The 72,089-nt window shown below is 32.8% G+C and overlaps 6 protein-coding genes and 1 long non-coding RNA gene across 9 annotated transcripts; 4 read left to right on the top strand and 3 right to left on the bottom strand.

The window, feature by feature from the left end:
• Positions 1-3,463: 3,463 nt before the first annotated feature.
• LOC126698167 (uncharacterized) lies at positions 3,464-12,616 on the top strand. Of its 3 annotated transcripts, none has more exons than XM_050395185.1 (16): positions 3,464-4,102; positions 5,398-5,519; positions 5,618-5,706; positions 5,796-5,831; positions 6,136-6,229; positions 6,417-6,459; positions 6,592-6,692; positions 7,587-7,651; positions 7,975-8,471; positions 8,563-8,650; positions 8,760-8,894; positions 9,814-10,382; positions 10,936-11,071; positions 11,148-11,216; positions 11,306-11,461; positions 12,097-12,616. In XM_050395185.1, the coding sequence occupies exons 1-16, from the start codon at positions 3,885-3,887 to the stop codon at positions 12,208-12,210; spliced, it is 2,532 nt and encodes an 843-aa protein (XP_050251142.1). In that variant the 5' UTR covers positions 3,464-3,884; the 3' UTR covers positions 12,211-12,616. The 3 variants fall into 3 exon arrangements, with proteins under 3 accessions (XP_050251142.1, XP_050251143.1, XP_050251144.1); XM_050395186.1 differs by lacking the exon at positions 3,464-4,102 and adding an exon at positions 4,539-4,671; XM_050395187.1 differs by lacking the exons at positions 3,464-4,102; positions 5,398-5,519 and adding an exon at positions 5,927-6,033 and having other exon boundaries at positions 5,631-5,706.
• Positions 12,617-18,492: 5,876 nt separating this feature from the next.
• On the top strand, positions 18,493-22,873 carry LOC126699428 (F-box protein At5g52880). Its single transcript, XM_050397258.1, has 6 exons — positions 18,493-18,807; positions 20,194-20,348; positions 20,486-20,573; positions 20,731-20,933; positions 21,595-21,719; positions 22,424-22,873. Exons 1-6 carry the CDS (start codon positions 18,599-18,601, stop codon positions 22,562-22,564), a joined length of 921 nt encoding a protein of 306 aa, XP_050253215.1. The 5' UTR covers positions 18,493-18,598; the 3' UTR covers positions 22,565-22,873.
• Positions 22,874-32,061: 9,188 nt separating this feature from the next.
• LOC126700726 (uncharacterized) lies at positions 32,062-33,027 on the top strand. The gene has a single exon (XM_050398920.1). The coding sequence runs from the start codon at positions 32,062-32,064 to the stop codon at positions 33,025-33,027; it is 966 nt and encodes a 321-aa protein (XP_050254877.1).
• Positions 33,028-42,361: 9,334 nt separating this feature from the next.
• On the bottom strand, positions 42,362-45,503 carry LOC126699134 (reticulon-like protein B1). The gene is made up of 5 exons (XM_050396766.1): positions 44,987-45,503; positions 43,455-43,635; positions 43,232-43,373; positions 42,884-42,953; positions 42,362-42,785 (listed from the first exon to the last, which is right to left on the bottom strand). Exons 1-5 carry the CDS (start codon positions 45,183-45,185, stop codon positions 42,616-42,618), a joined length of 762 nt encoding a protein of 253 aa, XP_050252723.1. The 5' UTR covers positions 45,186-45,503; the 3' UTR covers positions 42,362-42,615.
• Positions 45,504-46,638: 1,135 nt separating this feature from the next.
• LOC126699135 (uncharacterized) lies at positions 46,639-50,414 on the bottom strand. Its single transcript, XR_007646693.1, has 2 exons — positions 47,416-50,414; positions 46,639-46,788 (listed from the first exon to the last, which is right to left on the bottom strand). It is a non-coding gene; the product is annotated as an uncharacterized LOC126699135 (long non-coding RNA).
• Positions 50,415-58,540: 8,126 nt separating this feature from the next.
• LOC126699432 (membrane-associated kinase regulator 5) lies at positions 58,541-60,457 on the top strand. Its single transcript, XM_050397261.1, has 3 exons — positions 58,541-59,833; positions 59,963-60,025; positions 60,121-60,457. The coding sequence occupies exons 1-3, from the start codon at positions 58,840-58,842 to the stop codon at positions 60,198-60,200; spliced, it is 1,137 nt and encodes a 378-aa protein (XP_050253218.1). The 5' UTR covers positions 58,541-58,839; the 3' UTR covers positions 60,201-60,457.
• A 6,661-nt stretch (positions 60,458-67,118) lies between these two features.
• Positions 67,119-68,137, bottom strand: LOC126699868 (late embryogenesis abundant protein At1g64065-like). Its single transcript, XM_050397838.1, has one exon. It carries the CDS (start codon positions 67,991-67,993, stop codon positions 67,361-67,363), a length of 633 nt encoding a protein of 210 aa, XP_050253795.1. The 5' UTR covers positions 67,994-68,137; the 3' UTR covers positions 67,119-67,360.
• Between the last annotated feature and the right edge of the window lie 3,952 nt (positions 68,138-72,089).

The following is a 72,089-nucleotide window of genomic DNA, read 5'->3' on the forward strand; positions in this document are numbered from 1 at the left end:
AAATTTGTACTTCAACGATATTCACCGTTGGATTGTGATTGTGAGTTGGTTTGATTTGACAACGTGGACCATCACACGGTGCAGAAGGGACTTCTCGTAGTTTAGGACGAACATTGCAAAAGAAGGCGTCAATGAGACGTCAAAGTCGTCAACACAATTCGGTAACTGTCGCTATTCAGTATCTAATATTTCAGACACGTAGGCTCCTATAATTCCAGTTAGTACAACGAAATTTTTGGACTTTTATTCATTATCATTATTCACATAAATGACATGGAAAATGCTAAAACAATTATAAATCTTTTTTTTTTTTTTAATATAAGGTTGAAATTCTGCTTTTACCTGATTTAAGTATATATGTGTGTAAAGATCCTTCTTGAAAACTTGAACCCAGCCCTTACTCCCCACACCCTACACATACTTATACTTATACTTATACTTATAGAGTGACCATCGCACCAAAGGTATGCGGTGATCAACTATAAATCTTAAAGAGCACATGTTAAGAAATGCTAATAAATATTTAATTATGAGTTAACAATTTAACTTTTTTTCTAAAAATAAAAATAAGGATATCTAGACCTTTTCGAATATTGACTATTTCCTCACCTAAGAATCTCTTAGAGTGTGTTTGATAGAGTGGATTTTAGTGAGAATGAAAAAAAAAAAAAAAAAGAAAAAAAAAAAAAGAAAGAAAGAAGGAGGGTGGGGGTTGGGGTTGGGGTTGGGGTTGGGGTGGGGGTGGAGGAGGGAAAATTGATGGTGAGGCCCACCTAGGCCCTTCAAAAAGTTTTCCCCCCAAAATGGGGAGAAAACTTGGTGGGAAAATTTTTGATAGGTGAAGGACAAAAATACCAATGTGCAAATTGCACATGGCTATAGTACATGTTGTGTTTTTTTTTTTTTTTTTTTAATTCTAGTTTTAATTAGTGTTTGATCTTTATTCTTGTTATTATTATTATTATTATTTTCATTTGCTTTCCTAGGCTTCAATACCCTTATTAATTGTTTATTTTGATCTCATTCCAGGTTTTTTTTTTTAGACGTAATTCTTTTTTCTAGGCATGATTTTTATTTTTTAATAAATTTGGGTGACTGTATTTTTTTTTGGTTATTTTTCTTTTTTTTTTTATTGGGCTTTATTTTTTAAAAAGGGTGTATGAGTAAATTATATAAACTTATTTTTTTCATCGCTCCACTTTTTCACTCCTAACCAAACAAAAAAAAGGGAAATTAAAATTTTTTCTATCCTCCCACTTTTCCATCCCTTCAACCAAACGGACCCTTAGTAAGAGTATCGTCAAGATACTAGTAAGAGGTTTCAAACCCAAATTTCATAGATATTATGAGATCTTAGGAATTATTTAGTCAGCCCCTTGAATTAACTTTATTTTTTGAACGATGTGTAAAAATATTATTTAATGTACTTTAACATGTGATGTTAGGGCATTCATTATTAATAAAAACCTAAATTTTTAAACAAAATGCTTAAAAATTAATATGATAGCAAATGTGATTGCTAACACTTTTGATGGTGGATTAAATTAAGTTTAATTCGTCCATGGCCAAGCTATGTCCAAACTGTTGTACAAAAAAGGAACCTCATCTAAAGCATCATAGATATGGATAGGATCCTTCCATAGGCGTCATGATCGTCCAAAGTGATCTAGTCGTCCATGACACTCAAAGACATGGACGACCAGATAACACTTAGTAAATTTCGAAAGATTTTTCTACAAACTCTATGCAATCAGACCACGATCTATCATTCCAAAACGTGGGGAGAATTCCCCAAAATTCACTCCATTTTCTCCATTAACTCCACACATCTCCTATAATGATAGTGGGTCTAAACAAGCTAACCCACTCCTAACTCTCTATAAAATGACCAAGTCTAATTCAACCAAGGTAAGTTCTACTATTCATTAATTCACCATCCTTGTATTCTAAAGAGAAAACCGACTTAATTATCGAAGGGTCCTTGGCCGGTTCACACCGGTCATCCTTGATAGTCTTTTTTTCTCTTCAGGTTATCGAGCCATCACCGTAGCCTAGAGCATTCAGCCTACTAATTCACGTGCATCATCAACTTTAATAACATAATAATTAAATGTCGAATTACTTTTTTTTTTTTTAAGAAATAATTACAATATGTTGTTAATTCTACAGTTCGAAATCTTTCCCTCCTAGGCTCTGAAGCACTTTGTGTATGTGAATGTGTCAATTCAGATACAAAACCTTTGGCAAATTTCTTTTGTGATTTGTGAATACAATAATAAAATTTAAAACACTAAAAATATATACTAATTTTACTAATTTTATAAATTAATGTGTCACCCATTAAAAAAAAAAGAAACTCAAACATGCACTTATTATGTTATAGAAAGCAACTAATCACATTATTTAGATCATCTATTTGTCAAGCACTTTTCTAAAGTATCACTTTAAGTTACAACCACAAGTGGGATTATGCTCTTAAAATTATTTTCTTTTTGTAGAATATTTGATATGAAGCAAATTATAATAGCCTTAAGATTAACGTGTTTATAAATTGAAAAAACAAAAACAGGTTGATGGGAAATAAATGGATTGTTCAAAGTTTAAGTATTAGGATTGAGGATTACTCTAGCTAGGTCTTTACTAATACGAAAATAACAAGGATTATGTTGCCATGCTGTTTGTACGAATTTTTTTTTATGGGTTATTTGACTTATGTATAATTTTTAAAAACATTTTTTTAAAAATAAATACAACTTATTTTTACCTAATCTATTTTTTTTATGTAAAATAATTAAGGTAATGAAATGAAGTTCATCTATACACACATTAAGCCCCAAAACAACAATATTTTATAATTGTAGTTACAAAAGTTTTAATATATGTACATTCATACTGTAAGACTTACTAATGTTCATAATTATGACACCATTATCTCCTGTGACTATCCAAATAAAAATGCACCAAAAAAGAAAAAAAAAATGTATAAGATTGTAAAATTCCAGGGGTGCTTTTGATATTTTCCTCAAAAAGCAAAGACAAATGGAATACGACACAGTGACAACTGACGCTCGTGGAGAAAGAACAGAAAAAAGGCGGCTTTCCAACTTGCCTGGTTTTCGCTGTCAAATTAAAGTCTCATTATTAATAAATAAGTCATTTTTTTTAATATATATATATACACGTAGACATGACAAATGAAAATTTTTACACATACACATGACAAATGAATTTTTTTTAAAAAAAAAAAAAGAAAAAAAAGAAGAAGACAGAAAAAGCAAAAGCAAAAGCAAAGAAAAAGAAGGTCAAGAAGTTAATTACCAAAAGTAAAAAATTAAACATAGTTATCTCTCTTTCTTTTTTATTATTATTATTCATTTATTTTTTTCTGGAGAGGCTTTAAGCTTTTAACGTCCATTAGTTTAGTATGGCTATCAGGCTATGGCATGCTATAAATAGTTGAGGAGGGCCAGACCACATGGCCAGTATCAGTTTACCTGTCAAGAACCTTAGAGACCAACGCTGTTGTCTTCAGAGAGAGAGCACATACTATTTGCTTATTCAATATTTTTACATTTTTCTCTTTTGTGTCCATAAATCTTCCACCAACCCCATTTTCTTGATTCTATTCAAAGTTTCTGAATCTTAAGCTAGCTACCTTACCTTCATATAAATCCATATCATCGCCACATTCCTACGTACCCATTTGATTCTTTCTTTTGAAAGTTGTGCAATCTTTTGGGGGGCTCCATTATTGTCTTCAACATTCTTGAACCTTAAAGCTTTTGAAGGTTTAAAGGAATTTTTTTTTTTTTTTTTGGCTGAAGAAACCTTTTTAAGATTAATTTAAAACTTAGAGAGAAAAGTGTTGCTGGGGTTGAAGAAAAATGGAGCAGAAGCACATTTTGTTGTCAGCTTTGAGCGTGGGGGTAGGACTTGGGGTGGGGCTTGGATTGAGTTCTGGACAGACAGTCAGTAAATGGGTAGGAGGGAATTGGTCACCGCATGAGATTACAGCAGAGCAGATTGAGCAAGAACTTATGAGGCTGGTGGTGGATGGGAAGGATAGCAAAATTACATTCGAGGAGTTTCCTTATTACCTAAGGTAATTCAACAATTCACCATATATATATTTGACATGGTTTCATGTATAATTACTTGATTAGATTTACAGAGTTATTTTCTTTAGCCTTCTTTGTTTTTTGTATTACTATGCATATGCCAATTGAGCTAGTGCGTAGAAATTTTTGTGTTACAAGTTGACTTGTTAGTTTGATGATTGTCTGCTCTTAATCTGCTAGTCTTTCTGTTTGATTTTAAAATAAGAAGTTGACTTGTTATAGAGGTTTTGATTAATTTGGTTTTCTAATCTCCATAGATTTTGCAATAATATATTGGTAATTGACTTTTAATGATGTTTTCCTTCTTGCCAATCCTGAGGTTCCTCTGTTCATTTTTTATAATTTTCTTTCTGTTCAACTGATTTTATTTAATTTTGCAATAGAGGCCCTTAAGTTTTATACTTTGAGTATCTAAATGGGTCAAAGGAACATCATAGTTTAGCAGATTAAAGTTAACAGTTTGTATATTCTAGAATTCTAGCATAAGAACTTCTTGTTGACAAACGGAATCTTGCACCGTGAATTGTTCCTTATGTTCTTATGTGATGCTCTAGTAAGATTGGCCGGATAATGAAAATTTTCTTTTGCTTTTTCCTGTTTAGATTCTAAGTCTCTTTCAAGTTTTGTCCTATTGATGAAGTATGTAGTATGTACTACCTTGTATTCCATATGCTAATTGGTATAATTGCATCTTGAATTCAGATATATTTTTTTAGAAATTTTATCCTTAGAGCATGTGAAGAATGTTTTTGTCTTGTTCTGGACCTTCTGGGTAATCTTGCACCCTTTTGGTTCCCTTTATAACATGGCTATTCTATAATTGATAGTAAATCATAATTAGTTAAAGCTGATACTTGTGCTCTTCCTAGCTCAATTACTATATCTTCTGTTCCTAGTCATGTGGAACTTTTTTAAACTTTTGTGCAAAAGGGGGCATGTAATTCTTGCCAAGGGAACGGGGGGGAAGGGTGTGAAGCAAAGAGAAAAGAAAGAAAGTAGAACTTCTTACTGTTAATCTTTCTGACTTTTAAACATCCCTGAAGAGAATTATGCAATCATGTTGACTCTGTGCAAGTCCAAGCTGGAGCAAGATCCTATGTCAGACTATGTGAGGGGATGATAGAACATGCAGCCATGTCATGAATATTTAGTAGTAGCTAACACTCCTATCCTGGACCTATACTGTGTTTAGCTTGTACATTTTATAGTTTATATAATGCTAATATTTGATTCTTGAATGCATTGAATGTGATGCAACTTTTTCCTCTTCTCATGACAGTAAGAGAACCCAGGTGTTATTGACAAGTGCTGCATATGTTCATTTAAAGCATACTGACTTTTCCAAGCATACCCGGAATCTTTCACCTGCAAGTAGGGCTATTTTGCTGTCTGGACCTGCCGGTATGTAATTTGGAAATGTTATACAATCTTACACTGAAAATTTTAACTTTTGAAGTTCGCTTTAACCTAATCTGCATTGCATTTTTTCATTTTTGAAGAACTTTACCAGCAAATGCTTGCCAAGGCTTTAGCACATTTCTTTGAGGCAAAGTTGCTGTTACTTGATGTCAATGACTTCTCTCTGAAGGTAACATTTTGCTTTACTCTTTCTTAAATTTAAGTTGTGAAGCTTGTGATATAGTGATACTTATATCTTTCATGTTTACCTTTCCACAGATGCAGAGCAAATATGGTTGTGCTAAAAAAGAATCTGTAAGTTTTCTCTGCTGTATTCTGAGGAATTGAGCATTGTTTTAGTGTTTTCAGGATACAAAATCATGTCTTTCATTTCTTGAATGCATATTTAGGCCCAGTAATGTTAGACCTAAGTAGATGAAGGTTAACCATGAATTCCAATGTAGTGGGGTTCTTTTGTTGTGTGAATTCAATGTCACTCATTTCTGCACTGAACTTGGTATATTCCTAGCCACAATTTACTATTATACTATTTTAAAGGGAAAATTCAACCAATTTTCTCTAAGTGGAGTTTTTCCTGGTTTATTGGCTCGTTTTGTAGTCCTTCAAGAGGTCCATTTCAGAAAAGACAATGGAGCGAATGTCCAGTATGTTTGGTTCACTGTCAATCTTTCCTTCAAGTGAGGAAACTAGAGGTATGAAAAGATGTAAAGCTGATCATGTACTTTATAATGGATAATTTTTTTGTTTATAGGGTGGAGTGAAGGTCCTTCTATTGGAAGTTTTTAATTTTATAATGGTTGGTCTCATACATTTATTGTACTATTTTTCAATCGATTTTGTTATTATGTTACCTAGCTCTGATTAAGAGTTTTCCAACAGGCACATTGCGTCAGCAGAACAGTGCTATGGATATAAAATCAAGGTACTTACCAACCCAACTTCTTGTGATATAAAACTTTGTTGAGCTCAGTGGGTCAGTTTTAACTATTTGTTCACAGTTCAAAATAGGTAACATGTCATGTTTCTCTCTAAACTAGTGCCTTTCTATCTGCAGGGCTAGTGAAGATTCTAGTAGTCCTTCAAAATTTCGGAGGAATTCCTCTGCTTTGTCTGATATAAGTAGCATTACTTCTCAATGTGCTTCCACAAATTCAGGTTATACATCTACCTATTAATTTCTTCATTTGTTTCTAACAGGGGAAAAAAAGACCAGCTGAATACCTAGGCATTTAATGATTTATTGGATTCTGATCTTTTGAAATATGTTTATAATTAGATGCTTAGAGTCTTTTAAGTTCATAAAGCAAGTGGGTTGCAACTGGATGACTTGCATGTTCATCATCATACATTATTTGTCTAATTATTATAATATCTATAAAGCAGCATTATTGGAAGCCACCTGATTGTCAAAGTGTCTGAAGTTCATTCCAGAATGGAACAAAAGTTGCCTTTCTAATAGGAAAAAAATAGGGTGGGAAGGAAGTATTTTGTGCCCTCTACACACCCTGCATTGTTGAAGGACACAAAAATTGGGTTGAATTTACTGTTTAGCAGATCTAGTGGAGATTCTCACCTTAAACATAAACCAATGTAATGAACTTAGGGAGATGAATAGATAAGATAATGGACTTATTTCACTCATTTTATTTTTATTTCAGTAGGCATAAGCTTTAGAAGCACAGAGGATGGCTTTTCCTAATTCCTGTATCTTAACTGTAGACCCATTTGCTTTTGCTGACAGCTTCTTGACTTGATCCTTGATGATTAAGTTATGTCACTACTTCAATGAATGCTGAATATCCTAGCAAGCATTTGTGACTCCCTTTAGTATTACAGTTCACTCAACTTTGAGACTAATGCAAATTCATCAGAGACTTTGAAATCTATTTCCTTAGTATTATTTATGCTCTGCCAGAACATTTTTATTTTACCACATGCAGAAATATTCTGACTGTCATGAATAATTGTTGTCAATCAGTTACATTCCAAATGTAGGAATCTTCTTAGATATTATACTTATTATTTCTCTGGGATTCCTTTGTTTTTTAGCTTCAATGAAGCGCACAAACAGCTGGTGTTTTGATGAGAAACTACTTCTACAGTCACTTTACAAGGTATTGTCATCCTGGATAAGCTTCCTATCTTAAAATTTAAATTCTTTCAACCTTCATGGATGATGTACTATATTTGATTTAGAGATATTGGGGGTATAGTCCAACTGCAGGTTTATGGTCATTTCTCTTCTTTTTTTTAATTGTAAATTTAATGTTCTTATACAAGTGGTGCCTCAATCCTATCATAAGTACTTGCCTGATTTAGTGTTGTTCTTTGTATAAGCTTTTCTTCCAAACCTAAAAGATATTTGCATATATATTAGCTGGTTATGTGGCCTTTCCCATATCTAAACTAATAGGCATGAATGTCATTTTTCTTACAGGTCTTGGTTTCAATATCAGAAACTGGTTCAATTATTTTATACCTCAGGGATGTTGACAAGCTTCTCCTCCAATCACAAAGATTAAACAATCTCTTCAACAAATTATTAAACAAACTCTCGGGTTCAGTGCTGATACTTGGGTCCCGGATGTTGGACCCCGAAGATGATTGCAGAGAAGTGGATGAGAGGCTCACTCTTTTATTCCCATATAATATTGAGATCACACCACCTGAAGATGAAACTCATCTAGTCAGCTGGAAAGCTCAACTCAAAGAGGACATGAAGGTGATCCAGTTTCAAGATAACAAAAACCACATTGCTGAGGTATTAGCAGCAAATGATCTTGAATGTGATGATTTGGGATCAATCTGCCATGCTGACACAATGGTTCTCAGTAACTACATAGAAGAAATCGTTGTATCAGCAATATCTAATCATTTGATGAATAACAAGGAACCAGAATATCGAAATGGAAAGCTTGTAATATCATCTACCAGGTAGATGCATTTTTAAGTAACATGTGATTTCTTAATTAGATGTTGAGAATAACTCAAGTTCCATAAATTACTAATCTGGGCTTGGAAACAGCTTGTCCCATGGATTGAGTTTATTCCAGGAAGGTAAAAGTGGAGGAAAAGATACTCTCAAACTGGAGACTAATGTTGATTCTTCAAAGGTTCATTTTCCATCTCAATGTTATTCCACTTTTCACAATCTAAGCACAGTGGAACTACCATTGCAGTTTCAATGTGTTTTATTCATTTATTTCTTTTCTTAATTTATAGGAAACTGAAGATGAGCCTGTTAATGCAAAGACCGAACCGAAATCTGAATCCATTTCACCTGAAAACAAAAGTGAGACAGAGAAATCAGTCAATGCAATGAAGAAGGATGGCGAGAATGCATCACCACCAAAGCCTGTACGTTCAAGTTCTTTAACACTTAACTGAAAATAGAAATTAATCTGCTTGGAGTTTGATATGAATCCATTCAACAAAAAAAAGAGTTAGATATGAATTCTTGAGAGATAGCTTAACCTGTGTGCATTATCAGACAAATCTCAGTCCATGATTTGTCATGAATATGAGTAATTGACATTAATCCTGTTTCAGATCAAATTTATTTTACACCTCATACATGTTGTGCATGGAATTTTTCAACTCTGAAAAAGGCACATCATTTCAAAAGAAAATGAATTCTCTCATGCATATATTACAACAACAAGTCTTAATCCCAAATTTTTTGTGTCAATTATGGATCCTCAACAAATCAGTTAGGGTTGACCACATGTATTCTTTTCCTTCATTCTATTCTATATGAAGTCATACTCTCTCATACATATATTAATTAACCAAAAATAAAAATGAAAAACTGGAACTAAAAACATTACTTTTTAATCTATATGTTTGGTATCTGAATCTTAGATCCTGCTTTGTCTAATATATTTATAATTGCTTGTTATTTAATTCTTTATCATACCCTTATTTGTGCATAGAAGTACGTTTCCCAAAACAAAAACAATATAATTGGGCGTAGAAAAAATTATAATAGTTGGTAAAATGGTGCCAGTTTCCAATTAATGTTGGTTAATATTTTTGTTTTAGACCTGAAGTATGTAGCATTTTGTGTGTGTATGCATTCCACTTTACTGTAAGACCCTACAAATGCTTTTTCAACTTTAAATAGTGAAATCAACACCATGGTCCATGAGCTCACTGCCATGTTAATCCCTGAGTTACATATTAATCATATTGGCCTTCTTTTTTATGCTACCAAATTTCTTTGGTCTTCAATTTTTGTTTCACTATTGAAGTCTCACGAGTCATGATGCTCCTACAGGAAGTTCCTCCTGACAATGAGTTTGAGAAGCGCATAAGGCCAGAGGTTATCCCTGCCAGTGAGATTGGAGTGACATTTGCAGATATTGGTGCCATGGATGAGACTAAGGAATCACTTCAGGAGTTGGTCATGCTCCCTCTTCGAAGACCAGACCTATTCAAAGGAGGGCTTCTCAAGCCTTGCAGAGGTATATTGCTTTTTGGACCTCCTGGTACTGGAAAAACAATGTTGGCAAAAGCTATTGCTAATGAAGCTGGAGCAAGTTTCATCAATGTCTCAATGTCTACCATCACTTCAAAATGGTTTGGGGAGGACGAAAAGAACGTTCGTGCTCTGTTCACACTTGCAGCAAAGGTCTCTCCAACAATTATTTTTGTAGATGAGGTTGATAGCATGCTTGGGCAGCGGACTAGAGTTGGGGAGCACGAGGCCATGCGAAAGATTAAAAATGAGTTCATGACACACTGGGATGGGCTTTTGACCAAACCTGGTGAACGGATTCTTGTTCTTGCTGCAACCAACAGGCCATTTGACCTTGATGAAGCAATTATTAGGCGGTTTGAACGAAGGTATAACTGCATATTTGTCTTACCATTTGGCATGTTTGATCAGTGCCCCAATCATCATTACAGTCATGTGTTATCTTTATCAATGAATAGCCATCCTACCAAAAGCATGAAACCCCGAATGAGTTTTGTTACTGCACTTAAGGCTTTACTTAAATCCTTTTGGGATTTCCCAATATCCAAATTCTACAGCTGTCATGTGATGCCTCAGGAAAATACATTACCCCTTATCTAACAATCTTCAATCTACCTTCTTCATTACCTTGTGCATTTTTCAATCGAAGTGATAATCACTCTCAAGAAAATCCTCTTTATCATTTATAAGTATTTCCACCGCAGATGTCTTCAATGGCATTATTACAATGTTTGTGGCACTATCACTTGATCCTGATATCCACTTTTGGTGTGTTAAAAAATAATTATCAATTACCAAGACTTTCCAAAGTATCTTTAAGCCATAATTATTGTAGAAGAATTTGAAGGATTAACTGCTGATATATATAACCGTATAGGATCTTCATGTTTTCTAATTCCTATGTTTTCCTATGTTGAGCAGAATTATGGTTGGTCTTCCATCCGTTGAGAGCAGGGAGAAGATCTTGAAAACTCTTCTGGCAAAAGAAAAAGTGGAAAATCTAGACTTTAAGGAGCTTGCAACCTTGACCGAAGGATATAGTGGAAGTGATCTAAAGGTTTGTTTCTTATAATGTGAAAATTTATAACCTTAAATGTCTGTGATCAGTTCATGACATTTACTTCTGGAAACAGAATTTGTGCATGACAGCAGCTTATCGACCTGTTAGGGAGCTAATACAACAGGAAAGATTGAAGGATAAGGTAAATACATCTTAAGCATTTGCTCTTTCTTAACATAATTTCTAATCTTTACCACATTGCTTAATGAATACAATAATTTTCAACTACAGAGAACAAAGCAGAAAGATGAAGAAGGCAATAGCTCAGAAGGTACTTCAGAGACAAAAGAAGTAGATAAAGATGAGACAAAAGAAGAAGATAAAGATGACCAAGTAATTACTTTGAGGCCTTTGAGCATGGAAGATATGAGGCAAGCAAAGAATCAGGTAAACTCAACTGAATTTCCTATTGCTTTAGTTGTTCTTGATATTTTTAATCTGATACAACCTTCAGCAATTTGTAGCTTACTCCCATCAATTTTTCTCCTAGTGGTCCCCAGAATTGTCTTTCAGAAGCCGACATATAATAGTTTATTAACTATTTCCATATAAAAATCATAAGATTAGGCCATTGTCTGGTGCAATGGTAAAAGCCTCAGGCAGTCAAGTTCCAGTGCACTGGAGAGTAGCATTGTACAGATAAAGTATGCAAAGATCACACTACCTTTGGCTTTTCCAAAAACCAATCTTGTCACCAAACTCTGCCATTTTCTGAGTACTGGATTTCTTCAACCTTCTCAGGAATGAACCTATCTCTAAACTTCAACCCTATGGTGTAAGATGTCAGAATGTAGGCTGGATCAAGAATCATAATTATATTGTTGATCCTATAGTTCTACTTAGTCTATTGAAGATGAGATAGCAGTTGAATGGTCCTTTCTCCCTCCTTTTAGTGGTTAAGAAATTGTAACATGCTGATAATTGTTTGAAGCATGACAAATGGATCAAACTTTTACAAATCTCTGTTTTTCCTAAGGATTCTATCACTCTTCCTATATTTACATGTGTAAAATGCAATGCAGGTTGCTGCAAGTTTTGCCGCTGAGGGATCAAATATGGCTGAGCTGAAGCAGTGGAATGATTTGTATGGAGAAGGAGGTTCAAGGAAGAAGCAACAACTCACTTACTTCCTATAGATTGTAGAAAACAGGCACCACATACCCTCACCAACACCATTCGCTCTTAAGGGATGTAGTAGTTGGAGGTGCTGGAAAGCCCTTCACATGAAATTCAAGGCCGCATTGAATGGGAAATTCAAGAGCCAAATCCCTCAAAGAAAGATATCATAAAAATGCTGGAAATGTTTATGTAATGGTGCACATGCAATCTTTCAGACGATCTATCTGGCATTTGTTTACATCATAGCTAAGAGGGGGTTATCAGTATCTGTCAGGCCATTATATAAACCAATTGTAATCGGCACCAGTCTATTGGGATATTAATCATATTCTGTGCATGTGTGGTATTTGAAATTTATATAGATTTTCGGAATGCTGTACCCTATGGAACATTCTCATGCTGTCATACAGTAGCATTTGTACATTTGTTTTGTGTAAAGTTTGATTGTACAGTAGTGCTCTTGAAGAGTTTTCTTAAAAAACTATGTGTCAATATCTTTAAAATGCATGAAACCCTACATTGGACCTTTAATTTGCAAGTTTGCACTGACATAAATAAATCATCAACAAGCTAAGATATGTGTGAAAAAACTGAGATAGGGTCCACAATCATTAAATCATGAGAGGTTTCATAGAATCCTTTGTTAGTGGAGGTAAGAAAAAATAAAAAATAAAAAATAAAAACAAAAAAAAAAAAGAGAGAAGAAGAAAAAGAAGCTCACCTGAAGAACTAGGCATTTTGCCTGTGCTAGAGAGTAGCATCACTTGGACATTGTTTTGTAATGCCTAAATTAGAAGTAAGAAAAAATTTAGTTATAAAATTGGTTGTAGCCTTAAGTTACAACCTTACTCAATATCTTTTTATTTGAGGTAAATTTTGACAAATCTACCATTAGATTACATATTCATCTTATATCTTCCATGTTTGCAAAATTTCTAGAAAATTAAAAATCAATAACTATGTCATCAATAAATTATTTAAATTGCAAGTTTTTTTAGTTTAAAGTTATGCATAAAATATAAACTTATAGATCATATAGTAAATAATATCCAATTGACACAAAATTTAATATGTATATTAAAAACGTAATGAATATACAATTTAACGGTTAAATTTTCAAAATATATAATAATATTTATTTTATTGAGTAAGCTACAACAAATTTGATAACCTTAGGGTACAATTAATTTTATAACTAAATTTTGCCTTACAAATATCAATCAAATTAAGAACATGCACGAATATATAAAGCAAAATAGCCAACTTTTCCACATTACCAATAAAAAAAATTCAAATGTGTAGCGCAAGAAGTCACAAACATTCATCGAAGTGTGAATTACGTAGGAAGGCTTAACAAAAACAACCCACAGAATAATTTCTCATGGACAATCCGCAAGAATATCAGTCTCATTGTGGTAATTTGATCTTCTTTGTCGGACCCCAGTGTGGGAGGCTACAATTGGTCCAAAGAAACTTTTGAACTTTTTGATTTTATACCTTTTCAAAGACAACCTAATTGAATAGGTAAGCCTAGGCTAGACAATCAAACACAACCTCAATGAATTGGTAAGCCTAGGCTAGACAACCCAGTTTCATTCTGAAAAGCAACATGGGTCGGGTCACTATAGGATGACAATTTTGCTTTGCTCCCCTCCAACATCTCCTTTCTTATGCTGCTTTTCCCCACTCGCAGAAAGTAATATGTTAATTTCAAACCCTTCCAAAAATTGTGTAATTATTTTTTAACAAAGTATTTTTTTAATTTTGTAATTTTTTTAAGGAAACATAATGCATCTTACATTCAATTCTTATATAAGGCAAGATATTTGGTAAATAATGTAATGTGTGGTTGGAATTTGTTTATAGTACTCCTTACAAATTGCTCATCCTCTAGATGTCATGAATAGCCTAAAGATCAAGCAAATATAAGCAAATTTATCACTTATATTTTTTTTTAAAAAAAATACAAGACTTTAATAATAAGAAAAATGTAATTTTATTAAAAACTTATCAACATTACACTAAAAATGTAATATAATTGTCAATGAAGCGACTTCCATTACAACAATAAGAAATAGAGATATTATATAGATTTTATTATTATTATTGTAATAAACGTGGGACAGTAGAGAACTAGTTAACACAGGGTGGGGGCATTGTGGAGCTAAGGCAAAGAACCCATGATCATACCATGTTCCGTCCCGCTGTCATCTATATGGTAATAGATTATGCATCAATGATTCATGAGTTGGACCTGGACGCGAATGCATCAATATCCATGGTAAATAAATGTCTTGTAAAAAGCTATGGTGCAATTCTAAAGGCAGAATTGCACTAGCTTAATTCTTTAAAAAAAAAAAAAAAAAAAAAAAAACTAATATTTTATTCATTACTTTATCAATTTCTCTCCCTCTCCAGGTTTTTGGTTTTTTGTTTTTATTTGAGTTTTGAGATATATTATTTTATTGTGTAAAAATATTATTTTAATATGTTGTATTGTAAAATAAAAGTTGAAATGCTAAGAGTATTATAAAATTGTATGGTATAATTGATAAAGTAGCTTTTTAATATGGTAAAATAGGATATGATAGAATTTTTGGATGTGAATACTTTTAAGCCTTAACTCATAACTTACTAATTTCATAACATGTTGTATTCATGAGTCGTGTCGAATTTTGTCATTCCTATTTATTATAAAGTATAAGATATATATATATATATATATATATATATATATATATATATATATAAATAAAGAGGCAATGCCTCTACAGTCCCATTTTGGTTGATTGAGCTACTTTGTGTTTTTTTTTTTTTTTTTTTGAACGGTAGTGGTATTGTAGTTACAGTAGCTACAGTTTTTTCCAGTCTTCCGTTGTCTTTTTTAGTTTTGAACAGTAGTTACAGTACCCAGAGGCACTGTAGCTACGGTTTTTTTTTTTTTTTTCTTTTTTAGTCTTCCATTTGTGTTTTTTTTTTTTTTTCCAATTATATATATTGTTATACTTACATAACAAATTTCATAATATTTTCACAATTATTGAGATGTCAATTTCTTATAAGTCAAAATAAAATAATAAAATATGAAACAGTGATCAACCATAACTGAAAATAAATGTTTTGTGAAAATGTTGTGACACATGTTTGGTGAATGCGTAAAAATTACAGTACTTTTGATTTGTTAAATATGTACCTTTTTTTTTTGTCATCCATTTGTGCTCTTTTTTCTACTAACTATGTAAAAAGAAGCAATGCCTATATAGTGCCCCTTTTGGTGTAGTGAGCAATTTTTTTCCCCCAAGTTTTGAACAGTTGCTATATTGTCACTTTGGTTTGTTCAAGTGACACTGTAGCTATAGCATTTTTTTTTTCCCAATCTTCCGTTTGTACTTTTAAAAAAATATATATTTATAAGAACCTACATATATATTATTATACTAACACAAAAAATTTCACAATATTTTCATAATTATTGAGGTGTCAATTTTTTATAAGTCAAAATAAAATAATAAAATATGAAACTGTGATCAACCACAACTGAAAATAAATATTTTGTGAAAATGTTGTGACACTTGTTGGGTAAATGTGTAAAAACTGCAGTACTTTTGGTTTGTTCAATGTGTACTATTCATCGCTTTTTTATTTATTTATTTATTTTTCAATCATCAATTTGTGCTTTTATATATATATATATATATATATATATATATATATATATATATATAAAGAGAGAATAGGCTCATGAATGGTGTTATGAACAGTATTTTTGGTTTAGTGACTTGCCTTTTTCCTCCTTTTTTTTCCTTCAAGTTCACCAAATTGGTTTAAGCTTTTTTTTTTTTTTTTTTTTTTTTTTTTTTTTTCTTTTAAAGGATATTTATGTGTTTACTTTCTACTTGTAATATAAGCTTACATTATATACACACAAAAAGTAGCAAATATTATGTACATTTGCAAAAAAAAAAAAAAAAATTGTACAAATTTTACACATGTGTACAACATTTACCAATTTTTATGTGTTTACAATATAAAATTACATTGTAAGTGCAATGTATATTTCTATATATATATATATATATATATATATATATATATATAATTGTGGGGGTAAAATCCGTCAGTCGACGTTGAGCCATAGTACATATACTAAGCCCAACCACGACAAGAAGAAAGGGCATGGGCATAGGATACCCCGGCCCAACCATGTTGGGCCGGGCCTCCTTAGGATACCTCCTCGAACTCGCCAAGTGTGTGTCCGATTCACACCCTATGCATGGCGAAAAGTCATCCAATACGAAGGAACAGTGCATGACGTTCTGGGAGGGGGGCAACCACGATTGCCGCATTAAATGCCAAGGAGCTACTTTTCCAGCCGCATTAATATGGAAAGGACAGGAGCACAGAATTATCTTGGCCAGTGCAACTCACAAAAAAGAGGGAGGATGTCCTATGGGACAGGCACTCAAGTAGAGGCCCAGATAATTAACAAGTGTAGGGTCGTGATCTTAGGAAGGATGCTATATAAGAGAAGGAGATCCCCATGGCCAAGGGATCGCAAGCAGGAAGAAGAAAAAGATAAAAAAAAAAAGAGAAAGGAGTTAGAGACAAAAAGCAGAAGATACAGTCCCAGGGACTGTTATTCCTACGTCCAACTGGATGCATGGCTTGTTCATAACTACGTTTCCTCTGTCAAAGACCTAGTTCTGTAACCTACTCTCTACAAATTCATTGTTGAGGGACTTTTGGGCCAGAACCACCCACCTGTTGGGCCTGAGCCCCAAAAACGCCCCCCTACAATAATATATTATAATATAAAAAGAGTGAATGTGAAAAGTTACAGTAATTTCGCTACAATACTTTTGGTTTGTTTAACTCTCACTGTTTTGCTAGCTTTTTTTTTTTTTTTTTTTTTTTTTGTGAATGCATAAAGTTGTAGTATATTTGCTATATTATTTTTGGTTTGTCCACAATAATTTTCACAACACTTTCATAACAAATCAAATATGGTAAATTGTTATTGGTTCTAATTTAAACTTACTAATGAAACTACTTTTTTACCCACCAATAACAACTTGTAGTAACCTACTACTTATGATTTGTTGTGAAAATGTCATAGACATAACTTTTTTTTTTTTTTTTTGTGAAAAATGTTAAGACATTTTGATGTTGTCACAATATCTTCAAAATTGCTGAGTTATCAATTCTTTACAAGTTAAAATAAAATATAACAAAATTATAAAGGTATTATGAAAATGTTGTGTCATTCTGTTATGTTTTTAGAAATTTTTTGTTGGTTTAATCAACTTTATTGAGCCAAAATTTACCATTCCACATACAATTTTCTTGGGTTGACTTTTTGTATATTTTTTTCTTTACACACTATTTTAAGTAAAAACTCATAGTTTTGCATACAAAAACAAAAACTTAGGAAAAAAACATTTTCCATCCTTTATGTTTGGGATAATTTACGATCCTTCCTTAAACTTTAAAATTGAGCAATTTTTCCCTTAATATTTTGGAAAAGAGCAAATATATCATATTGTTATTCTCTCAGTTAAACCTTAATGAAAGCTTATGATTCTTAAAATATTTTTATTGTGTAATATCCAAATTACTCTTGCTAAATTTTAACATCCTAAAAATTTTCTTTAAGTATTTTGAGTTTTAAATGATAAAAATTCTTAGAAAGTTAGAATGATGATATTCGATGACACAAGCCTTTTTTTATTTTTTATTTTTTAATTTCTTAGCAAAACTCGGTTGTTTATTATTGGAAGATGATGATATTCGTTATCATTCTTAGAAATTTTTAGAAAATAAATATATTGTCTTTAGCAAATAGGTACTAAAAAACTATTATAGTTAAATAAATAGTAGGTTTCAATTAGTTTAACTAGTAAAGTCTATGATAATTGTATAAAAGATTTGGGGTTCAATTCCCGTCTACACAAAAAACTGATTAGTGTCTTGGTCTGATGATAATGAGCTATCATCAGAAGCGGACGCCATAAGTTGAAATTCTCTCCAAAAAAAAAAAAAAAAGTTAAATAAATATTTAGATGTTAAATAGCTACCCTAACTTTATGATTGATCAAAGTTCTTAATCGAATGAGATTAACTTTTTACGACATAATTTTCAAAATTCTTAAATTTAATGTCTTTTTGATTAATGTAAATCCTAACTAGTAAATATAAAAATAAGTCTAAGGGGAAAAGAAAAATCACAAAGACACTATTACCCCTTTTCTTCTAAGTTTTTTTTATTTTTATTTTTTTGATAATCTACCACTCTTCTTCTAAGATACTTCATATATATATACACACCACTCGAATTCCCTAAATTTTCGATCCTTAAAACTTATAATAATCGCTCAAACTCTCTGATCCGTTTGTGAAAAATCAAGAATGTCAAAGGCGAAGGCAAAGGTAGAGAAAAAGGCGTTAGGGAGATATGAAGAACTGGGCATGAAGGAGTCTCTGCATAGAATATACCAATACCCAATAGCGTGCAAGGAGCTGAGCTTCATTCTAAGACTCGCTTACAACCAACTTCCCAAAGTTTTGCAATCCCTTATCTTCCAAGACACCCTCACCGCCTTTCGTCTTCTTCCTCAGTATGTCTTTCTATTTCTATTTAACCACTTGTCAAATTTTGTCAATTCTTCATTTTTCTTATGAATTTTGTTGGCTCTTGTATTGATCTCATTAAATTGTATGTGCCCAGTTGGTTTTTCTGATTGATATTGTTGAAAGAAGATTTGGGTTGTTCATGTGATACAAATTTGAGAAAATTTTTAGTTGAATTTCAGCTAATAATAAGTTTGGAATACATTAGATTATGCAGAAATAAAGATTCCATTAAAACTTGGATAAAAATCCTGCAAATTTAGCCTCTTTTCTTTTTCCCTTTTATAAGGCAAATTGGACCATTAAAAAAAAAAAAAAATCATTTTTAAAGCTTGCAGCATCTGGAAGTCCGTTAAATTTTGATGAAAAAACAGCTTGGCAATGAAAAAGAACATAAATTTGCAATTTTGATAGTATAAATTCATGAGATGTTACAGTTTGTTTCAGAATTGTCTAATGTAATGTTAAGTTTTGATGAAAAAATAGCTTGGCAATGAAAAAGAACGTAGCTTTGCAATTTTGATAGTATAAATTCATGAGATGTTACAGTCTGTTTCAGAATTGTCTAATTTATGTTGGACACAGATTTATTTATTGATTATTTGATAGGAATATTGTTTTATTATTGTGTGTGTTGATTTAGACAATTTACCTAATTACACCACGTTACCTAATTTATGTTGCTTTTTTGAGGTGCCAAATCAGACAAATGTTTGACTCATTGGATTTTTCTGGTGTTTCTTTTATAAATATTTCACTGTGATCAAAGTTTGTGCTAAATATGCAATTGCAGGTTTGAGGAACCTTTGTCTACAATGAGCCGTTTACTATTTTATAGAGACCTTCATATTAACTTCAAGAAAAAAACCCATTTTCTTATTAGTACTTGCAGTTCAATTGTCTGATATAAATATAGTTTCCAAAATGCTCTGCCATCATACAAAGATCTGCCAGGTTTATGAATAATGTCATCTGATAGTTCCAATGTTAAACTTGGCCACTGTAGGTTAAAAATAGACCTGATGCTCTTATATAATCAAGGATTCATTTCTTTATGCTTTATTAGTAAACCTGATATCAGGTGATTGTAATTCAATAAATCTTTCTGTGCACATTTTAAAAGGTTGTAAAGAGGATGTCAATGTAATTATTGCATTCATCCATCACATTGTTGTCCATTCTAGTCAAGAACTGGTTTTTATGTCTATTGCTTTAGGTGGAGATAGGTTAGACTGTTTTGCAAAAATCATTTGTCCAGCCTTTTGGTTTCACTGTCTTCATGGATCTCTATCTCACCTGTGATTATCTTTTTGTGTGCTGCTGATCTTATGGATAAAATTGCTGTTGTTATTTGATGGGTGTTTTAATGCTAGAATGCAGACATGCACTGCTGCTTCAGCCGCCCATCTTCTCTATCAGAGTGCAGAGGCTGCATTGCCAAAGCAGAAGAGGAATCTTGCTATTACAGAATTTAAGCATGCAATGGTTGCTCATAAGAGGCGCCAAAAAGCCCGCCAGGAAGAAAGAGGTGATTTAATTCTGGAAATAGTTTCACATATTTAGACAACCATAATTTTTCCTGTTTGAAGATATAGCAATGCTAATCTGTTTTAGCTATATGGAAGGCTTCATTTATTTATTTATTTTTTGTCTCCAAAAACACAGGTTCTGCCCAACTGCCACTAGATGTTCTCGTGCACATCTTCAGTTTCCTTGATGTGCAATCTGTAGTTTCAGTCGGACTAGTCTGTTGGTAAATGTTTTTGCCTTTATGTTTGTGGTAGGTTCATGATTTATTCAGCGTATGTCCCACATCCAGAGCATGTGGACACCCACAACTTGACATGGTGAGATTTCCTCAAATTTGAGTTTCCGCGCTCAATTAATTCTTTTGGTTGCTTCATGTGAAGGTCTTGGAACATAGCAGCAAGTGATAACCATCTGTGGCAGTTACAATATGCTTCAGTCTTTGGTGATTCTGAAAATTGTTTGAATATTAAGGAGCATCAGAGTGGTAGACTTGTTGAAGATGAGGAGTACAGACATTTGCAGGAGGCCATGACTACGAGAACCAGTATTGACTGGAGAGGGGCCTTTATAAGAGCATACATAGGTATACTGATCCAGTGTCCTTCAATAGATTGGCTGGATTTGTTTTGTCATACATCCTACTATGATATATGTTGAAAGAAAAACCAATACGAATATGATATATGTTGAAAGCAAAACCAATATGAATAATCTTACATGTGCATCTTTTTTTATCCTAGTAAAATGATTGGATTCTCAAATTTTCATGTTGCAATTATGACATTTGTGGTATACATAATTCCAATTTGTTCTAAATAATTTCTGGTGCTATAACGAGTTATATGTGTTGTATTTCATGGTCATGCAATGATGTTCAAGGATTTGAACCATATGAGCTATATGAGTTGGGTAGGTGCATGCACATATGGGATCTTTTATTTGTTTGTATGTATGTATATGTGTGTAAATGCAAAAGGTAAAACTGTAATAAATGTTAAGGAATGTAAAAATTTTCTTAGAATCCAAAATATGAAAGACGCCATGTTTTGCTGATACAAGGAAATTGTCCAACTTATATTTAATAGTTTTAATTTTTTTCATCCTCTCACTCTGATTAAGAATATCCTGAGTGTCTCTTTCTCTCCCTCTCTCCCAAGAAAAAGACTCTTGTTGTTCCTACACAGCAACTTTTTAATGCAAATAATCTCTCTTCCATCCTAATCCTCTATATACTTGGATTACAGGCAATGCATCAAAGAACTTAACATCCAGTAGGGGATACTGTGTATATTGTGGCACTATAGTTTGGCTCAATAACATGAAGTGCTCTGATGGACATCAGCAAGTAACTCCTTACTCACCTCACCAGGTACTTTCTTTATTGAATTATCTTTGTTTCAAGTTTTCAATTCCAGGTGGATTCCATAAAAATTCATTATCAAATTTCTTCCTGATATTGCATATCATAAGACACTAGCTTTACAAATTTAGATATCACACAATTCTTTTAGACATTTTGGAGAGTCAGGCAAGTGTTGATATTATCTATAATAATTTGTGTGATTATAGTGATTGACTTGAAGTGTAGGAAACATTTCCTAGCTTATTTCAATCAAGTAATGGCATGCCATCCCTTACAAGAAATCTTCCTAGTGGAGCCCACTGAATCCCTACTGCTATAATCTCCCTTGCACATAAAAGCAGAATTCATCTCCAATTTTTTTAAATACTGTTAAAACTGTTTAACCATTCCACTTTGAAAAGGTTATTTATTGGAAAACAATGACATCTTATAAATGGGTTGCAAGAACTGCAACTGCAACCAAAGCAACATCGCCTCCCCCTCACCTTGTATTTTATGGACTACTTACCTGCTACTCTCCAGTCATTTAATGAATAAACTTCCATTACCTAATGAAGTCTTGCATAGTTTATTTCATTTTAGACTATTGCATAATTTATTTCATTTTACTTCTTTTTCTATTTTTCTTCCCTCTAGCATTGAATGTAGCGTTCTCCATTATTTTAAACTGATCATTGTGTACTCTTTTCTTTTCTTTTTTGATTTTGCAGGTTGCTAGGTATATATTGAATGATTCTTCAGATTTTAGATGTTCTTCAGATAGTGATAGTGATTCTGATGAAGGGTCAGGTTTTATTTTATGGGCCTATCCAAGAAACATGTTTTTGACTCTAGCAGAAGATTTCAATTAAGAAGTATCTGAAAAATCAATGGAGAAGTATCTGAAAAATCAACGGAGACCAATTTGTAAATCTCAAAAATGGACTCAGTATGATATTGGCGAGGGAAAAGACACGATACCCGATGCAACTTATTATTAGTTTTCTCCAATATTTCAATAATTTTTTACAAGAATCTTGTAACTAAACTGGTTAGCACCTCATCCAAGTTCAAATCTCCCACCCCAACTATCGATGTATAAAAACAATATTTCAATAATTTTCCTTACAAAAATTTGTAATCTTTAGTTAATTCTTTTATGCAGAAAAACATTAAGAATAGTGTAGTAATTTGATCATACTATATATGTGTTTATAAATTGAAAATTACATGATATAGTGGCTAATATAGGTAGGCATGTTTCATGCCTACTTTGCAAGGACCTCCTGCTGCAGTTGCCTCAGGCTAAGGTGTCTCATTGCTACAGAGAGGAGAACTTCTGCACTGATGCTCTAGCTAAGTTGGGAGCCTCTTCCTCTTATGGTGGTTCGCGTTTTGCTGCCCCCCCTGCAGTTGTAAACCCCTTTTTGCTTTTTGATTCTATGGGTTTGTATCGTAATAGGCTATGTCCTAATGGTTGTGAAACTATTCCTGGTTGATCTTTAATTAAATCTGTTATTTACCCAAAAAAAAAATGTTTCATGCCTACTAAAAAATGTAAATATCTTTCAATTATTTTTTTTACATTCTTAATTGTGTCATTGTGTGTTACTATTTTTTTTTTCCCTTTTTGTTGGAGTTGTTTTAATTGTTGCAAATACAATTAAATTTAATCAAAAATACCATATTTCAAACCAAATGTTTCTCAAATAAGAAAAAATAAATAAACTTTTCTCGTATAAATCTTAGAAAAATAATATTAATTTTTCATTATTTTTGAAATAATTAATATAACAACATAAACATATCTATTCTAATTACATAGAATAAATACTACTCCTACAATGTTAGTTCCACACACACATATACAACAATTGACACAAAAGCCATAAAAATAAATAAATAAATAAATACTTGTGAATTAACTAAAATTAATTTTAACCCTTTAAATTTTCTATCTCCTTTCAATGGCATGTAATATATATATTTTAAATTTATTATTATTCTAACTAAAAATTATATCTTATATAGAGTTATAGAGTTTATCAAAATAATCACATATTTCATTTAATATAAATAATTAATGCACAACTATAGATAATTAATATATGCACTTACTCTATGTTTGATTCAATGAAATTTTGTTGAAGTAGAAGCCTAAATAAAGAGAATCACAATGAATGCGCTACATAGCACAACCTCATGCTCTCCAACATCGAATCTTTGTTTTTATATATACTAGCTTGCAACTCGTGCTTAAGCACAGAAATACTGAACAATAAAAATAATAATTAAAAAAAGAAGAATTTTGCCAACGTTGTAACCTTTTCTTTTTCTTTTTCTTTTTTTGGTTAAAAATATTGATTATTATTAATAATGTAATACTATGAAACTCTATGGTTGAAAATGGTCATTTTAAAGAGGAATTGACATTATGAAATTGTTTGTTCACTAATTGGGATTTTTAAAAATTTTGAAATCAACATTTAATATGAAAATATAAGTTATACTATTGTGTATATCTTTTTTGCAATTTAAACGTATTTGCTTGCTTGCTTTTTAAGAAATAATTGTCTACTTTTATTTTTGTGTAAGCTTCATAATGTTTTTTTCTTTTTAAAGGAAAACTTCATAATGATATAATGAAATTGTCTGTTTATTAATTTGGAGTTTTAAAAAATTGAAATTAATATTTAAAATGAATATATGAGTTATAATATTATAAATATCTTTTGTGCAATTTAAACGTATTTGCTTGCTTGCTCTCTAAATTCTAATTAATAATTTCTTGCTTTAACTACTTTTTCATAAAAAATGAAGACAAAACTTGTAAAGCACTGTACTCAAAAATATTACACTGTAAGAAATGTAAAATAATGAGCTCAGTTGAGGTTGCAAACTTGCAATGTAATTTTCTATAATTAATACTGGGCATGAGCCACGTACCAGTCTAGACTGAGTTACTAGACACTGCCCAAATTCAAATCTTTTACTCTCTAAGCTAAACATTTTTTTAAGAAAAAAAAAAAAAAAAAAAAAAAAAAAAAAAAAAAAAAAACCTAAATTGACACGGCCTTCAATTAATTTTTTTAGATAGTGAGACACCTTTCACTTGACTCTTTGATTTTCACTAGTGTTCTTAAATGTATGCAGCAAATTAAGAAATTCAATAGCAACACAAAATTAAGCCACAATTGAAATCCAATACTGGATCTAATTGGATTTTCTCTCGCATTGATTTCTCCAATGCTGTCTATAGGGATGATAGGCCCAGTAATATATATTGGGCCGAGGGCCCGGTCCAAGGATGCCTAGTAGTCCGAGGATGGTTAAACGCTGTCATGAAAGTCTACATTAGTGAATGAACAAAGGGGGTTTGGTCATAAGAGTCCAAAAAGGTAGTTCGAGGAGCACAGCAGAGGTCTGAAGGTGTGGTCTGCCATCCAGGGCAACGTTTCAGGAAGTTCTGTTGATAAGGATACATATCATGAAGGTACAAGACAAAGGGGAACTAAGAAATATCTAAGAGAAAGTTGCTACCACCGCATCGAATGCTCTGTAGCTAACTCTCTAGCCACACTAATGAGGAAGTGATACCTGAACAATGAATTTTAGTCTTACAGCTACTTCCAAAAATTTCAGGAAAGTGTTGATGGGATAAAGATCAACACCAATAACCGGGTCTACACATGGAGGGTGAAGATGAAATAAGAAGAGAGTATAAAAGAGAAAGAACACCCGGCGGGGAGAGAGGGAGAGAAAAACATTGTAAGAACAAGAATTGGACTTGTAACCATATCAAAAAGAAATATATTCTAGAACTAATCTCCTCGGATTGAGCCGAAGACGTTTTTCTTTGAATTAAACTATATCTTTGTTCTCTTATCATCTGGGCCAACTATAATTGCTGCATGATTCGTTAGAGTATAGTTTTCAAACTCATTCTTTATAAATTCATTTTATTGGGCTCTTTGGACCTAAATCTTTTAACTCTTTGGGTTAAGGAACTAAATCTTGCCCTTACACTTTTAATGTCTCTTGTGTAGCAATCAACAGCTAAAAGGAAACTCACAAGGTTGCTGCCAAACCTGGAGGAGTTCTGCCTTTAAATTGGGTTTCTTCATTCCCTCATCATGGCCAAAAATTACAAATTTCATAATTTGCATATCAAAGTTTTCAGTATACAATATTTAGTCCAAATCTAATTTTCATTTTAATTGTCACATTTCAGATTTTTTTTTTTTTTCCTGAATATCAATTGTTTTTGTAGACCCGCATGTAATTTAAAATAGTATTTATAATAAATATTAAAAATAATAACATCTTATTTAACGAAAGGAATTTTTTAACTCAATGAAATAACCCTATTTTCCTTTATTAAGAAAACTAGAGTACAAACTACTCTCGCCTATTTTACTACCAAATTATAAATAAATAAATGTAAGAGGTAAATTATAATAGTATTAGTATCAATAATTTAAGAACAAAATTGAATTTTAACACATAAGTTAGGATCCAAATCATATTTTTACCCTTTTTTTTTTTTTTTTGTATTTCAAAAGAGAAATAAATGGAATACATGTTTTCTTGGTTTTCTTCCAAAGCTAAATTGTTTTCTTTTCACAGTAAGACGTGATGCTCCCAAACTCACTACTATATGAGAAGAGTATTATATTGTGATACTCCTCAAGCACTAAAATAGGTCGATTTCCATATTGCTATTACTCTTTCTTTTTTCTTTTCTTTTTGAGAGACAAACATACACGCACAAGGAAGAGGGAAAGGGTTTTTAACATAAAAGCACACCATAAACTCTAATCAAAAGTCACGGGATTCTTTCTCTGTTTCATATTTTTAGTACAATTACGTGGTTAAAATCAAATTTTGATGGTGAGAGTTGTAAAATAGGTCGATTTCTTTTTAAGCCTATAACATGATGAAAACAGATTGATATTTTTCTTTTCTTTTCTTTTCTTTTTAGGTTTGTTTAACACTATTAATTTGGACTTGACAGCATTATATATCTTCACTGCATATCATTCTCCAGCTTAATCATCAGCTCCCCCGGAGGTCTAACAAGTAAGATCTAAAACTCCAGACTATCTTAGGAACACCATATTCATTTATACTGTGGCTGTGTGCATCTGAACAATATCACAAAAACACATTCTAGTAGATAAAGAGTCAGAACAACTTGACAAAACACACTGAATTTCAACTTGAACCTAGTAAATAGTATCAATATATATCTTTATTCTTTAATCCTTCTCTTTTTCTTTTAATGGCCCTTGGGGAATTTTGCTCAAAACCTTCGCATCAAACGATGCATACTGCTTCTTGATTTCAACCATTACCATCTCAGCAAAATGAATCGACCTGGTCGTCGTATTTCTCATAAAGCACACCATAAACTCTAATCAAAAGTCACGGGATTCTTTCTCTGTTTCATATTTTTAGTACAATTACGTGGTTAAAATCAAATTTTGATGGTGAGAGTTGTAAAATAGGTCGATTTCTTTTTAAGCCTATAACATGATGAAAACAGATTGATATTTTTCTTTTCTTTTCTTTTCTTTTTAGGTTTGTTTAACACTATTAATTTGGACTTGACAGCATTATATATCTTCACTGCATATCATTCTCCAGCTTAATCATCAGCTCCCCCGGAGGTCTAACAAGTAAGATCTAAAACTCCAGACTATCTTAGGAACACCATATTCATTTATACTGTGGCTGTGTGCATCTGAACAATATCACAAAAACACATTCTAGTAGATAAAGAGTCAGAACAACTTGACAAAACACACTGAATTTCAACTTGAACCTAGTAAATAGTATCAATATATATCTTTATTCTTTAATCCTTCTCTTTTTCTTTTAATGGCCCTTGGGGAATTTTGCTCAAAACCTTCGCATCAAACGATGCATACTGCTTCTTGATTTCAACCATTACCATCTCAGCAAAATGAATCGACCTGGTCGTCGTATTTCTCATAAAGCACACCATAAACTCTAATCAAAAGTCACGGGATTCTTTCTCTGTTTCATATTTTTAGTACAATTACGTGGTTAAAATCAAATTTTGATGGTGAGAGTTGTAAAATAGGTCGATTTCTTTTTAAGCCTATAACATGATGAAAACAGATTGATATTTTTCTTTTCTTTTCTTTTCTTTTTAGGTTTGTTTAACACTATTAATTTGGACTTGACAGCATTATATATCTTCACTGCATATCATTCTCCAGCTTAATCATCAGCTCCCCCGGAGGTCTAACAAGTAAGATCTAAAACTCCAGACTATCTTAGGAACACCATATTCATTTATACTGTGGCTGTGTGCATCTGAACAATATCACAAAAACACATTCTAGTAGATAAAGAGTCAGAACAACTTGACAAAACACACTGAATTTCAACTTGAACCTAGTAAATAGTATCAATATATATCTTTATTCTTTAATCCTTCTCTTTTTCTTTTAATGGCCCTTGGGGAATTTTGCTCAAAACCTTCGCATCAAACGATGCATACTGCTTCTTGATTTCAACCATTACCATCTCAGCAAAATGAATCGACCTGGTCGTCGTATTTCTCATAAAGCACACCATAAACTCTAATCAAAAGTCACGGGATTCTTTCTCTGTTTCATATTTTTAGTACAATTACGTGGTTAAAATCAAATTTTGATGGTGAGAGTTGTAAAATAGGTCGATTTCTTTTTAAGCCTATAACATGATGAAAACAGATTGATATTTTTCTTTTCTTTTCTTTTCTTTTTAGGTTTGTTTAACACTATTAATTTGGACTTGACAGCATTATATATCTTCACTGCATATCATTCTCCAGCTTAATCATCAGCTCCCCCGGAGGTCTAACAAGTAAGATCTAAAACTCCAGACTATCTTAGGAACACCATATTCATTTATACTGTGGCTGTGTGCATCTGAACAATATCACAAAAACACATTCTAGTAGATAAAGAGTCAGAACAACTTGACAAAACACACTGAATTTCAACTTGAACCTAGTAAATAGTATCAATATATATCTTTATTCTTTAATCCTTCTCTTTTTCTTTTAATGGCCCTTGGGGAATTTTGCTCAAAACCTTCGCATCAAACGATGCATACTGCTTCTTGATTTCAACCATTACCATCTCAGCAAAATGAATCGACTTGGTCGTCGTATTTCTCATAAAGCACAGGTACCTTATGCAGCAAGACAAAGACTGTTTCACAAATTTCAAATTGCCAACACAAATTAATTAAATTCCTTTTTGACCAAATACTTTAACAAGGGACAGAGAACAGAATTCCTTACCTATGTAGAACAAGGTCAGGAAGTTGCACCAATTCCCAACTATTGAAAGAACCCACAAGCCAGCAATAACCTGATAACCAGATTAGCAAAGAACCTTGTTAGTGACACAATCCAAGCATTCATACAAGGTAAGATGTAACAGTAGAATTGTGATCTATGAGCAATGGACTGCAAGGTGGAAATGGTCAGTTCTTTTTGGCATGCATGTTTTGCTTAACATGTTCTGTATTTACTAAAGGAAGATATATTTTCAAAAGTTTTAAATGATTAGTTGATTACTACTTTTTTCCCTACATCACAGCTATTTAGTATTGTCTTTTTACTGATACACTGATACACTTATTTGGTGGTCTCTGTATAACATCAAAAGCCTTTCTCATGCATTAATAGGATATGAGTTTACATTAATAGTATAGCATCATCCAAATTCTATGTTAACATTTTCTTTGAAGTATTTATTATTTTCAATTCCAAAAATAGGATATGAGTTCAACCTAAAATTTTTTTTTACCATAGAGAGTTGCACTTCGATGAAAGTTGTGCAAAATCAACTTTCTTGTCTCTAGTTGGGATAGTTATTAATATACTTATAAAAAATAATCTACAATAAAATAAATATTTTTAAGTTTAGATTTCCGAATGTAATACCCTAACAGATATATAAACTTATGATGCTACTTGCTCGTAAACAATTCTAAAAATCCTTTCTATCTCTTAAGAGTGTCATTGCCAAAGAGCCACCAAAAAAAGACGAATTTTTATTAGAAAAAATTTATTTAACAATCAAAATTGAAAATACCATGGGAAAAGGTCCCTAAACTTCACTATCATTCTAGCTAATGTATCTTCTCTTCCTTACATTACCTGTGGGGGAAATTTGCAAACCAACTGTGTAATGGTTAACAATGTAGTAAGTTAACCAACATTTGGAAAGATTAAGGAAAACAGCATCTCGAGTTTTAGAAACTCGACATGCTGTTTAAATCTCAACGCACTACACTAGCGGACCAGTTGCTGAGCTGGACTTAAAAATGCCACTTAGATCTCGAGTCTTTAAGACTCAATTTCTACATAATAAAAATCGAGCCTTAGAAACTCAAAATATATTTAAAATTTGCATAGAACTCGAGTCTTATAGACTTGAGTTCCACTGGAAAAAATTTTATAACGCTCATCAGTCTATAAAACATAGATTAGTCTTCACAGATAAAAAAGTATCAGCCCTCACTCTCTCATCCAGAGCACTCAGCCTCATTGCCTCACTCACCCATAACTCTCACACCACATTGCCTCTCACTCTCACTCAGCCATAACTCTCACACAACATTGTCTCTCACTCGCACTCGTCATATTGCCTCTCTCACTGCTCTTCCCTCTTAACAAATTCATATCTCAGGTAAGGGTTTTTTGATTTGATTGTCATTGTAGTTGGGTATTAGTTGTTGTTGGGTGTGGGTTAAAGACTTTGTCTATTTGTTTTGTAGATAGTTAACATTACTTAGTTAAGATACCAATATTGTGAATTATAGACTTTGTTTTGTTAGTGTTAATTTTTTGAGTATTTATTTGCATGGTTTTTGTTATCAAAATTTTATTCATCATTTCTAGGCTCTTATTTTTATTATGATCTTACAAGTTTCTTGACTTTATTCATCATTGTTCTGGGTATGAAATGGGTAGTGAATGAATTGTAATGAATGGGTATGAAATGGGTATGTAATAATGCCCTTTGAATGGGTATGAAATCGGTATGTAATGAAATGAGTGATTTATGGATATAAACTGAATTGTAATGAAATGGGTATGTAATTCATGCCATTTAATGTGTAATGAAATGACTTTTTTTGTATTGGGTATGAAATGGGTATGTAATTAGATAAAATGTTGTATACTTTTACAAGGATTTTGGCTTTTTTTTTTGTATTGGGTATCGAATGGGTAGTCTAAGCATGACGGAAAAATGATTTGGGTATGAAATGTGTAATGTAATTCATACCTTTTGAATGAATTGGAATTTGTACTTTGTGTAGTTTGACTAGATAAAATGTTTTTTAACTAACATAGTAACTTGACTCTAACAGGTTCACTATGCCTAAAATTGATATAATCCTATACCACGGTGGTCCACTTAAGAATGCAAATGCGAACAAGGGATTGCCATTTGAAAAGCCGGGTATAAAGACCTATTATACCCAAATTGATCGTAGGTTGAAGACCCTTGATGAATTGAAGATGATAGTTATGGAAGAATTGTGTGCGAATCCTACTGTACACAACATACAAATTACTTATCGTATGCCACATGAAGTCTTGCAAAACCGGATTAATTACAAGTATATGACGATAGAAATAGACAAACATGTAAAGATCATGTTTGACAAGTTGGATAGAATACCTGCAGTAAATGGTATTGAGTTGTACATACAATTGGAGCCGCGTGCAGAAGTTGGTATTAAGGAAATCCAGCAAACAACCACAAGTTTACAGGTTACAATTCCGGATGCTCAATATGAGTATTCTACACATGTAGAGGATGATGATGTTCATGCCGATGATGATGATGATGATGACGACGATGAGAGTGATGATGACGACTATGTTGATGAGACTATTGCCATTAACGGTTAAAATTTTGTCGATAGAGATGAGTTTGAAGAGAGGATTGAATGAGGGGACTTTGGGGACTTTGAGAGGGACATTGATGACGATCAGACATTGGACGGTAGTCAATCTGATGCAAACAATGTTATTAGTGTCCAAAACATTATGGACACAATCCCTGCCTACGCACCTCCTACCTTGTCATTTTCTGCAAATACTTGGAAAAATATGGTTGATCATTCACATATTGAGACTCCATTTGTGTCTACTTGGAGAGAGGGGATGAATTTGTGCAAAGGGTTGACTTTTGCCAATAAAGTGGAGGTGCAGCGCGTATTAACAATTTGTGCCCTCAAGGAAAACAAACATTTTATGATTAGTAGGTCGACGACAAAAAAACTTTGTGCAAAATGCATGGATGAGTCATGCAAGTAGTATGCCTGTACAGTCATGAAGCTCAATCACCATGGACTATGGATGGTCACCGTGTATGTAGGCCCTCACACGTGTATACCGATTGAGGTGCGAAATGATGGTAGAATGATGACTTGTAATTTTATTGCATCAGACATCCTTAAGAAGTTATGTGAGGATCACACTACCCTAATTAAGCATCTCAGATCTATGATAAAGTCAAAATATCAAGGCCATAAGCCTTCTTACTATAAGGTATGGGATGTCAAACAAAAGACGATTGGGAAGATATTTGGGAATTGGGAAGAGTCTTATCAAAGGTTGCAAAAGTTGCTAATGGCATATATTGATCAGGATTCGACTACCCAAGTGTTCTATCGTACCACACCCACCGGTAAAGATGACACTGTATTTTTGAAATATGTGTTTTGGTCTTTTGGTCCATGCATTGATGGATTCAAATATTGCAAGCCGGTTATCAATATTGATGGGACCCTTCTGTATGGTAAATATCAGGGAAAGTTGTTGGTCGCAATGGCAACCGACGCTAACAATAAGGTATTCCCTCTCGCCTTTGCTGTTGTGGATTGTGAGTCAGGGTCCAGTTGGAAGTGGTTTTTACAATGCCTCAGAGATACGATTGGCCACGTGATACCTGACGAAGGCATTTGCATAATTTCTGACCAACATCTCAGTATCAAAAACGCTATTGCAAATTGGCCTAGAGTGGATAATGGAAGAACACGAGTATTTCATAGATATTACCTTCGACATGTTGGTAGCAATTTTAACACACATTTTCAGAACTCGACTCTAAAGTCAGTTGCATTGAAGGCGGGATATGCTACTCAGGTAGTTAAATTTGATACCATAATGGAATCCATTAAGCAGGTGGAAATTGAGGCCATTAGGAATAAGAAAGTGACAGGGAAGGATGGCAAGGAAAATAATCAAGATTATCTTCCATACACATACCTAATGAGCAAGTCTGTAAATATATAGACCCAGTCACATGATGGTGGGAGACGTTTTGGGGCAATGACAACTAATATATCAAAGTGCTTCAATGGTGTACTGAAAGGTGCATGGGGCCTTCCTATTGCCGCACTGGTTGAGTTCACTTGGTCCAAACTTGTTCAATATTTCCATGATTAGCACAAAAAATACCATTATGAGTTGTCAAAGGGTAAGAAATGGAGTGAATATGCCTTTGACCCGTGGGATGGAAATAAGTGTAAATCTGAGAAACACTGTAAATCTGAGAAACACTATCTCAAGGCATTTAGCAATGAACAGATGATATATCAAATAGTTACTTCATTCAACATATGTAGCGCAGGAGGGGGAAACCACAGTTATGAAGTCCAGTTACGTGAAAGAGCATGTAGTTGTGGGAAATGGCAAAACATAGGGATCTTGTGTTCACATGCAATTAGAGTATGTGACTATTTAAATATTGATTCGACCACATATATTCACCCATGTTATGGTTTGGACAATGCCCTTAACACTTATCAGCATGCATTTGCGGTTCCTAAGTCATAGTCATTGTGGAGGGATCCTATGGGGCCAAAGTGGTTGCCTAATCCAGCATTGTTACAGGCCAAAGGTCAACTAGTGAAGTCAAGAATAAGGAATGAGATGGATGGAGTGAGGAATAAGGATCGAGAACCGGGATGACAGAGGGAGGACACAGATTTGATAGAGAGTCAACCCAAGCAGACATGTGGACTGTGTCATGCTTTCGGGCATAACCGCAGAAAATGTTTGCAGTCCAGTGGCACTTCCACAAGCGATCATGTTCCACACTAGGTAGGTAGATGGCAAAAAGTTATACATCAGTTAAATAATTGTTGTGCATTCTATGTTTACTTAATTTTGACTATCTTGTCTCCTAACGTGATTAGTCCACGTATGGTTGCACCAACCCAAACTGTCGAAGGACACGGTCTAGGTGGTGTCTCTACTATGCAAAAATACACAAGTGGCACCCTTGCCATCCACGTATCCCTCCTTACAACGTAGAAGTCAGGAAAGTGGCCGAAGTCTGCCTCATATGGCTGCCACATAATCTACAATAGAAACAAAAAACAATTATCATAACATCTTAAAATGTGAAACAATACATAGATAAAGGGAAAAACAAAAATTAAAACAGAAGATATGTTAAAGGATGAAGCAATCATATTCTTAAGGAAAATTAACATAACTAAACAAATTTTTTGTATATTATTACCTGGTCCGGCTGCATTCTAACTAATTGCTCGCGATAATGGATCAAGGCTGTGCCGGATGGCCTACTCTTCGGGCCTGGCACCCACACCCACCTACAGTTATGAGCGAATAACGTAAGATAAGATAATACCACTTAGTTACTAAGAAGAGTACATTGCATAACACACTAAATATCAGGAAAGCAGTTACTTAAATGCAAGTGGAGCTTTTGGCCATGGGCTATAATCACATCCAGGTGGGGGTTCGATCCTCGGGCACAAGAATGGCAACCTTGCCCATGCCTAATACTAGACCAATTGCAACGCCCCACCAATCTGCGATGCCCCTTTCTCGCTTGCCCGATACAACGGTCTAGGTGGTGTGTCTCTACTATGCAAAAATACACAAGTGGCACCCTTGCCATCCACGTATCCCTCCTTACAACGTAGAAGTCAGGAAAGTGGCCGAAGTCTGCCTCATATGGCTGCCACATAATCTACAATAGAAACAAAAAACAATTATCATAACATCTTAAAATGTGAAACAATACATAGATAAAGGGAAAAACAAAAATTAAAACAGAAGATATGTTAAAGGATGAAGCAATCATATTCTTAAGGAAAATTAACATAACTAAACAAATTTTTTGTATATTATTACCTGGTCCGGCTGCATTCTAACTAATTGCTCGCGATAATGGATCAAGGCTGTGCCGGATGGCCTACTCTTCGGGCCTGGTACCCACACCCACCTACAGTTATGAGCGAATAACGTAAGATAAGATAATACCACTTAGTTACTAAGAAGAGTACATTGCATAACACACTAAATATCAGGAAAGCAGTTACTTAAATGTAAGTGGAGCTTTTGGCCATGGGCTATAATCACATCCAGGTGGGGGTTCGATCCTCGGGCACAAGAATGGCAACCTTGCCCATGCCTAATACTAGACCAATTGCAACGCCCCACCAATCTGCGATGCCCCTTTCTCGCTTGTCCGATACAACTCTCTGTACAACCATGCCAAGCAACCACTACCCTAACTATACTGTAGCGGATCACGAAGGTTCTGCAGGAACTCCAACAACATCAGATGCACCCTATTTCCCAACTTGTTCACGAAAAGCTTATCCCCTAGTAGCGCTAAAATATAGCATCGGACATACTGATGTATCTAAACCTCTGTTGCGTCATGAGGCAGTGGCTCTACAATAGCGTCAACAAGGCGACTGATAAGAATTCTTTGCCCCACCAAAGTTTTGTTGTCATTCGCCGGAGTAAAACCAAGCAACTCCATGCACAGTTGCCTCCAATCCCCATCCACCATAGCAGTCAGCACAACCAAGACCTCACCGTCTATAGGAAGTCCAAAAATGACCTCCACATCTTGTAGGGTGATTGACATCTCACCATGTGGAAGATGGAACATATAAGTCTACAGCTGCCATCGCTCAATTAGGGCCAATATTAGGCAGTGATCTATCTCTCTGGAATGGGCCCTAAACAATCCTTCCAGTCTTAGCAACTTGATAATGTCAATCACCCGATTATCTTGCATCTGAATGTTTGCCATCTCCTTAGTGTGACCACGGCACGTAAGTGGGCTCAAGTCCTGCAAAATCGATAAAAATTATAGCGGTTGTTAGAACTAGATATACAACTTTGAAAGAACTTGCTAACTAAAAGTCAAAGACAACATAAAAATTAAAGCGGTTGTTAGAACTAGATATTTCACCTCACCATTCCAATTGTCCTCTGATCGATGATATCATTGTCGCCAACAATGACTCTCATCAAGCGGACCAGGGTGCATGATCTCTGGCTCCTCTTTGATCCGAGGCTCCATACTGCAAAGAGTGCTACTGTGAGATCATTAATAGTGTGGGGGCAATGGAATGCTATTCTACATGCAAGGAAAATCTATACTGAAGAGCAGCTTATTGGCATTATTTAAAAAATGATGCTAAAAGAATAGAAAGCAAGAAGAAGTACATCTATAACTCAGGATTAAATAGAGTACTCTGCTATAATTGGGGATTCAATCCAGCCTTGATCTTTTCTATTCCTATGTAATTGGTAAGTTATTTTTAAAAATAATACCTCAATACAAGTGGAATCCTTTATTTCTCTAACCTTTTCTGACTTCTTTTTTTGAGTTGCAGCTTTAATTTGCCAAGGAAGACTACCAAAGATAAGAAAAGAGCAAGATGGTTTAAGTTATGCAATGCAATGTAGAGTATAGACAATTAAAAAGGTTATGAAAATCCTAATTTTTCTGTGCCAATGTTTGATAAGACTACATATATTTTCATTCCATCACCTTCAAAATTATATATATACAAGATTAAAATGACATTTAAATTGTCAAAAAGAACACATTTTAACAATACAACCAAACAACTTCAACATTTCAATATCTGACAACATAAATTTTAAATATTTCTTTCTCATGACATGTATAACGTTCAGTTATATATTTGTGAAGCTCACACCACATCAAATGCATTTTCCACTATATATATATATATATATATATATATACACATATATAATAGTACAGTAACAGAAAATTTCACATTCAAATATTTAAATTTTAGAAACAAAAAAGAAAACATAAATATTTCAAAGCAAAGCTAAATGGATAAGATGTAAAGACTATGATTTTACTTTCAACTGTAATCAATACCCTATTGCATGACAGATTAGTTACCTCTTGTTCAACTTTATTAACAGATAAATCTAAAACATCTATTCTTCAACTTTTTAATATATAGTCATAAAGGATAGATGTCATAGTAAAAGCGCAGTTTATAGATATTAGATCTCTGGAACAAGGGCATGACTAGGAATGCAAGCCAAGATTACCTGTTCAGGGGTTCCTTCAAAAAGCTTTCCACACGATAAGTTGACAAAGTGTCTCCAGTAAAAATTACCCAAGATTTGGGAAGATAGAAGCTAATGTGACCTGGAAGCAATAAAAGAGAACAAAAAATTGGGAGAAAATACATAAATACAAGAAGAAAAAAAAAAGATTTGCTTGCAATAAGATCTAGAATATGGAAATTTTAAAAATCCACTTTCATTGATCTTTTCCTATGGACCATGAGTGTAAAATCCACTTTCATTAATTCAGGAGTGTTTTATCAATCGTCATATATGTGAAATATTAAAAATAATACACAGACTTCAAGTGGGTTGATTGGTAGAAAAATGGGCTTATTGAAAAATCTAATTAAGCCCAAAACAAGTCCTAAGATTTGTGGCCTGCTCAGCCCTCTTTGATTTGGAGTTCCATCATCAAAAGGTGGCCCTTTGCTTGGGAGTAAGGACCTCACAAAATTGTACAAAAATAAAATCTGACAGGAAAGAACCATAGGTCCTTTTACCTGGTTTAGGACCACAATATAATACAACAAGCTTTTGGGCCCATATCTCAAACACTTTTACTTCAATAATTATATGTTTTTGAATTTCCCCCCAAAAGATTGAGCCCTTCAATTGAAGGGACAGAGAGTACTAAAAGTCTAAAACTACTTTGAAAACTAATTGCAAAAACCTTTTTTTTTTTCTTTTAAAACTGTAGTGGTTATATACTTATATGGCTAGCTTTCAAAATCACAATTTTGGAGTTTTGTTTGTCGGCAAACCTAGGCACCTGCGTAATTAGATTTCAATTTATTCATTATTCAAATCTAGACAATAACAATTACACACATTTTATCACAAAAAAAAAATTAGGCATGTAAACCATGTCTTTTTGTGCCTTACTCAATGATGTCCTCAACAATAATATTCTCTAGATTTTACAGCCAACTTTCAGCCAGTGGTATTGTCATCAGGTAGGGTTTTCTCGGAAACCAAACATGAATCACCAAAACCCAAAAAGATCCGAAATTGAAAGACGAAAAACCATCCTTAACACAGTTTAGGATCTATTAATTATTCTATTTTCTAACAATAGGTTTTGCAACAACTTTCTATAAATTAATTAATCTAACAACAAGTTTCACAACAAGCTTTTGTTAATCAACTAGTTTAACAATAGGAAATAAGCATAGCGGCATGGCTCAAAATTGTTACTTATATCCTAGTATAGGAACAGATCAGCAAAAGACATGAAACAGCAACCAGACCAATAATCTAAAAAAGTGTTGCTCCACTGGTTTTTACATTTTAAACTGCATTTCCATACCATGAAAGACCATCAAACATCAACAATGTTTGCCTCAAAAGTGAATCAAAGTTCCAAAATGCCATCTTTGAATCAAATCCAAAAATGGGTACTTGGGTTTCCTTGAAATAACACTTTTTTTTTTCAATTCTAACAATCACATAAAAACTAATGTCATTGCCAAAACATAACCATATTCTCAAAACACCAAAAAAAAAAAAAAAAAAAAAAAAAAAAAAATCCCAAAAAGATCCGAAATTAAAAAACGAAAAACCCTAGGTCACATCATGAAATTCCAAAATCTAAAATTGGAGAAAGAGAGAGAGAGATAGAGGAATCTAAGAAGCAAAAACGACAACGTATTGAGTAGAAAGAGAGAGTACCTTTGGCACGGTGGGCTACAAACGGTGTTCACAATGGGCTACGATTGCTTGAGAGTGACTACCTTCGTGACAGTGGGCTACGATTTTGCTTCAGCACTGGGCTACGATTGCTTGAGAGTGAGTAAGTGAGTTTGAGAGGGCGGAGCGAAAGGGTGTGTGTTTTCATGTTTGAACTTGAGGATTTTGTGGTGTGTGTTTCCATGTTTGAACTTTGAGGATTTTGTAATAAGCCGTTTGAAAGTGCTGTGGTTTTGTATTTTGGGTAATGGTGTGCAGATTTTGAATCTTATAAACTCAATTTCTACATGGCTCCACGTGGAAAATTTGTCCACCTAAGGGTATCACAAAAACACTGAACTCGAGTTTTAGAAACTCAATTTCTAATTAAATTTCAAGTTTTAAAAACTCGAGATGCTAGTTTCCCACATACTTTTAAAACCGGACAACAAACGAAATTATTAGAATATTAATGTTATTTAGAAAGGGTGTTTTTACCTATGTCATTACGTGATTGATGTATGTGTACCCCTTATTTTATGTGCCAAATGCCACTACTTCCCAGGTGGGCACTCCTAGATCGAGATAAACTTGTGAGCTATGCCATTGATTTGGAAAAAACTTTAGCTTCTTCATCCTTGGATGTTGAGCAGGTGCTCCTTTTCTATCAACACTCGCGCGTCTCTTATTAATTCTGAGTTACTTTTATGATGTCAAATTTGGACTAAAGAGTTTTTTTTTTTTTTTTTTTTTTTTTTTTGTCCATAAAATTTAGGCTTGTTTTCATTATAATCATTTATATTTAAAATTTTGCATTTTAACTTATCATGCTTGATTCTATTTTATATTAGTACTATTATACATCTTCGTTTGTAATTTTCAAAAAAAAAAAAAAAAAAAAAAAAATCTTCGTTTGTAACTTTGACCATATAGTACCTAATTAACAATCAAATTACTTACCATAAAAAAAATAATAATAAAAAAAATAAAAAATAAAAAAAACCAATCAAATTACTAAGCATTCATTTGACACCTAATGGTCAAATTACTAATAGAACTCACAGTAGAGTCAATATGAATACAAGTTCAAACATGAAGGATCAAAATAAAAGTAAACTCAAATGTTATGGGCTAAAACTATAAATTAGTTTTCAATTATGATAATTTCTCCAGTCTAAGGGAAACCCACAAGGGTGCTGCCAAATCCAGAGGAGTTCTGCCTTTAAATTGGGTTTCCCCATGCCCTCATCATGGCCGAAATATCTACTCCAAATTTCATAAATTGCATATCAGAGTTTTACAGTATACAATATTTAGTCCAAATCTAATTTTCATTTTAATTGTCACATTTCCTTTTTTTTTTTCTGAATATCAATTGTTTTTTTAGACCACCATGCAATTTAAAATAGTATTTATAAATAAATATTAAAAATAATAATATCATATATAAGGTGAGGAATTTTTTAACTCAATGAAATAACCTAATCTCATTTATTAAGAGATTAGAGTACAAACTTCTCTCCCCTAGTGTACTACTAAATTATCAACAACAACAAAAATGTAGGAGGTAAATTATAATAGTACTAGTATCAATAATTTGAGAACAAAAATTGAATTTTAATGCATAATTTGGGATTCAAATCATATTTTTACCTTGCTGGCAAGGTCACTTTGGTCGCCTCCGCAATGGAGTTATTTGGAAGGTCGTTCCTCTTTGTTTGATGTGGTGTATTTGGAAGGAGAGGAATAGTAGATGCTTTGAAGACTCTGAGCGTGCTATGCCTGACCTCAAGCTTCTTTTCATCCGAACCTTACTTGAATGGTTCTCTGTGTGGAGAAACCATCCTTTTTCTATTTTGGATTTACTTGACTTTTGTAATTTTCGTTCTTGACTTGCTCCCCCATGTATACTCCCTGTGTGCTTGGGTGTATCTTTTTTACTATCAATGAATTCTTATTACTTATCAAAAAAAAAAAAAAAAATCATATTTTTACCAAAATATTTTTTGTATTTCAAAAGAAAAATAAAAGGAATACATGTTTTCTTGTGGTGGTTTTTTTCCCAAAGCTAAATTGTTTTCTTTTCAGAGTACAACATGATACTCCCAAACCCACTATTAAGACATATGTGATTCATTTATTAAGAACATATGTCACTATTTTATGTAATTGGCTAATCCTTTGACAAAACGCATTTTACTTGTGTTTTGGTAGATTTAGGATGTGTTTAATACTTTAAGAAACTGTGTTTCAAGATCAAGTGTTGAAGTCATGCAAATCTGTCCAAGATTCAAGTCTAAAAAGTGCTTGTCTAAAGCTCGACAACTAGCCATCTATCGAGCTTAAGAAACTGTTCCAGCTCTGTGGCTCGATAGCTACTCGAAAGCAACTCGACAGATAGGCATTTGTCGAGGTTTATGAAAAACAGAATTTCAGTTCTGTTTTGACTCTAATCTGTGATTATATATTTGAGCTTTCTTTTCTCACAACTTTAGATATATAAAAAGATTATTTTAAGGACCATCAAAGTGGACATAAGTTGCACAAATGTTGAGCAAAGTTTGTTCAAGCAATTTGTAACCGGAGACACAGTTTCTAGTTCATCATTCTTGTGAAGAAGTTACTGTGTTTGTGTACCATAAGGTTTTGTGACCAAGCTTCTTCTTGATCTTCATCGTTGGGATGAACTGAAGAACTTTACAGCCAACAACCTTCTCTAGTTGGTAATTGAAGTCACGTACTGGGATCCGCGTAATTGGTTAGTCACGTATTAGGAGTCATGCATCAAAAGGAGAAATTGTCACTACAGAATAAGTCCAATTGGGTATTGGGGTAAAAGTTCAACTGTTGGTTAGTATTTGGTATAAGGTATTGATGATGATAGTGGAATTTCGAGAGTGGTGACTTTAAAATAACCCGATGGGATTTTTGCCGTATTGATTTTCCACATTCGTAAACAAATCACTGTGTCAATTTAATTTCCGTTGCACTTAGTGTAATTGGTAATTTGTTTGTGCTACCACGCGTTTGCATGTTAATTTGATTAATTAATAAACTTGACTAATTAATTAATTAATTCATCACAAGAAGTCAATACGTTTTTGGCCTATCACCCACTATTACTTGAGAAGAGTATTATGTCACGATACTACTCGAGTACTAACCATTTAGTTTAAGTCTTTAATGGAACAAGTATTAGATTTTCCAAACTGCTACTTCTTTATGTGTTTCATAATTTTAGTACAATTACATGGTTAAAATTGGCGAAAACAGTTTGATATTACTCTTTTCTATTTTTAAGGTTTGTTTAATACTATTTATTTGAACTTGACAACATTGTGAGTGTTTACACTCTACGTTTGCGTCCACGTTTTGATGAGTTCACGTTTTCTCCTTTTTTTTTTTTTGGCCCGCATTTGTTGACTTTGGGGGACAAATTTTACTGTTATGAACAGTAAATACACTGTTCATGCACTAAAAAATATTAAAAATGGGTTCCACGGTACTATTTACACATTTAAAAATTATTTTGCTACAGTGTTTTCAGTTTTCAGTTTCAGCAATAATAAGCTCAATCCAAACGGACCCATTATTTACCATTCACTGTAATATCATTCTCTAGCTTAATCATCAGCCCCCTGGAGGTCCAACAAGTAAGATCTAAAGCTCGAGACTATCTTAGGGAATACGATATTCATCTATACTGTTGCTATGTGCAGCAGAACAATAGAATATAAACACATTCTAGTGGATAAGAGTCGGAACAACTTGACAAAACATAGTGATATTCAACTTGGACCTAGTACGTAGTATCAATATATATCTTTAATCCTTCTTCTTTTCTTTTAATGGCCCTTTGGGGATTTTGCTCAAAACCTTCGCATCAAACACTGCATACTGCTTCTTGATTTCAATCATTGCCTTCTCAGCAAAGGAATCGATCTGGTCGTCATATTCCTCATAAAGCACAGGTATTGTGTGCAGCAAGACAAAGACTGTTTCACAAATTTCAAATTGCCAACACAAATTAATTAAATTACTCTTTGACCAAATACTTTAACAAGTATGGGACGGAGAGAATAGAATTCCTTACCTATGTAGAACAAGGTCAGGAAGTTGCACCAATTCCCAACTATTGAAAGAACCCACAAGCCAGCAATAACCTGATATCCAGATCAGCTAAGAATCATGTTAGTGACATTATCCAAGCATTCATACAATGTAAGATGTAACGGTAGAATTGTGATCTATGAGCAATGAACTGCAAGGTAGAAACAGTCAGTTCTTTTTGGCATGCATGTTTTGTTCATTCAGATTTCTCACATGCAAGTGTAAATTGAAATGCTTAAAATGCAGACGCAGTGGCAAATGGTTCTGGCAATAATAGGCACATCAGAAAATGACACTCAAAAACAAGCAAGCAGAGGAAAAATCAACATACGCTAAGAAAACTCTTCAAATCTCTCCCAGATGCAATATCTCGCAATACAGCCAGTGCATTATTGAGTTCAATTCTCACTGCAGAGACAACCTCAAGGACAAAGTTCTCAGGAAGTCCAACTTGTGGGATGTGAGGTGGAGACCTGGTCAATGAACAAACTGATTAAAAGCCACATAAAATTACCTCACACAGGCATAAAGAAAAGAAGTATCCATCAGCTTACTTATTAATAAATGTGGATGCATTGGACCACAGGAAAAGGACAGCCAGAGAGAGTATTAGGATATGGCAGACCAGAGTGACTAAGTGGTATTCAAGCAACTCAAAGAAAACCCACAAGGCAGTGGCAACACCAAGTACACTCGCAGAGATCTTCTTGTTCCTCCACAAGAAGACATCAGCAGCTGCAACCAAAAAAAAAAAAATGGCATAAGAAAATGATAATAAGCACATAAGGAGGACCAGAAATTGAGGGCAGTCCTTTTGCCACGAACTTTTTAAAAGACATAGTTAAGGGATTAACACACAAAAAAAAAAACAACGATATGATTTTCTCTTCTTTGGAAACATTTCCAAATTGAAAGCTTTCAAAAATCAATTTCCTGGTCACTGGAATCTGACAGGCTGGCAGGGGAGAAAAACTACTTTTCCTCGCCATAACCCCCAAGTGATGAACTCGACATTACACATCCAAAAAATTATATAAAACACTTCTAGGGGCTAGGCTTTCACATGTACTAAAAGATTGATCCCTTCTTTCCCATCTCAACCAACTAAGGCATAATAAAAACATCAACAATGTCAAAAATCTAGGACCCGTTTAATTAAGGGTTCATTTCTTTGTTTTTCTACATAATCAAACAACATAAAATTCGAGTAATAACTTAGAAACAGGTTTGGCGAAAGAGGAGGGGGCAAGGCAACTGTTCTAACCAAAATTTGAATGATACAACAGAGTAATAAAAATTATTTAACCAAAAAAAAAAAAGGTTCACCACACAAGAAAGAGTTTACCTCTCAACCAGTTTGGAGGAAAATTCCTCTAATCCACTGCATGACGATTTGCTAAAATTTTCATGAGTATTGTGACTTATTTAAAAAATACACGCGGATGGGTTTATGATTCATCACGAAATGGGTTGAAGGAGATTCCTCCAAACCGATTTGGAGGAATCTCCTTGAACCTGATATATCATAGGAAATGAGAATATCTCAGAAATATTGCTAATACACTCTATAGCTATGCACACCAATTGCTTTATTTTCCATTGGCCAAAACATTAATGAATGAGATTGAGAGTGCAAAAATAACTAAGTAGCAGAGCACCAACAATCAAAAAAACTTTCATATTATCAATTCAAAAATCAGAAAACATCAAAACACAAAAGAGGATTGGCTTATTAAGTCCATACGTAATGATTACAAGCTAAACAAAACTATAATTCAAAGTACTCATATTAAAAACACAGCATTAATTCACAATCTAAAAACGCAAAATTTTTTTAGTTCCTCTTCTTTTTTGGCCGCATTTCTTCACATCAATCAAACACAACACAGATCTATGGCTCTCTGTTTGATCGCCAATAAAATAAAAAAAATAGAACCAAGCAATCGAAAATTTCATATAAACTAATACCGACTTCTTGCGCTAAATTTCACACATGAAAAAAAGGTTAACCAAAAAAACAATAACGTAAAATTTCCTACATTTTCTCATCAAACAAACAGATCAAACAGAGAGAGAGATAGATTACGTTTTCCACCGCCGAGGACTTTGTGGACGGGCTTTTCTCTGCCGAAGAGCCTGTAAACCTTGGTTTCGGCAGAGCCGAAGGGATTGAACTTGTCGTCGGATTCTGATTCGGACGACGACGAGGAGGAGTCGTGGTGGTCGTGGATCTTTTCAACGATCTTGTTCATCAGCGACTCTGGCCGGCCCGCATGGTCCGCCATGGATCTCCACCACACCAGAGAGATAGCTCGCGTTTCAGAGAGAAATGAAAAAATGGACGAAACGTCCAAAGCTTCACAGTCTAAAGTTTCAGTTTTTCACAGAGAAAACAGAGAGAGAGAGCGAGAGAGAAGTGAAATTTTGGGCTGGGCTGTTTATATGAGCTCAGGGTGGCAGAGCCTACAGGTTCGGAGACGAACGAGAGGTTCGGATTTCGGAGTGTAACGGTAAACGAGGAGAGAAGAGTGCAGGCAGAATTAGAGAGTAATACAGAGTAGTGAGGAGAGGGGAGAATCTATTGTGACAGTTATTTGCATACTCTATTATCACCACTACACGTGGTAGTGATTCTTGTGATTAGTATTTAGGACTTTGTTTTTTTTTTTTTTTCAAATGAGAGGTTTTGGTATGCATTTTAAATCATGATGATAAGTATTTTTTTTTTTTTTAATATGATACTGTATTTTTATGGAATTAATTATGTTCTAAGTCATTCCTTTAGCCTAATTAATAATGCTCAACCAAGTCACAAATATTAATCTATTAAGAAGATTACTATGCTACATTGCTTCTATAGTTAAGAATAGATGATTTGAATATTGGTTCCCCTTGTAAAAAGGAGTAATCTTTGAACTCTGAGGCTCTTTGCAAAAAAAGTATTATCATTGAGATAATGTATATGTTATATTGAATGGATTTATTTTATGAAAAATAAAATTTTAATACAAACTATATTAAAATTAAAATTGTCAATGTACTATAATAGAAAATCTAATTTTATCAATTTTTATCTATACAGAAAAGATGTCATAAAAACAACATTCAATAAGACACGTGGTTCTTTTAATCTAGACAATTTGCTTACCATTAATGATGAAACACTTAACTACCGCATACTATTGGTGTGATAGTCACTCTACAAGTATAAGTAGTTGTGGGGTATGGGGTGTGGGATGCGAAGTGCAAAAGCCGGGATTTAAGTCTCTAAGAGGGAATTTCACAAACATATGCACTTAGATTTAGGCTAAATTAAAATTTATATCTTGTATAAAAAAATGATAAAACACTTTAAAAAAAAAAAACAATATTCATCGGTTATAATATTAGCATTCAATAATTATTTTGAAGTAGTCAATGAGACATGAGTTGTTTTAAAACTAGACAATTAACATACTATTAATGAAAAAACACTTAAAAATATATTTAAAAAAAAAAAGAAAAAGAAAAAGAAACCATATTCATCATAGTCATAAAAATTTGCATTCAATAATTATAAAAATAAAAATTACCATTCAATGAGGCATACATTTTTTTTCTAGAATACAGAGGGTTTAGCCTTCAATCTTTTTAAGGGTTCAAATAATAAATAATAATCCAATGATAATGTCTAGATTGAAATGCCACCCCTCATCCCGATCATCTATAAAGGAGAAAAAAATTAATCCTTTTAGAAGCTTCTCTTTTTTTTCTTTTTTTTTTCCTTTTTTGATAAGTAGAAGCTCCTCTTTTAAATATATGATTATCATGATTTTGCCAAGCCGATTTTTTTATTTTTTTTAATTGGCTTATTCACGTTAAAAAAAACAATTGGACAATAAAATCAACCTGATGAGGATAAAAAATATGCTGACAAGGGTGACGGCACATACCTGACAAGGGAGACGGTGCAGACCTGGCAAGGGTGAAGGTGCAAACTTAGCAAGGATGACGAGGGTCTTGCCGTCAGCATACCTTCTTGGCTGACGGTGACCTAAGGCTAAAGAACTCCAGAGGCCGAACTTCCTGAAGCTTACGGGATAAGCGTGGACTGACGGGATAACATAGACTGACGGCGTCAGTCTGTGAAATTACCATTATGCACATTTACGTGTACAAGTAAATAGCTTGCTCCCCACGTTTCATGGAACCTAAGGACTCCTATATGGAAAGAATCCCGTAAAATACGCCCAAGGAGACTCCTATAAGGAAAAGACTTCCGCTCCAAGGAAAAGAGGGTCAGCCCTCTCCACTATAAAAACCCAGCACTCTCATAAACCAAGGTACGTGTAATTTTACCCTCTCTAGCACTCTAGAGCAGTGAGAATAGTTCTAACTTGACCTTCGGAGGGTATTCGGCCGGTACCACACCGGTGCTCTCTGCTAGGTTATTCCTTTTCGTTGTGCAGGTGTCATTTGCGATCGAGTGAGGAGCGTGCGACTCATTGGTGGTATTGTTTTCAGTATCATCACAACCCAACGATAGATAAGACCAAAATTTGTGCTATACACATTCTTCAATTTTAGTAAATATCCTCATGCTATTTTCAATGAAATATAAGGAGCATGCATCCATAAATTTTTTTAAAAAAAGAAAAGAAATTAAAATAAAGTAAATAAGAATTAATGAGAATTCACCAAAAAGTGGTATATCTATGAGACTATGACAAGGGAGGCTGTTACGTTAATTTTTTTTTTTTTGTTGCATGGCTCGAGGCCAAACTGGTATTGGATTTGACGGCGTTTACGAGACTCAGGTAGGAGAGAGATAGCCGTTTACTTATTTTATACGTTGATGCAATCTGCGCCGTCAACTAATACCGGTAACAGAGGGTAGTTAACACGTGGCGCAATTATGGAGTTTTAACAACGACGGGGCAGGTACGCATTAGAATGATTACACAGAGAGGTTGACACATGGTACTCTTTTGGGCCCAAGGGCCTTCAATTATAGTTGGCCGACATTTCACATTTTCACCATGGCGGCCCCAAACCCAAAAAAAAAAAAATAATAATAATAATAATAATAATTCTTAGATCTTTTAGATATTTTGAAAATTGAAAAACGATAACAAGTGCTGGCATTAGTTAATAATCAATTTTAAGAAAATTTTGACATCTTTTTAATGAAAAATAAAAAAAATTTGTCAAAATATTAAGAGCTTGTTTGGATGAATGGGTTTTTGGATCATATCACTCAGTTTTTATAACTGAGCTTTCAAAACACGTGGGTCTCACAAAAAATTTAGTATTTGGCTTGATTTTTAACACTTATTTTCATTACTCAAAACTCAAAAATTTGAGTTAGAGTAATGGAAACAGGAAACAACAAATGGGTATTTTCAAAAACTAAGAACTGAGCTATCTCTAAACTAAACGGGCTCTAATTGTTTTTTTTTTTTTTTTTTTCCATAAAAACTTTTTTTAATTAGATTGTTAACCAATACCCTAAGAGCATTATAAACCTTCAAAATTTAATCACTTTCACACTATGGGACAATGGATTGAGGGGTACCCTAGATCTATGGGACGTTTGAGCATAAATGCATAATAATGTATATGTTATATTTTGCCTATAGAAAAACAAAGGTCCTTGCTGTGACCCATGGCATCAAAAAGCAATTAGAAAATTCATGAAAAATTCTTGAAATATATGGTATCATTAGTTATGTTATATTTTCGTAATAAGTTATACAGGACGGGTCGGGTCAATCCATTCCCAACCCACAAGATTTGATTCCCAAAAAAAAAAAAAACTCACTTCTTCTCCTCTTACTATCCTATTGAGACAGCTAAAACTCGTTCTATTTAGGTTGAGTCCAATATCTATACCTATAAATGGGTTTTTGTCATCCCTAATCTTTTTCTTTTGCTTAAAATATATAGAATAGGACCCTTTCATCATATGTGTATGGACGAGAAAAATGAAAGTAATTGACAACCTTTAAATTTGGTGGACACTAATTTAGCTCACCCAAAAAAAAAAAGGAAAAGAAAAGAAATGAAATGAAGTTCTAGAAAAATGTAACAAACCAATGGGAAAGGTGAAGCAAAAACAAAATTATGTGATTAGGCATCCAATGTTACAATGTGGAAGAAATTGAAAGAGTTTTATTATGAACTCCCCTGCCATTTGCACGTGAAAGACCAAAGTACACATCCAAATGAGCCAAATCAGGATTTATTTTATGGGAGCAAACTAGTAGTAAAATTCCATTAGTATATTTCCCTAGCCTGCTATTTACTATTGAAGAATAAAATTGTCCTTCAAGGCTTCAAGAGATTCTGATCACAAACTAACAGAGTATTTTAATATGTTGTTGTCATAATCAAGGAGAGCTAGACAATAAAGGAATCAAAATCAGAACCCTGAAACTTAAAATGCAGAACAATTGGATCATATGCAAAATACAAACTAGGAGTTTTGAAATGAGGGTACTAACTTTGTTGCTATTGTCGCTTGTGAACGTGTAGGATTCTGTCTGTGTTTTATACAAAGATTAAAGCTAAGTAACAAAACCAAGGTTTTTTTTTTTTTTTTTTTTTTTTTTTTTAAGTTTCAATAATTAAAGCATATTTAATAACTAATAACCAAAGAGCTATCTTGTTAATGAAATTTGGGTATTCAGATAGCCCTAAACTACATTAACAGCAATGTCAAGAAGAGGAAAAGAAAATGACTCTTATAGCCTATAGGAATTGGAATGGTAGCCCAGGTAACCATAGGAAATAGAATGCTAACTATACCAGAGAAACTACAAGTTCGAAAGGAAAATTTGTTAAGGGAGGTAAGTTCCAAACACAACAATGATTCTTCGGGGGTCATGTTGTTATAGGAGGAAGAAGGAGAAGTAGCTAATTCGAATTGTATCATTTGAGAATTAGGATTAGGGAAAATGTTAAAGGTACTGTTACTTTTTTTACGAAAGTGTCAAAAAAAAAAAATTAACACAATAATATATGTAATTGATGTCACATCAACAACATAATAAATAAATCTTTTAATTAATGTTTTCATTTTGTATTTAAAAGTTGACACATCATTGTATACAAGTACTCAAATAAAATGATTGAATGGAATGCTTCCTAGCTATCACAGGTGCTAGTTCATACACACTTTGCAGCAAAAAAGGATAAACGTACATCACAAAATATGTTAGTATACAGGAATTACAATAGAAGATAAGATTAGAGACCCAATAACAAGCTATCAATAGCAGTGAATCACTTCATTGTGAAATTGGCTATGAATATAAAAAGAGCAACAAGAGGGAAACTAGGCAATGCAACTGATAATGATCATAAAAAACCCTATTCAAAAACCAATTGGTTAACAAGAAAATTACCTCTGTTACAAAAAAGCAGACAAAAAAGTTACCGCTTTGAACAAGAATTTACCCAAGATTTAAGCATCAACATGACTAAAATATTTGATTGAAATTTGAATGGTGCAAATACCAAAGAAGTTGTAGTTGATTTACCGGGATTAGTTTCTGATGGAATTGATGGGCAGTGCTGCGGGACATGCCTGCGAGGAAAGCTTTGCTTAGAAACCACTTTACTTCCAACAACAAAAGAGGGGCTTTATGAGTTATATCATTGAAAATCATTTCAAATACATACTTATTCTGAGGTATATCCCTTGGCTGTGTAACCAGAACAATGGAACCTCTGGGAGAATATGCTTTGGATGCATCCAAACAGCCAATGTCTAGTGGTTGCTACCTAATAATGCATTTGCCATTTGTTGCTGTTGCCATATAATGAGTGTGACAACAAATTTCACAAAATTTTTCATGATTATTAAAGTGATAAATTATAATTTTTTTATTAAATAAATAATGTTAGTAGTGATTCCAATAAAAATGATATTACATTAATCGCAATATGGTACCTCAACTAATTCTATACAAAAAATTGTGAAATTTATTTTATTATGTGTGGCATTGTTATTTGCCATATGTGATTCGCATAATTGTATGTTAGGATTTGAGGGTCTGTTAGATTTTGAGGGAGAGCAGAGGGAAAAGTGGCCAAAACATGCTGAAATTTAGTACATTCTAATCATTTTTCATTCTTCGTTTTTCTACTCTCCTCGTACCTCCCAAACACAGGGAAAGAGAAACTCCAAAACTTATTTTGGGCCTAGGAGTTGCTTTTCTTAGCTTACAGATCCACTACTTATTTTGAGCCTTAGATTAGAGTTCACAATGCGGAGGGATAAAATATTAAAACCCATAAATAATTGGAAACTGACATTGGATTGTTGGAGAACCTTTTGTTGAAATGGGCCTAGTAGCCACGGTACTAAAGAGACACTTTCGGCCCAAAAATTGAAATATATATATATATATATATATATATATATATATATATATATATATAGAAAGGATGTAACCACTTGAAAGCAAAAGGGATTGACTTCTCATATCTTTTTACTTAGGCAAATGTTCTGCTGAGTGCCGATCTAACCGCACATTTTGTCACAACTTGATAACATGTGTTAGACATGTCAATTTTTGTCACTAAGCACAATTGCAACTCACACATGTTAAGATCGTGGCAAGAATTATGGCACAAAAGTTGCGCCCATAAATTTTCTTAGCTCCATTTACATGTAAATGGGGAATCATGGCTCCATGATTGTTCCAGAGGATATTGTAAAAATAGTTCTCCACAGGACAAAAATAATAAGGGAAGAAATGGTACTATTAATGAGAAATGATGATGGGTTCAAAAAAAAAAAAGAGAGAAATGATGAGCGGGATAAAATTCAAAAATTACAGAGTTAAACTAACATAAATCAGACATCTTAAGCATTATAGTAATGTTAGAAAAAATAAAATAAACCAAAAATCTTAATGTCACGTTATCTTAATATGTATCACAGCAAACCAAACACCCAGTGCTAATAATAGCAATAATATTAGCAAAAACCACTATTGTTATTTATTTTACAAGTAATCTATATGATAGATCTAGATTAAATTGGCTTTGGGCAATTGCACAATTATTATGATGGATTGAATTCAAAGGAAAATTTTGAGGATTTCTGATTAGAGTGGAAGGTTCCTCAGTACAGTAAAAAGCAACACTCTTTTCTTTTCCCATTCATATGCCAAGATCTCAGTGATTAACCACTGTTCAGCAATTAGCCTTTTATTAAACACAAAAATACTATGATTCCAAACCTAACGACCCCTCCATTCATAGAATTCATTGAGGAATAATTTGACTAGCCAACCAATTGTGAATTTCTTGAAGGGACAGAAAGAGGAACACCCAACAACCAAAGCCATAAGAAACACAAAAAGGTCATAGTAGGCTCTTGAGTGGAAAAAGGAAATTTTAGACAGAGACTAGTTTCATCCACCTGAGATGACAACAAGAAAAAATTGGCAATGATGATGGTGGGGAAATGGGAATACAATTCTCCTTTGGTAGGAAAAAAAAAAAAAAAAAGCTCAAACAAAATTCTAAAGTTTGGGTACAGAATCTTACAAAACATGATTCCATGGGATCAAAATTCAACTTTAAAGTATCACTTCTAGTTCCTAATTGATTGTATACATTGAAAATAAAAAGAATTGTAGTAGTATGTACCAAGGTAAAAGATTTTACTAGAGTCAGCTAGGGTTTCTACCGACCAAGAACCATTAAAATAGGAGTCAGGTTAAGCATAAGTAGGTAGCGTATTCGAATCGTGCAGGCCACTAAGGAAACTAATCCCTATTTCTTTCTAAGATTATTTATTTATTTATTTAAAAAATTGACTAGTTACACAAGTATTTTAAGGGCTTTAAATCTAGAAGTTCATATGGGATAATGTTTTTCTTTAAACCATTTTGAAAAATTCTTGTCCAAGTTCCAACTCATTATTTGATTATTCAAATACTTACAACATATTTTTTTGATCACATGACTCAAATATTTAAGACTAAATTACATTTTTAATCCTTTAAAGTTTGGAGTTGTTTTTATTTTGTTCCTTTAAAAGTTTCAAAATTTTGCATTTTAATCCTTAATGTTTGATTTTGTTTTCATATTATTCATGCCATCCATTTTTGTTAATAATTTAATTACTAAGTGTCCTTCATGTGTAACTATTTTATGAAATCCTAGCTCTAAAATATTATGAAATGCAGGAATTTCATTGTTGTAGGGAGAAAATCATATTATGGCAGATAGATTATTAAAAAAAATAGATGATAGGGTTTATAAGAGCTTGAACCAGCTAAGCCCTATAAGAATAGGTTGATTGAATATAATGGCCCAATACAATTAATTTGTTTGAGAAAGGGTTAGCAAGGTCAACCTTGGTTTGCTTGTATAGTTTAGCTATTGAATTAATGAAGGAAAAACATAAAAGTGGTTCTTAAAAAGAGGCCGAGTTTGTGATTAACACTTCCTTGGGTAAGGCTGTGAAGGAATTGTTAATATAATAATCAATCTCGGTTACATGATAATGTTGCATAGAGTATGTTTTTCTTTTCTCTTTTTCGTCGCTCTTTCTGGAAGGGTTTCCTTTCTTTATATAGCTAATTGAATTGCATCCTAACCCTCCACTTGTACAATCAACAGTTACCATCCTTTGGATGCTTGTCCCATCAAGGTTTTGCTAGAGGTGTAGAATGTGCTGCAAGCTGTGAAAGTACTATTCAAAGGTCATTTCTTCATTAATGCGGCTAGCTAAGTTGGTGCCGTGCATTGAATGCGAAGGTTATGGTTACTTTATCTGGATATTTCTCTTTTTTCTTTACTTGCACGTCTCTACCATCTTCTTCGGTATTCTGTTTTCTGGTGCAAGTGGCTTGCCTTACGCCTCTCGAGGAGCGCTCGCTCCTCAGCTTGACCCTCGCGCGGTCGGCCTCTTCGTCCCTTATTCTCGAGTTCTCATTTACATATTGGTTTAGGACTAATGTGGGGATGGGCTCTTCTACCTCCTTGGACTGGGCCCACGGGCTATATTCTATACTCGAATCTTACCCCTCCCATAGGGTCAATATGAAAATGAAATTTTTTTAAAAAAAATGGGGAATCAAAATGAAAATTGTGAATCCATTTCCTCAAGACCTTTCTAGGGAGGAGTTACTTCAAGTTAATAATCAAATGATAGTCACAAGTGAGACAATATAGCACTTGAGGAATAAGATGTTTCATGATAGAACTAAAACAATATATTTTCACCTCTCCTAATGTTTGAGATGCTTTTTTTTTTTTTTTTATAAGATAGAAATTCTATTTTATTATAATCTAAGTATATATGTGTGTGAAGCTCATTCTTAGAGATTTGAATCCCGATCCTTCCTCCCTCCCCCCACCAACACCCACAAGTACTTATACTTGTGGAGTGACCATTACACCAAGGATTTGCAATGGTAAAGATTTTGTATATGTTTCAATGCATCTTTTTTTTTTTTTTTTTTTAATTGAAAAGTGAAGAAACAATTATATGTTATATAATTTATGAAGAGTAAAATGTGGAAATAACTTATACTACCTTGAAGAGTATAATTTATGAAGAGTAAAATGTGGAGTGACCATTACACCAAGGATTTGTGATGGTAAAGATTTTGTATATGTTTCAATGCATCTTTTTTTTTTTTTTTTTTTTTTTTTTTTTTTTTAAAATTGAAAAGTGAAGAAACAATTATAAGTTATATAATTTATGAAGAGTAAAATGTGGAAATAACTTATACTACCTTCATCCATCAGGTACAACATCTTATAAAAGTCTTAGCTAGATTTGAAGACATTGATGCGGTTTAGGACCACACTAGCCAACTATGCATGCCCCAACTTTTTATAAATAGTATATTGTACTTGACTAAGTATAAAGAATTGCTGTATAGACAATGGGGTATCAACTTATTGACACTTTTTGTCCAACTAAATAGGAAGCTCTGAATAGACTATTGAGTGGGAATTGAAGTGTAGTTTTAGGACATCAATTTATGGGTTGTGCAGAAATTTGTGACTTGAGGGAGATAAAAGAAAAGAGAAAAGAGAAAAGAAAGAAAATATAAGAGTTAATGTGGTTTGGTTTTGGAGCTTACATTCTTTTTTTTTTTTTTTTTTGCTGAATTGGAGCTTACATTCATGCTATAAAAGTTTAGAGGCCTACATTTTCATACTTCTTATTTGACGATACACTTCCAGAATTCATATTATAATGGGATTACATACGAAACCACAATTTTCTCTACCAATCTATCCCATTATTTTCTCTTTAAAACAATATTTTGATTTTGTCTTTCCAACATGTTGGATAGAGATAAGAGGAGCTCCCAAAAGAGCATTGAGTGGGCATTGGAATAAAGTTTTAGGACACCCACTCTATGTGTTGGATGATTGTATAAATTGTCTTGTACAGAGAAAAAAAATACTTTTTCGGATGTGAGATTATTTTTCCTCAAATATGTAATATGATACGGTGATACCTAACCTTGTCAATGTCGTATTGGTACAATAGTGCACAACTAAAAGACAACTACGATTTTAGTGAAAAATGGTCCTTTAGCACCTGGATTTTCACTAATTATATAGTGGAACTTGACGTTGAAGTGGACATTTCCTAATACATATTAATAATATCATTAAAGCTCCCTCTTTTAGATGATAGGGGAAGGTTCATTGCAGCCCCGAGCAATAAAATTAAAGCCCCACTGGGAGCAATTAAAGTAGAAGCAAAGGCTTTTGAAGCTAATTTTAAGCATCGATAATTTTTATGTTTAGATTGAAAAGAGTTCTTGTTTCTTATAACAAACTATTTTTCAGAATGTAATATTTGCTTTTTTAAATCAGAATAAAATTCATAATCTTTTCATTAAAAAAAAAAAATCATTACACATAACCTTAATTCTAGTATGGTTAAAGACTGTAATTCCCTCATGAACTCAATATTTCATCTAAAACAAGCGCATGCATTCCTAGCACAAAGGAAATCAAGTAGCTAAGGGTTTGTTTGGTTAGCTGAAAAAAGTAACACTTTTTGTTTTCATTTTCAGTTTTTAGTGGGCCCCATCACTAAAAAATTGGTTTGGTTTTAGCATTTGTATTCCATTTTTATTTTCAATATCCTAAAAATTAAATTTGAATACAAAAAATAAATATAACTTTTCAATGTTTTCGTTTTCTATGAATATGAATACAATAGTGTATTTGTAAATATTAAAGTTACTCATTTTTTAGTGATGTGACGTGTGTGAAAGAGAAAAGTTACATTTTTTTTTTTATAGAAAATAATGATTAAATTTGGATATGATGTATTCTATACCTAAATTATGTATTCAAAACAACTTATACCAAATACTACCAAATATGAAAATAAATATTTTTTTTCTATATTTAAAATGAAGAGTGGATACACCACTTTTTGAAACCAAACATCCCTAATTTCTTAGCAAAGCTTGGGTACACTTAGGACTTTTCCTTGTGTTTTTTCATACCATACTTCGGTTGAAACTTACACATCTTTGTTAGATTTTGACATGTCAAACTCGGTTTCAACTTGATTTGTAAATATTTGTAATAATTCCTAGCTAGTGTTTAATAAGTCTCTAAGATATTGATTAAATATCCACTTGTGACTTGTACCCCAAAATAAGAAAAAGAAAAAAGAAAACAAAAAAAAGGGCTAAAGACATCAAAACTCACAACTCACATTCCCATATTAACAAGTCAAACCTTTTATAGCAAAGACTTGGACCAATATGCTCAACAAAAGAACAGTGAAGAGATAGAGACTAAAAAGACCTCTTCAAAGGTAGACTTAGGAGGGTCCCCTAGGGCGGTAGGGCCTATGCATAACATGCGTGACCCAGTTGCGCCAATTACCTTGCCTTGTTAAAGAACCCAAATTTTTATCTGACTCATAGCAGATCCTTTTTATAACAAGTCTCACTGTAGAAAAGTAAAAGTATGACCTTACGTTTGCTACTTTGCCTTTGCTTTCTTTGCTTTGCTCCCTACTCTCTTTTCTGTGAGTCTTTTCTTTTTGGCCTTTTTCTCTTTCATTTTTTTTCTTCTTTATCTCTACTTTTTGGAAGTTTCCCGTCTCCATCCTTGCGTCTTCTGTACAAAACAGAATCCCATCAAAAAACTACTCGTTGAATGAAAATCAAACCCTACTAGACTTATTTTGAATCATTGATTTCCACGCGCTAAATATATAATATTTTCTTCTAGTTTTATACCAGGGAATTTTTATGTTCTTTGTTGGTCATTCTTCACTATAGAATGATAGCATCTTGTTACCGGGTAAACTGATATTTTATAGACTATATTATAAGCTCCAAAGAATGGAAATGCACTCAATTGACTTTGACAATTAGGGGCAACATGTGAGCTTGCATTTACCACCTTGAAAATAAAAAAGTCAAAATTAATATCCAATATCAAAATGGGGGTAGAGACAATATTAAACATGTAAAATTGGACTTGGTCAAAAGAATGACAACCACAATTTTGAAGTATGCTGATTTTTTTTTTTTTTTTTTTTGACTTGAAAGTAGTATGTCCAACCCACCTATCTAGATTGACTGAGTCCACTCAAAACCCGTTTGATTCGATGCTTGTGATGATCAGAGATGGTTTTCTCCCTCCAAAAATCGATTTTGGCAGGTCGGTTTATCAAAACTCGATTCTAAACAACTCAACCAATCTCCACCCACAAAAACTATTGTTCTCTGTTGTATAAGGCATTCTCTAGTAAGATCTCGCCAAATCTCATTTAGATTCGACGAGATCTTGACAGATCTGACTAGTTCTTGTCAATATCTCATTAAATTCAGAGGAATTTTGATCAGATTGGGCAAGTTTTGGCGAGATCTTCTCCTCTTTGACTACGACTAAGATTGGCCATCACTCGACGTGTATTCAACTAATCTGATTTGACTCTCTCACTAGTTGACAGTGGGTCTAGAAGTTCTCTACTAGATTTGGTAGATTTAGTTGCTGGTTGGGCACAAACCTGACCCGGACCGACTTGTAAACACCCCTAATTAAAAAAGAGTAGAAAAAACGTAGAAATTCATATATATGTAACAAGTTGAAAAAATCATTAACTATTATTTTAAGATTCCAATTATGAGAAGTTGAAAAAAAAATTGTAAAAAGTTTCAAAAAAAAAATGTAAAAAAAGCTATTTTTTTATTTTTTATTTTTCATAATTATTTTTTAAAAATAGTTTATTAATTGATAACTTAAGGCAAATCTTATTTTAAAATCATATTCTAATTTCAAACCATTTATCTGCTAGGACTAAAAGTTGACATATATTATCATATCATCTTAACAAATTCAGTGTTAATGCACACCGGAGCATGACTCAATCTTTTAGGACTAGAAGCAAGTTATTAAGACAGTTTATGTGCGCGTGGGTCTACGAAAATCTGAACTGTATGTGTAATCTGTATGCCTATAGTCTGCACATTGACACTTTATAGGGTATACCACTGTGAAGTCTATACAAGGTACAGACAGTAAACACAAACACATACACTCAAAAGACCAGTCTCACGTGCTTACTCGTTAAAACCCACGTCATAAATTCCATGTAGTAATAAGTAAACCACGAAACATAAAACAAAAGCAAAAACTAAAACTAAAACTAAAAAAAAGCTCTTTCATTCTCTCTCTCCCTCTTAAGAAAGCAAAAGAAAAGCTTACCTCATTCTCTCTGCTTCCCAATGCTGCAAACACAGCCATAAAACGAAGTGAAAAATTAAACAAAGCTCTTTCATTTTGATTTCATTCATTACCCTTCACGTTCTTTCTCTTTCTCTCTCTCTCTGTTAACCCCACTATAAAACCCATCAAAACCCTAAACAAACCAGACCCATCTCTCTAATCTCTCTCCCTCTCTCTCTCTCTCTCTCTCTCTGTGTCTGTCTTACAACCATGGATGCTCTGAACTTCCTCAAGTTCTGGAGGCCCACCACCATCAACCCCTTAACAACTAATGGAGCTCCAAATCCTCTAGTTAAAAAAGGGGATGAATTTGAAGAAGAGGAAGAAGAAGACTCTTTCTTCGACTTGGAGCTCCTTGTTTCTGATATAGACATAAATAAAAACAAAACCAACGCCGACCCAGAAACCAACACTGACAAAGAAAACAAAACCAGGCTTGATTCCAACCAAAACAATCTGTCGAAAAAAGCAGTCCTCAATTTCTCAGACCCAACCCTTTCTCTGTCTCCTAATGATTCTATATCAAGAAGAAAAATTCTCCCAATTGAGCCCAACTCCAAGCCTCAGTCCCCCATTTCTTTGCTAAAATCAGCTCCAAGCTTCCAAGTCCTCAAGTTCAAGAAGCCAAGGTCAAAGTCAAAGTCAATGGCAGCACTACTAGAAACAGAGAGAAGAGAGTCCAAAACCATTTCCATGGACACCCACCAAAAACAGCTGAGAAAGCAAGAAAGCAAAGCTGCCACTTTGAAATTCAAAGTTGAAGAAGAAGACCCAAACAACTCACTACTCACCAGAGCATATAGTTCGAGAAAAAACGAAAGCAAACTACAAAGCCACCAATCTTCAGAGGACTCAAAAACAGAGCGATTCTCAAAGGATTTGATGCAAAAATACTTGAACCTAATTAAGCCATTATACGACAAGGTCTCAAAAAGGTACAGCGATAAGATTAAGCTCTCTGATGAGTTATCGGTTGGTTCACCGGCTTCGTCTCCGGCGACAATGGCGGTGCCAAAGAAGGAAAAGCAGGGGAATATTCCGGCGGGGATCAGAGTGGTTTGTAAGCACTTGGGTAAGAGCAAATCTTCATCGGCTATTGGAGCAGTACCAGTTGTCAATAGGAGAGATGATTCGTTGTTGCAACAGCATGATGGAATTCAAAGCGCCATTCTTCATTGCAAGAGATCCTTCAATGGTTCCAGAGGTATAGGATATTAGGATTTTATGTATAAAAGTGGTTCTAAAATAAAGATTCAAATTTATTTTTTTGAAGCTTGAAACTTTGAATGTGTTTTGGTGGATTCTAACCAGTTTATTCTAAATTTGGTTTCAGAATCTTCTTCCTTGTCGCGTTCTATTACTTTGCATGAAAAAGCAAGCACTTCATATTCGAGAGGTATAATTCATTCTGTTCCAAAATTTTGAGTTTGCTCAGTTATGTACTTATGTTTTAAGCATTACTTTTCTCTAATGTTTGGAATCTAATTTCAGATTCTTCTCAATTGTGGAGATCTGCAAGCGATCCTTCTGACGAGAAATTAATCAGGAATTGCATTGAGGAAGGGATTTGAGAGAGGAAAATGTTTTTCCATGAAACTGAAAGCTATAGGAGGAATCTGAACAGGGGACTTGTTTGTTCCTCTGTTTTTGTGTTTTGTTGTAAAAAAGAAAGAAGCAATAGCAGTGGATAGGGTAGAAGTTTTGTTGTTTAGGTGATAGCTATGATGACCAGTGGGTGCACTCACTTGGCGTTGTCTGTGACTGTAAAGAAATGGGTCATTATGAACAGATTGAAAAGAATAGAGATTTGGGATCTTCTTTGTGCGTCTCTGTGTGTGTTGGTTGTTTTGGACCCTCCATTCAAGAATTATGTCACCTCTTTTGATTTGTGAGATAGCTGTTCAAATCAAAGATATAATCATTTCTCTGCGTTTGAAGATTGGAAATGTCTGACAGTTACTATTACTTTTGTTTTCTGTTTATTTCATTGATTATTTGGAGGCAAGGTTCTGCAAGCATTATGTCACCAATTTTAATATCATCTTACCAGTACCAATTCGGATTTTACATTTTTACCTTGAATATATATGTAACTGTTACTTTTGTTTTCTGTTTATTTCATTGTTACTTTTGTTTTCTGTTTATTTCATTGATTATTTGGAGGCAAGGTTCTGCAAGCATTATGTCACCAATTTTAATATCATCTTACCAGTACCAATTCGGATTTTACATTTTTACCTTGAATATATATGTATTTTTAATGAAAAACACCAAATTTCTGATTGGCTATAAAATTGCAGGATGTCTCAATGTTATGTCATCTTGGCAAAGCTCTTGCTTTCAAAAAGGACTTTTGAATGCTAAGAAAAGCTTCTCTCTTTCTTTTATTTTTTTTATAAAAATTATATTATGTTTTTTCTTTGACATGATTTGATTTTAATTAATAGAAACGGAAATGTATGCTTTGCTAACATAAACATTGTAGTCAAGCACATCTACTCCTTTTTGGACCAAACCTAAGCAGGATGAATTTGCCACCATTATTATTATATGCTGCCCAGTTGATAGCCCCCCATTAAACTAGTTTTGCATTACTAGAAAGTAGAAACTCTAATATTGGAAACTCCCAAACAACATAAACCTTTTTTTGTTTTTTGTTTTTTTTTGAAAATTACAACACCAACGATTATATTAGATTGAGATGAACATTTGCAATTTTGCATATGAAATCTGGCTGAAGCAACTAAATAATTATTATTATAAGTTTATAACCATTTCTACTAAATTTTTATGGAAGAGAACTAAGAATTAAGCAAGCACAAAGATGAAAGATCCACACTGTGCCACCGCGGCTGAAAATAAAAACTTCCACACCTCAGATTGAGACAGTAGAAAATTTGAACTTCAAATTTTAAAGTTGAAAAGAGGGTAAGACAAAGACTGTTTGTTTGAAGTCATAAATGAAATGAGGACGAAGGCTCCGGCTCTTTGGCGCTGCAAACATAACCAATTTTCCAATGAACCATTATAATAAATGACATGAAGTGCCAATATGTCCAAAATATTGTGGCCCATATCCCATTGCTGACTTTTTTGGTGCATCTCATTGCATATTTGGCCAAAAAATCTCATGGACCTTCACATTCCACCTTAGTCAACATGGTCCCTATCCCCCTACTCACAAGCTACTCTCAAGTTTACTAGTCACAACACTTAAGTAACCATAAAGACGGTCTTTAGGCAACAAATTTGACAAAAAATTCAATATTTGTTAACGTGGTAGGTTATTAGTGATAAGTAAAAATATAATGTTAGTAATAGATTTAATTGGGATTTAGTACAAACTTACCGACTTAATTGTTTGTCAAAAATGTCTTTTTTTTTTATACCTATTATATTATCATCTCCTAAAAACATTTATCTTTTCCTCTATCGATACTTTCACTGACAACCTTCTCTTTTATCACTCATCTCCAATTCATCACAATTATATAACCACTAATTAAAAATGACAAAATGTCTCTACCCCACGCCCTGCCCTACCCCAACTTGGCATGAACTTATTCTCACATTGCACAAATTTTTCGGGCCCTAAAAGCGGCAATGGATGGGGACATGACATCCACAATTCATCTTATTATAATCCCTTGTACTTAGGTATTTCTTGAAAGAGAAGATTACTTTATAAATCACTATACCATGTACTTATGTTGAGTATTTTTGTCATCAAAACCGAAGATACGAACACAAAATTTGAGTGGTATTTCAAGTACCTATATAAAGCCTAAATTATATTATCTTTGTTTCCTTAAAATATATATTTTGTTAAACATATTGATAAAAAAAAAAAAATCTTAATAAATCTAGACTAAATAACAAAATAAGGGACATTTTAAATTTTCAGAGATGAAAAAAAAATATTTTTAAATGTTAGTGGCAAAAATTGAACATGTTGTATACTATATTTTAAGGACAAAAATAATATTTTTATCAAATATTTATTTCCAATTAATTTATCCAAACATATTTTCCACTAGAGAGAGATTGGGAAAAAAAATTAAAAGTGAAAAGAGAAATCAAGATCAGTAAATAATAAGAAATGAAGATTAAAAAAAAAAGATTAAGAATGTATATTGGTTGAAATATAGAATAATGTTTTTTTTTTTTTGGTTTTAATTTGATAATTATTAATTACAATAATAGAAGAGGGAATTAGAATCGTAATTATCTACGTAAAGGAGAACAAGTAATACTATTAAGTTACAAGACTATTTTTTAAATATAATTTTTTTCAAACATATGACGTTTGCTCTATAATAATTGTTCTCTATCATTGATTTTTAGTGTAGAAAAATAATAAAACCCCATACCATTGCTTTACGAGCTGAGTTAACTTGTACAACTTAAAAGCATCAATGTTGTTCGTACTAAATATTTTAAACCATAGTTTATGTGTGCAATTGTCAGTTTAAAGAAGTGATTAGACAAATATAACACTTATTAGTATGTAATTATTAGAACGAATATTCTATTCGTATAATGAAATTTCGTAACTCGTAAGATAAAAAGAAGTGTGCCTATAAATTCAGGAATGGACGCAAAAAAAGATGGTTCATTGTACCAATTTTTATTATAAAAACCCGTCGAAGATGTTGAGGTTTACGAGTGTTTTCAGAAAATTTAGGTAAGGGGAATGCGATGCACCAACAGACACAACACAAACAAAGACCCGACACCATATTTTCGTCCAAGGAATATAGATTTTCTCTGTTTCCTCCACTGATTATGTGTCTCATTCTGTTGAGAGTGGCATCTGCATCAAGGCACTGTGTATGCTTGTAGTACCATGTGAGCCCATTTTCCAATATTTTGCCTTCCTTGTTAAGAGAAAAATTAACAAACTCAGGAAACATTATGGTCCAACGAGGTTCCCATATGGTAACCCCTGGACAATTGGAACTAGCCTTTCATGGCTCTTGTTCATTGGATCTGTCTTTGCTAATGGGGTCTTTTCATTTGTACATGTAATCCACCAGTCTTAATATTGTGACTCAGTCCTCATTAGAATATCCATAGAATTTTAAGAGATTTTTTTTCCCGCTTTTGAGGAGGATTTGAACAGTAAAAGATTTTGTTAGAAGGAAAACTATAACATGCCAAAAATCACGTCATGTTTAAATGTTAACATGTGCACGATAACTTTTTTATCGTCATGTACTTTTTGGTGGTCTCATGTATAAGTATTATAATCTTATAAACATCTTAGTGGTATTTCTACGTAGATGGAGGGTGTTCTACTATATCTTTTTAATATTCTTTTTTGCCGATTATGACTAATTTTTTCAACGAAAGTTAGAGATATTTCTTTTTAATAAAAAAATTGCTGTAAAATTGAGTGTGGGCCTGGTTAAAATTATGGTAAGGATGGTAGCCAAAAAAAGAAAAAGAAAAAGAAAAAGAAAAAGCTATTTCAATCAATAAGTTTCTAACCCATACCCAATTTGATGACCCGTTTGGCAGGTCTCGGAATTTTGTTGAATGAAGAAAACTACAATAACATGGACAACTTGAGAACGGAACGGGCTTCGTTGGATTTCATTAGGCGAGAATGGAGAATCGATTTTTGTTGAAAAAAATAAAAATAAAAATAAAAGCGGGCCTGACAAATTCAAAAAGAGGTCCATGGGCCTGACATGCCGAATTGAAAGATGTCTCCAAAATAGGTCCATGTCAAATTCAAAAATTAAGAATTAAAATAGGAACTAAACCCTCCACCCAAAATAATAAAAACTTGTATTATTATTAGTTGTTTATTACAAAAGAATGTTGCTCTATATATACATAGAAAGAATGGAATATAAGAAGACAAAGGAATTATCTAGAACTTGCCTAAGTGTCTTCAAGTACAAATACTCCTACAAACATCTCATACTTGTCTTTAAATGTGTTTCTCAAAAAAAAAAAAAAAAAAAAAAATCTTTAAATGTCTGACAATATTATTTTACTCAGATGTAAATTTTGCGTTTTGACTAGTTTTATTTTATTTTCTTTTTGGGTTAAGAAATAGACAAAAGTACACTTGTACCAAATAAATTAAAGTTTTTTTTTTTTTTTTTTGAGAGAGTTCAACCTATGGCGTTCGCTCCTGATGATAGCTCTTTATCATCAGACCAAGACACCAATCAGTTTTTGGTATAGGCGGGGATTGAACCCCAGATCTCTTATACAACCATCAGAGACTTTATCAATTGAGCTAACTGGAACCTACAAATAAATTAAAGTTTAAAAAAAACTATAAATAAGCAACTAAGTTAATTAAGTTATCAACAAAAACTGAACCAAATGCACACTTAACAATTAACACTTTTTGTGCCTAGCCTAGAGCTTGGCAGCTCAACTGGCACCTTCTTATATTTTAAACAGTTACATTCAAATCCTCTCATCACCATTGTAACTATCGAATTATATAAATATATATATATATATATATATATATATATATATCTTATGCTACTTGACTATTCAAATATTCAATAACTACTTAGGTGATTTATATGATTTTAGATGCCCACATGAGGTATGTATTTCTTGTGTCTTGTGTTTGTGCGGAAGAATTTATAGTGTTGTACACACGTACAAGTGAAAGTCTCGTGTGAATGAGAAATTAAAAAAAAAAAAAAAAAAAGAAGAGAAATTAATATAATATAAATCTGCTCCAACCCATAATTTAATCTTTTGGAAAAATTACATTTTAAAAACTATTTCCCTAACTTTTTCCGTAATTGATCTAAATTTGAAGTAAATTTTCCACCTAAGATGTGATATTGAAATAAAAAAATATCATAAGGATGTGAGGGCGATCAACACCTTGGTCTAAATTAATGGTGCATACAAATTACAAGGTCAAAGAATCAGGGTTGGAATAAAGAGGTTGAAATACAGAGGGGTACCTAATTTGAGGACTTTTCAGCTAACCATCTAGATGGAGCAATCCTAATTAAGGATATATAACTTTTATTTTATGTATAAAATTTGTAATAACATTAGTATTTTTCTTAATAATAAAATTCGTAGTACCTTTAACATTCTTTGTAACTCCTTTTTTTTTTCCACAATGTTTTTCACAAATTGAAATTCGAGCAATATCACTTTTATATAGATAGTATATTACTGATACTATTTTTATTAACACTAATTGTAGACTTGCGCAATGCGTGAAAAAATTTGATAATTTGTTTTTTTATTAAGTGAAAAATGACAATAGTATACAAGACTTATAAGTGTTAATCCTAAACTATTCTTAAAATGATATAATTAATATCTAGCAAAATATAGTTGATACTATATATTAGATTTTTTTTTTTTAAATTAAGCTATTTAAATTCGTTATTTAAAAGTATTTTGAATCTTGTAAAAAAAATTTCTCAAGAAAACATAATACATTTTACATTCAATTATTATATAAGGCAAGAGATATTTTGAAAATAATATAATGTGTGGTTGAAATTTGTTTTTCCTTACAAATGGTTCATCTTCTATACGCCTTGAATGACCTAAAGAGGAAGCATATATAATCATATAAATAAATCCATCACTTATATTAGGGAAAAAAAAATCCAATACTTTAAAAATATAAAAGAAAAATGTATTTGAATTATTAAGAACCTACCAATATCACGGTGAGTATGTGACATAGTCGTCAATAAAGCGGCTCCTTTTTCTACACAAATCTCTCCTACCAAACTACCACCACTGAATGTACCAAAATACTATATTGATGTAGCTTGACAAGAGTATGACAACAATAAGCGTTACATTTCAATTTCTTGATATTATATAGATGTCATTCCTAGTTATTGTGAAAAAAGCATTCTTTATTGATATAGTTTTTATTTGAAATGTGAATATCTTCTTTAAAAATATTAAGAGGTGTCAGTTAAGTTGCAAAGTTTTGACTTTTTTATGTAACTTAGTTATATAGAATTTTTCTTTTCATTTTTAAAGTGGGATTCTTCTTTCTTTTGTTGCTGAGTAACTTAGTTAGTGATACAGTTTATTAGATAATACCAGTAAAGAAAAGAAAAAGTATATTACACCATTGCTGATTTTCACTTTCCCTCCACCAGGCCCAATCATGTTGTTTTCTGTTATCACTACAAATAAAAAATCCAGAATATTTTCATCAGGATGGTTTTCCGTATAGGTAGCAAGAAGCTACGCATGAATCTATGCTCGCAGTTCATGACAAAGTGACTCTTGATACGTAAGAGTTTAGTAATTCAATTGGTTTACACATTATTATATCTTTAATAGAGGCATTCAGGGTTTATATCCATAAAATTATCAAATTATTTATATATAAAAAAAAGTGCCGCTTAAATACTGAGTAATTAATGGAGCTATAAATTGAATAATATTTTTATTTTTCATGATAAAAGATGAAAATTTTCGGATTAGCGTGTAATGAAATTTGAGGGTTGTGGCATTAATTAAGCTGATATATGGATGATTGAGACTTGATTATAAGTAAAATTTCAACATGAGCACCGTAATACAAAGAGTAGCCATATGAGGGACGAACTACGTACACTAGTCAACAAAAGTTGTCCCTTGGTAGTAATTGGCTTACAAATTACAATATAAAAAGAAAGGAAATAAACCAAAAAGAAAAAAGAAAAAGAAGAACATATATATCTTTAAAAATTAAACTTAGGCACATAACCAAAGAGTATCACTTGCATTGCACATTCTGGATTTTTTTCATTCGAAGATTAACTTCCAAAGTGCAATCCATTAGAGCAGATTTCTTCTTCTTGATAACCTTCATCAGGTGTATTTTTCCATCCAGCTTTGAGTTGCTAGTCAGTGGCAAAATACCCCCACCCAGATCACTTGTTAACTTAGAATTGGTAGTCAAATTGCTTGAACTCAGGGTCACAGAACCACCAACCTTTTTGGTTGATCGAGCCCTGGCTCGTGCCTGGCCAAGTTTGGCCTCACCAACACTAATACCGTCATAGGAAAATATAACAATACCATTTTCATATTTAAAGTGACCAAAATTGGTGTTCTTTATTGTGAATTGAGTATCCATTTCCAAGTTGAATGCAGCATTTGTGAAATTAAAAGTACTAGCAAATGAGGCATCACGTACCCGGAACTTAGGACTTTTGAAACGCATCACAAATAGTGCAAAGACCACTATAATTATGGTTTGGAACACAGCAAAAGCAACAACATATGCTACGCACTTCATACGCTTCTTTTTACGTAGCTCTGCGGATCCTTTGTATGATTCCTCGTCACTTCGGGCATGGCCATTGGTTGGTACTAGCGGATAGGGTGATTGCTCATTCTCTGTCATTTTTTTATGTTCTTCACAAAGGTGTTGACACTCTTTTCAGTTCTAGTTTCTCAAATGGGTTTGATGGTGAAAATTGTGGGGGGTGAGATGAAGAATATATAGATATATGCTTTGATTTTAATATGATATAAGGCACAAGTTGTGAGAAGAATAAAAATAAAAAATTGTACCATTTGAATATGTGTCAAACAAGGCCAATTAATGTCTCTACTCTTTCTTTTTCTTATACCAAAACGTGTAGCGTCCGGCGGCTTTAAATTTTGACTTCATGGGCTTTTTTTAATTGTGGAAAATGATATTTGATATATTTTCAAAGATATTTATGAACGCTGAAAGTGAATTAGTACAGAACGTTCTACGCGGATGAGGTCTAAAGAAAATCTTAGTCAATACAGAAATTGACAGCCCTGTTGGCAATTGCATATATTGCCTTCTACTTTGTTTTGACCAGAACCTATTTCAAGAGGTAAATTACACAACCATTTAAGAAAAAAAAGAAGAAAAGTTGGGTGTATTCCCACCCCAACCACTAAATATATTCTATACAAAACGAAATATTTTGTACATGTTTTTGCTTGGAGTTGTTATTCACTCATTCTTAGAATAATCATTTTTGGGTAAAAGAGTATAGGAAAGAAGAGTAGTGTTTATTTCACACACGCTATTACATACAAAGTACACACACTCACGCACTAGTAATTATCCTAAGAAGAATACGCTAGTAGCCCTAATAGAAAAAAAAAAAAAAATATATATATATATATATATATATTATATCTTTTAGATATTGGGTTAATGGAGTAATACAGTAACATCAATAATTGGGATAATGATGCGGGATGCGGAAGCGTCAAGAAACAGAACAGGTCAACTTCTAGAAAACAAGAAACAAAACATGTTTGCTTTTGAAAATAATTTCGAATCTACGAGAATTCCTTGAATCCATAAGGAGAAAGGGTCTTGGAATCCACTAGAGAAATAATTAATAGACAAAAGTCTTAATTTTTATTAATATCAATAACTGTTAAAAAAAAAAAAATCGTGTATAGACTTAGGGGCCTATTTAAGGGTTCTGTAGAACTTGACAAACAATAAAATATATTCTGAAATAACTCTTGATTGATACCTAACCATAACTTGAACCAAATTTGACCTTAAAAACATTAAAAACACCTAAAAACAAGGAAATAAAGTCCGTTTGGTAATGTTATTTTAGTAATGTTGTTTGTATTTTTTGAAAATACGCATGGATAAAAAAGTATGTGAAAATACGCATAATGTTATTAAATATTGAAAACTGTTGTTCAAACAACAGAAACAAACAGATCCTTAAATTACCTAAACCTAAAATAACATTTTTTTACATAAAAATATCAAAATTAAATCGTAAATTCTATCCTACATTACATCAAGTAACATCTCTAGCCATGTATACATTTTTAAGTTTTAACCCAAATTTGAGAGTAAAAGTTATTGTTGTTATTTTGTCTACCTTTGTTTTTAAATATACTTTTCAACTATCTCTCTCTCATTTCGCTATCTTATTTATATATTATTTCTTTCTTCGCTTCCTAAAGAATCTCTTGCTCATTCTTTCAAACACACTTTTTCATTCATTCTTTATTTTTTAAGCCAGAGTGTTTTTTTTTTTGGTTGCTAATGAATAGTGACTTTCCAGACAAAGAGAGTTATGAGCAAAAAATTAATTTTCTTTATTTTAAGATTTTCCTCTCTTAAATATAAAAAATTATGACTTTAATTAAGCCGTTAGAGATGCTGTAAATATCGCCAGCCAAAGTAGATAGAGGATTATGAACGGATTTCGTACCATCGTACAATATATGGCATTTTAAATATTAGGATTTTAGGTTGGATTGATTAAATATTACGTATATCTTTTTTTTGGTAAATATTACGTATATCTTTGTGCTTGTATCAGAAACGCGGTTAAATGCTTCTGGAAATGCTACTATTAAGCTCTTTTTTTTTTTAGGAGGAAAAGACCATGAAAGACAAGGGCTGATTTAGTCTCAGGAAGCATAAGCTCTCCTAATTGACGAGCAAAGTATCATTTTTGCAAAGTCAATAGCATAACTAGTAATATTGATGACATTTACGGTATGTTAGTTATGAGAAACTTCCTAATTGAGCAAAGTCAAAATACTTAAAATAAGGATCTGGCCCACTTTTGGTGATTTTTTAACTGGACATTTCTTTTGTTTTAATAAAAAATTATGTGCGGATTTATAGGACACTGGTTAACAATCCAGTTAAAAAATTTTTTTATGGGAAAAGAAAAAAAACAATTAATATTTTGACAGTTTTTTTTAATTTCCCATTATATAAATTACATTTTACCCCTCTTTAACAAGGTCATTAATTTTTTTAAGAGAAATATTATAGTCACACACTTTTTTACAACATTTTTACAAACTATTAAGGTAGCAAATTCTTATTGGTTTGTATATTTGCATTACTTTTTACTTATCAATAACCACTCATCGTAATAGTAATTTGTAAAAATTTTGTAGTTTTAGCATTTTTCACCTTTTAAAGGCCATAAAAATTAATAGATTAAATTTAAAACAAAATATGAAAGTCCAAAAAAATTAGCCCAACAACAAAAATTACCAATAATAAATCTAAAAAAAATTAAGCACAATTAATCTATTTTACTCAAAATAAACAACTTGGCCATTTAAAAATTTTTAAACAAAAATTCTTAGTGATAAATTAGTAGAATCAAAGGCCGGAGCTGTTGCACACAACTAGCAGTAAAGCCGCTCCCCTAATTCCAAGTTTTGGCTCCGTCCTTGGTCATATTATCTACTAAGTACTAACTAAACATTTGATAGAGATTAAAACTCATTGCTGCATCATTCCATCTCAAGGAGAAACTAACTACATGTTCAGTTGAAAAAATACATAAAGTAAGTCAAACCCTAAAATAAAGTATATAAAAGCATTCTTATCAAGAAGGGCAAATGCTATAAATGCTAAAATTTAACATACAAAATGTTATAAAAACTAAAAAGCATACTCCATCAATACTATCAAATCTTATTTATTTTGCAATTCAACTACAGTGGACTACTATGTCTAGCAGCCCACTGTAGAAAGATTGTAAAAAAAAAAAAAATTGTTTAATGGTAGTTATTTGAAAACATAAAAATAAAGAATAAAGAAAATATAAAGAAAGAATAAAAAAATAATATTTAAATAAAATGGTAAAATAATAGAAGTTTTGATGTTTGTTGAATTGTAAAGTAGTATATTAAAATTGATAAAATAAGATTTTAAAACGGTAAATACTAAAATATTTAGCATTCTCAATAAGAATGCTCTTTGAGTCATTCCATTGCTCAATCTTATTGGTATTGATCCGTGAAGCCAAAGTAAGAAAGAAAAAAATTATTTAACCCAAAAAATAAAAAGGGCACGGTTATAGTGTTATTATCACTTTGGTAGGTATAGCCTATACCTACCAAAGTGATGATAACACTATAACTAGCCTTGTAGGACTGACCCGGGAGGCCAATTTCCGAGTGGCCCCGCTATCCATATCTTAGGCAAATTTCCTCTTCGGGTTTGACCATGGAATGTGAAACAGGACATTTAGACTTCTTTTTTTGACTAAAAGATATTTTAGACTTTATATCTGAACTTAAAATTTTAAGGTCATAATTTCACTTAGAAATATGTCTCTCTTTTTTCTTTTTTAATATGAGAAATATGTCTTTTGCTTTGTTGACAAATGGTCATTGTTGTGAATATTTTATCTGTAAACCCCAAGAATTTAGTTGAGAATATTTTTTTCTTCTATGATCTTTGTTCAGATATAATGAAGATCACACACGGCCTAATGGTCTAATAATGTTCACATCATATTAAAAGAAGAAGAAGACTTTTTTAGGAGGGAATTTAGTAATTTTGACATCGTTTTATTTTGTTCAAAATTTAATGTTTTATTTTTTATCCGATAAGTGACGTTTTTATCTATATATTCCTTTGCTTTTTCCTACAAATTTTTATGTAATCATTTTAGCTACGTTGAATAAAAAGAGAAAACCCATAATTTCTTCCTTATTCAAAAGTT

Source organism: Quercus robur, chromosome 9 (assembly GCF_932294415.1).
Source record: "Quercus robur chromosome 9, dhQueRobu3.1, whole genome shotgun sequence".
NCBI classification, from domain to species: Eukaryota; Viridiplantae; Streptophyta; class Magnoliopsida; order Fagales; family Fagaceae; genus Quercus; species Quercus robur.

What these genes read in the sequence shown, in the direction of transcription:
- LOC126698167 (XM_050395185.1), top strand. Translation starts at nt 3,885, where the DNA reads ATGGAGCAGAAGCACATTTTGTTGTCAGCTTTGAGCGTGGGGGTAGGA. An exon ending in GAGTTTCCTTATTACCTAAG is followed by an intron (nt 4,103 to 5,397) that starts GTAATTCAACAA and finishes TTCTCATGACAG; the next exon opens with TAAGAGAACCCAGGTGTTAT. An exon ending in TTCTACAGTCACTTTACAAG is followed by an intron (nt 7,652 to 7,974) that starts GTATTGTCATCC and finishes TTTTTCTTACAG; the next exon opens with GTCTTGGTTTCAATATCAGA.
- LOC126699428 (XM_050397258.1), top strand. Translation starts at nt 18,599, where the DNA reads ATGTCAAAGGCGAAGGCAAAGGTAGAGAAAAAGGCGTTAGGGAGATAT. An exon ending in CTTTATAAGAGCATACATAG is followed by an intron (nt 20,934 to 21,594) that starts GTATACTGATCC and finishes CTTGGATTACAG; the next exon opens with GCAATGCATCAAAGAACTTA. An exon ending in CTCCTTACTCACCTCACCAG is followed by an intron (nt 21,720 to 22,423) that starts GTACTTTCTTTA and finishes TTGATTTTGCAG; the next exon opens with GTTGCTAGGTATATATTGAA.
- LOC126700726 (XM_050398920.1), top strand. Translation starts at nt 32,062, where the DNA reads ATGAAGCTCAATCACCATGGACTATGGATGGTCACCGTGTATGTAGGC.
- LOC126699134 (XM_050396766.1), bottom strand. Translation starts at nt 45,185, where the DNA reads ATGGCGGACCATGCGGGCCGGCCAGAGTCGCTGATGAACAAGATCGTT. An exon ending in AGTCCTCGGCGGTGGAAAAC is followed by an intron (nt 43,636 to 44,986) that starts GTAATCTATCTC and finishes TTTTGGTTGCAG; the next exon opens with CTGCTGATGTCTTCTTGTGG. An exon ending in ATTTGAAGAGTTTTCTTAGC is followed by an intron (nt 42,954 to 43,231) that starts GTATGTTGATTT and finishes TCTGGATATCAG; the next exon opens with GTTATTGCTGGCTTGTGGGT.
- LOC126699432 (XM_050397261.1), top strand. Translation starts at nt 58,840, where the DNA reads ATGGATGCTCTGAACTTCCTCAAGTTCTGGAGGCCCACCACCATCAAC. An exon ending in ATCCTTCAATGGTTCCAGAG is followed by an intron (nt 59,834 to 59,962) that starts GTATAGGATATT and finishes ATTTGGTTTCAG; the next exon opens with AATCTTCTTCCTTGTCGCGT. An exon ending in AAGCACTTCATATTCGAGAG is followed by an intron (nt 60,026 to 60,120) that starts GTATAATTCATT and finishes ATCTAATTTCAG; the next exon opens with ATTCTTCTCAATTGTGGAGA.
- LOC126699868 (XM_050397838.1), bottom strand. Translation starts at nt 67,993, where the DNA reads ATGACAGAGAATGAGCAATCACCCTATCCGCTAGTACCAACCAATGGC.